Raw genomic sequence first — 60,948 nt, 5'->3', positions numbered from 1 at the left:
AAGTCAAGCTGGTATGCTGGGGAACACCTGTAATTCTAGTGCCTGGAATGCCAAAGCAGGAAGATCTCGAAGTCATCTTCAGCTACATAAGTGAGTTCCAATTTATTCATGACTATATGTCTCAAAAATAAATTAGCTGGGCATGTGGCCCAGTGGGTAGAGCATTTGCTTGCATGCATAACAGCCTGAATTCCATTCCTTGCTCTACATAAACTAGATTTGGTGGCCTATACCTGTAATCCCAGCATGCAGGAGGTATAGGCAGAAAGGTCCATTCAAAGTCATCCTCGGTGACACACCAAGTTCAAGATCAGCCCTGGATGATAAGAGCTCCAACCTCAAAAATAAAACAAAACAAAACCCCAAGATACAACTCTAAATCCTCCACTTATTCTTGTGTATACACACACACACACACACACACACACACACACACGCAGATCTTCACTCTAATAAATTTCCAATTCCTAATTTTGTCTCTGAATTCTTTGATGGAGGTAAAAGCAGAACCTAGAAACAAGTCTAATTCTCACCCTGGTCTGGTCTTTTACTCTATCATTTTTTAAAATTTTTTTTAAAAAAAAAACTGTGTCTGTGTATCTGTGTGTGTGTTGAAGTCAGAGGTCAGCATGCAGGAATCCGTTCTCCTTCTGTTGGTTCCAGGGATTGAACTCAGGGTGTTAGGTTTGCCAGCGAGTACCTTTGCCAGCTGAGCCATCAACTCACCAACCCGGTCTACTCTGTCTTTGTCACCTCCCCAGCCTTTGCTACCAGTCACACTTCCAGCCAACACTTGAGGATCAAGGACATCCCATCCTCAGTCGACCAAGAGTCTACCTTGCTCTAAATGTATTGTAGACACCTCGTATCATGTGGTAACACAGGTTTATAATCCTAGCACTTGGAAGATGGAGACTGGGGGTGCTTGGGAGTTTAAGGCTAGTCTTGGCTTCATGACACACCATCTCAAGAAGTCTGGACACATCAGTCTTGCGCATGCTAGGTGTGGTGGTTTGAAAGAAAATGGCCCCCCAGAGGGAGTGGCACTATTAGGAGTTGTGGCCTTGTTGGAGAAAATGTGTCACTATGCGGGGGTGGGCTTTGAGGTCTCCTATGCCCAAGCTACGCCCAGTGTGACACACAGTTCACTTCCTGTTGCCTTCAGATCCAGATGTAAAACTCTCCGCTCCTTCTCCAGCACGGTTTCTACCTGCACACTTCCATGTCCCACCATGATGATAATGAGCTAAACCTCTGAAACTTGAAGCCACCCCAATTAGATGTTTTCCTTTATAGAGTTGCTGCGGTCATGGAGTCTTTTTACAGCAATAGAAACCCTAAGATACTTGCTGTGGATATCACTCTATATAAATAAAACACTGATGGCCAGTGACCAGGCAGGAAGTATGGGCGGGACAAAGAGAGAGGAGAATTGGGGAAACAGGAAGAAGGAGGGAGAGACACTGCAGCCACCGCCAGGAGAAGCAGCATGTAAAGACGCCGGTGAGCCACCAGCCATGTGGCAAGGTATAGATTTATAAAAATGGGCTAATTTAAGCTATAAGAACAGTTAACAAGAAGCCTGCCATGGCCATACAGTTTGTATAAATATAAGTCTCTGTGTTTACTTGGTTGGGTCTGAGCGGCTGTGGGACTGGCGGGTGACAAAGATTTGTCCTGACTGTGGGCAAGGCAGGAAAACTCTAGCAACAGACACTAGGCAAGCATTCTGCTCCTAAACTACAGCTCCAGCCCAAGCCCAGCCAGCTGAGCTCCTGCCTTCAATGTGACTCCCACCAGCTGCTGTTTTGGAGCATCTTCCGGTTCCTGTAAGTCTGTGCCTAACAAATGCTCATTTGGCCCATTAAAGCCCTGAATGGCACATCCAGATACCGGAAGAGCGGAGATGCTGAGCCTGGTAGCGCACACCTGGGGTCCTAGCACTTGGAGAGAGAATCGAAAGGACGAGGAACTCAGGGTCGTCTCCAGTTATGCAAGTCCAAGGCCAGCTGGGCTACGAGAGAGGCTATTCAAAAAATGAAACGAGGATTTAGGCTAGCCGCGGACTGCAGCTCAGGGGTGGGGCGCTTGCTTAGCAAGTGCGAGGCCCTGGATTCAACCCACAGTCTCACAAAAATAAAGGCTGGGTAAGGTGGGTGTCTGCTCCAGTGGAGTTCCAAACGCTGAAGAAGGGAAGCAGCTGCTCCCACTGGAGATGGGGGTGAACCGGCTTAGGAAGAATAAAAACACTGAGAAGCTGAGACAGCTCTTCCTGACGTCATGAGACCGAAGGAAACCCCAGCCACCCTTTCTGAGGCCTTCAACCCCCACAGGGATCTCCTCTCAGAACCCACAACTACACACCCCCAAAATGCTACTCCACACACCTTAGTCATCACCCAGAACTAAAATTATCTGGACAACCACATTGGAGCAGTATTTTTTTTCTGCTTTGCATTTTTTTTTGGGGGGGGGTAGGGAGTGGGTTTCGAGACAGTTTCTCTGCGTAGCTTTCGAGTCTTTCCTGGAACTCACTCTGCAGACCAGGCTGGCCTCCAACTCAGAGATCCGCCTGCCTCTGCCTCCCCGAGTGCTGGGATTAAAGGCGTGCGCCGCTGACGACGACGACGACGACGACGCCGACGCCGACGCCGCCACCCAGCCTTCTTTGAGTTCATTAGCTACAGGGTCTTTAAGGTTATTTTTAAATGTGTGTATGTTGAGTATATGGTACATGTGTGCAGGAGTCCGTGGAGACCAGAGGAGGTCATCACATCTCCTGGAGCTGGAAGGTACAAGTGGATCCCAGCAACTATTCGTGAGCCACCGGATATGGCTGCTGGGATCGGAAATCAGATCCCCTGAAGAGCAAGTGCTCCTGACCACTGAACTAGTTTAGTTCTCTGGGCCCTATATTTATGTGTGTCAGTGTTTTGCTTCCACATTTAAGTATGTGCATTATGTGCATTCTTGGTGCCCACGGAGGTCAGAAGGGCATATTGGATCCCTGGTAACTGGAATTATAGATGGTTGAGAGAACTGTGGGTGCTGGGAACTGAACCCCTAGTCTTATACAAGAGCAGCAAGTGCTCTTAATTACCGAGCCATCTGTTTGGATTTTGTTTTTGGAAAACAGGGTTTCTCTGTGTAGCCCTGGCTACCTTGGAACTCACTCTGTAGACCAGGCTGCCTCCTGAGTGCTGGCATTAAAGATATGCACCACCCCGCCCCCCACCGGGTTTGTTTTTTTAAAAAGAGTTATGTTGCCGGGCGGTGGTGGCTCAAGCCTTTAATCCCAGCACTCGGGAGGCAGAGGCAGGCGGATCTCTGTGAGTTCGAGGCCAGCCTGGTCTACAGGGTGAGTTCCAGGAGAGGCGCAAAGCTACATCGAGAAACCCTGTCTCAAAAAACAAACAAAAAGTCATGCATAGCCTAGAAAGGCCTCCAACTTCCTAAAAAACCAAGGATGACCTTGAACTCCCAATCCTGTCTCCACTTCCTAGATGCTGAGGTGAGAGGCATGAACTCCCGGGACTTTGGACAGGTAATTTCTGTCTGTTAACCTGAAGAGGAGCAAGAAGCCCCCTTTCCATCCTTACCCCATTGGAGTCAGATCCGTGGGGACAGTGCTAGAAGATTCCTTGATACCCTAAGAAGTCAGTCTGGCTGGGCCTACCCAGCTCTTTCAACAGCTCCTGTCTCCATAGTGATCTTATTGGAGTCCCATACAACTACTCCTGGACAGTGTGCTGCCTAACGCAGAAGTACAAGTTCACATATGTATACCAGACAGCTTAGCCTCTCCATCCAGATGGCGGCTCACTGGAGGTCCAGCTGTTCTTACTAGATTACCTTATTGGCACACACATAATAGCTGATAGTCTAGTTCACCCTCCCCCATGTGGCCACCACCAACCCCACACTCCACCTCAGGGACAGGCACTAAACCACATTCAGAACTGGATCTTTTATTATGAAAGGGAGACAACATGGGAAGTGGTGTGACACTTCCTGGTGACACTAAGGACAAGGGCAGCCAGGGTCAGAAATGCCACTGTGGCTAGGCCTAAGGCAAGAGCCACAGAGGTTTGAGCAGAAGAGGTCCAGCCCTCCACAGCCTGGTCACTTGCCTTTCCCAGGAAAATCAGGGGTCCTACAGTGACATCAGCTTCATCCATCACTGTAAAAGAACAGGACGTGGGGAAGGCTTTATGCTTGGTGTTGGAGAATCATATCGAAGTCCTTAAGAATGCTAGATGAGAACTTTTATGAACCACATTCCCAAATCCCTTACTGGAGGATTCTAGGCAGGTGCTCTACCACTGAACCACACCCCAGCCCCTCACTGGGGGATTCTAGGCAGGTGCTCTACCACTGAGTCACACCCCAGCCCCTCACTGGGGGATTCTAGGCAGGTGCTCTACCACTGAACCACACCCCAGCCCCTCACTGGGGGATTCTAGGCAGGTGCTCTACCACTGAGTCACACCCCAGCCCCTCACTGGGGGATTCTAGGCAGGTTCTCTACCACTGAGCCACACCCCAGCCCCTCACTGGGGGATTCTAGGCAGGTGCTCCACCACTGAGCCACACCCCAGCCCCTCACTGGGGGGTTCTAGGCAGGGGCTCTACTGCTGAGCTTTTCTCCCAGGCTTTTATGTTTGGTTCCTTGAGTCAAGGTTTCCCTATGCATCCATACCCCAGGCTGTCCTTGAACTGATTTCTCCCATCTTAGCCTCTCCAGGGCTGGGACGACAGATGCGAATCACTCAGCGCTCAAGTTGAGCTTATTACCCGAGTATCATTTTGCTCTGCCTGGGTGGACTGAATGAGGTATCACCGGACCAGCCACACTATTCTCCCCGCTACCCAGTAACGTGCTGAGAGAACATCAAGGTGACAGAGATATCTCACACGCTACTGGGAAGAGAGGGTCAGCAACCCTCCCACTTGAGACCCAAGATGTTATCAGGTCCCGGAAGATATTCCCTAAGTCAGCCATCTTGATGGAGGAAGAGGAAGAAGTGACGGCAGGTGTCTTAAAGAGGAAGAGGAATAAGCAGCTCGTGCCTGTGACGTACCGTGCCTGCGGTTTCTAGGAGCTGACCGGGGCCACTGTTTCTCTCCATGGGCCTGGTGCTTCGAGTTGTTCAAACTACTACAGTCACCCTTAACGCAGCAGTCACAGATGGCAGCGTCGCCCTCTACTGGCAGCCAGCTGAGAGGCGAAACACAAGACTTAGCTCTGGGACCCGAACAGGAAGACTTTGCAATTGTGCATTTGAAGAAACAGACACGAGGGGTGCCTGAGGGCCCCCCACACCCACAGTCTGGTCCCCTCACCTATTGGAAGTCCTGTTGTAGGAGCAGGCTTTATTGAGCTCATCTGGGGTCTGGTTTGCTGGAGTCACTTTGAGATGACAGGTGATATAGATCTGAAATAGTCATGAGCAGGCCAAGTTTTATGATGTGTCAGTGACCTTTAAAAATATTTTAGGAAGCCAGGTGTGGTGTGCAGCACTCAGGAGGCAGAGGCTGGCATATCTGAGTTCTAGGCCAGCCCGGTCTACAGAGTGAGTTCCAGGACAGCCAGGACCACACAGAGTAACCCTGTCTTAGAAAAAATAAAACACTGGCTGCTCTTTTAGAGGACCCGAGTTCAATTCCCGCCACCTACATGGCTGGGATCTTTTGGCCTCTGCATGGTATTTACAGACATACTCAGGCATGCACACATACATAAAATCTTTTGATTTCTGAGTAAAATAAAATTTAAAACTGGTGAAGGAGAGGTGGCTCATTGGGTGAAGGTGTTTGTCACCAAGACTAATGACCTAAGTTTGAGCCCTGGACTCCACACGTGGAAGGAGAGAACTTCCACTAGATGTCCTCAGACCTCCACACAAGCACAAGCACATTCGCGCACACAGAAACATTGCAAAAAAAAAAAAGTTTTAATTAAGCCAGATGTGGTAGCCTACACCTTTAATCCAGGTGAAGGCAGGTAGGTCTGTGAGTTCAAGGCCAACCTGGTCTACATAGTGAGTTCCAGGTTAACCAGGATATATAGTGAGACCTGAATCAAAGACAGAATGAAACAAAAAGTTTAATTAAAATAACTTTGGCTTGATTCGTGTTTATGGATCGTGTGCTGGGAGTTAGAGGGTGGGCCTCAAGTCCAGAGCCTTATGTATCTACAGAAGCACTACTATGGAGTTCTCTGAACAACCCAGCTTTTGCCTTTTTGGGGCAGCTCCCATAACCCAGGCACAGTGGGTCCTGGAAACCAAACTCCAGTCCTCCACGAGAGCTCTTAGTTGCTGAGCTATGGATCTTCTCGGCCCTGGGGGTTAACTTTTGTTGTTCTCTGGGGAAAGACAGGATCTCACTACATGGCTCTGGCTGGCCTAGAACTCACTCTGCAAACCAGGCTGGATTCAAACTCAGATCCACCTGCCTCTGCCTCCCGAGTGTGGGGATTAAAACAGGTGTGTGCTACTGTGTCTGACCGAGTTATTTAGGGTTTTGTGTTTTTATTACTGTGTATGTTCCGATGTCTGCACTGCATGCATGCTTGGTGCCTGAGGACGACAGAAGAGTGTTGGATCCCCTAGAACTGGAGATACAGATGGTTGTGATCCACCATGTGGTTGATGGGAATCAAACCCAGGTCCTCTGAAAAAGCAGCTAGTGCTTTTTTTTTAATGACTTTACTTATATTTTATATACATTGGTGTTTTGCCTGCATGTCTGTGTGAGGGTGTCGGATCCCCTGGAGGTAGAGTTATAGGCAGTCGTGGGCTGTCATGTGGGTGCTGGGAATTGAACTCAGGTCCTCTGGAAGAGCAGCCAGTGCTTTTAACTGCTGAGCAATCTCTCCAGCCCCAGAACCAGTACTCTTAACCACCAAGCCATCTTTCCAGCTCCCATTTTATCCAGTTCAAGTTTAAGCCCCACAAACCCTTCTCTGTGAGGGCCTAGCTGAACCCACAGTTGTTCCTTTCTGTTTCTAGCATGGTAAGTCATTTGCTTAAGGGAAGCACTTTTGGTTAACAGCACAGAACATTAAGGCAGACGAGGGGTGCAGACTTATGCTTGGCTGTTGAAAAATTCCATTACCGTATTTCTGGAGCTGTTGGCAAAATGGAATACGTCCACCGTGAACTGGAGGGTCTCCGGCCGGGGTCTAGGGGCTTGAAATGTAGAAAAGCTCTCAGATAGACCATCCACGAGGCAACTTGGAAAGGAAGAAGTGAATGGAGTTAACCTAACTGCTAGATCATCTCATTACCAACATTCCCTGGAAGCCAGGTGTCTTTGTTTGCTTTCTCTGCGGTGATAAAAAGTAAGCCACATCAACGTAGGGAGCAAAGTGTTTGTGTAGCTCACAGGTCACAGTTCATCACTGAGGGAAACCAAGGTGGGAAGTCAAGGGACCTGGAGACAGGAACTGATGCACAGACCCAGAGGAAAGTGACTTACAGCTTCCTCAGTTACATTTCTTATGTAGCCCGGATCTACCTGCACCATCGCCTGGCTCCTCCTACATCAATTAGTAATTAAGAAAACGCCCACAGACGTGCCCATGGGCCAATCTGATGGAGCTACTTAATGGAGGCGCCCTCTTCTCAGGTGTATCAAGTTGATAACATCAGACAAAATGTCTCACGCTTGTCATCCCAACACTCCGAAGACCAAGACTTTAAGACTTCAAAGTAGAAGGTTGTTGTGGACGTCTTTCTGTACGCTGTGCATATGTGTTACTCTGATGGGCTGATAAATAAAGCCGTTTGGCCTATGGCAAGGCAGCTTAGAGGCAGGCGGAAAATCCAAACAGATGACAGGAAGAGAAAGGAGAGACAAGGCAGATGTGAGCCACCGCCAGGAGCAGCGTAAGTTATCAGTAAGCCACAAGCCACATGGCAAAGTATAGATTAATAGAAATAGGTTAACATAGAAGAGCTAGCTAGCAAGAAGCCTGCCATAGGCCATACAGTTTGTAAGTAACATAAGCCTCTGTGTGTTTACTTGGGTTCAAGCAGCTGCAGGACTGGGTGGGACACAGGAAAACTTTCAGTTACAGAAGGTAACTTAGTTGTGAGGCGAAAGGGATCAGCTGGAGTGTGGAGCAAGAGAAGGTAGTGAAGGTGAATCTGATCAAAATTCACCCGTATGAAAATGTCATAATGCATCCAATTCGTATAATGTATGCTAATGAATACTTAAAAAACCAAGGGGCAATAAAATGACTCCCTAGAAAGGAGGCCGGGTCTCACCCATGGAAGTCCACGATGACGTGATAGGGAGAGGCAGTCTGGTCTGGCGAAGGTGTGGCCACACAGTGGTCCACAAACAGCTGCAGTGGCGGGTGGCTTCCGGTCTGGACTTCTGCCTGGAGGTGGGCTACCTCTCCCAGGTGGAAGGTGGGGGATGGTTTCTCAGCATTCCAGTTCTCTGAAGGGGTCGAGACTGGGGCTAAAAGACTGCCCAAAGGTACCTGCATCCCCCCCCTCACCCCCACCCGCGCCAACTCCTCCAGTCTTCCGACTCACCCTCCATCAGGCGGAGAGAGAAAACCAGCTTCTCCTCTGAGGACACAGTGGTGCTGAAGGGAACCCAGGTGGGCAGGATGGCATGGCTGCTCACATTGCCCTGCCTGTGAGAGAAACCACGGCTGCTTCCATATAACTCCATCCTGGCCCAGTTTGTGTGGGGTCGGGGTTACTACACTCTTGCTCTTAATGAGTTATTGGATGAACCGACTAGGTAGCCAAGGCCAAGGTCCCCAAAGGTTGGGCCTGTTCTTTAACCCCTCTGAATGCCTACATGTGAAAGCAGCCAGACACCCCAACCATGGGGACAGAGACCAAAGCATGGAGAGACAATTCTGAGGGTGGAAGAGATCTGGGGGTAGAAGCTCCTTAGGGAGCAGAGATCTGGCCTATCATCTTAGGTCCTGGTGAAAGACAAACAGAAGTCGGAAGTGGATGAACCCAGCGCTCAGGGGGCTGAGGCAAGAAGAACAGAATGTCCCGTTCTGACTCCATTTTTAAAAAGATGGAGTGGGGACAGAGCGGATCGAGTGCTTGCCCAGCACACATGAGGCCCTGGACTTCATCCCGGCACATCATAGGCCACGTGTAGTAGTGCCTGCCTGTCATCCCAGCACTCTAAAGGATCACAGCTCAGAGCCACCTTAGTCTACGAAGCAAATGTCAGGCTAGCCAAGTATACACAGTGAAACCCTGTGTGAAAAACAAAACAAATCAACAGAAGCTTTTTAAAAAGCTGTGCGTAATTGTGGTACAGGCCTATCACCCCAGCACGCTAGAGGTAGAGGCAGGGGGATAGATGCAAGTCAGAGGACGGCTTGAGCGACTGCCTCAAAACACAAACATTAAGAACAACCAGCAGGCCAGTGAAGTGTCCCAGTCTGGAGCCCCCAAGAAGTCTGAGCTGGGCATGATGACCCATGCCTGTAATCCCAGAGCTGCAGGCACTGAGGCAAGAGGTTAGTGAAGAGCCAAGACCAGACTGTAATACAGTCAGGCAAGTTCAGCACTTGACAGATTGTCATCTATAAAGTGCACCTAAAAAGTTTATGCTTGAAAATTTAAGCTCAAAAAAAAAAAATTTTTTTTTTTTCTGGGTGGTAGTGGTGGTGGTGGTGGTGGTGGTGCATGCCCTTAATCCCATCACTTGGGAGGCAGAGGCAGGTGATCTCTGTGAGCTTGAGGCCAGCCTGGTCTACAAGTGAGTTCCAGGCCGGCCAGGGCTACACAGAGAAACCCTGTTTAAAAAAAAAAAAAATACAAACGCAAAACACACATACACACACACCCTTTTTTTGGGGTGGGGGGGAAGCTGTGATTTCTTTTTGTTGTTTTCAGACAGGGTCTCATTATAGCCCTAGCCCAGGCTGGCCTGGAACTCTTTGTAGACCAGACTGGCTTCAAATCAGAGATCCTCCTGCCTCTGCCTCTTGAGTATTGGGATTAAAGACATGCCTCCATGCAAGGTTTCCTTTAATGTTTTAAATAAGTTCATGACCTTGTGGTGGGCTGTATTATATCCATGGCTACTGTGGGGCACATGTAGGTCATAGCCCACACAAGTCTGGGAGACACACACGGACACATGAGGGACTGAGTGAGTAAGAGAGAGAGAGAGAGAGAGAGAGAGAGAGAGAGAGAGAGAGAGAGAGAGAGAGAAAGAGAGAAAGAGAAACAAGCAGCCATGCTGCCTCCATCCTGCATCCCAGCACTTATGAGGCTGAGATAGATCACCAAGTTCAAGGCCAACTAGTCTACAGAATTCCAGGTCATCCTGTGAAAACACAAAATGAAGCCAGGTCTGCTAGCACACGCTATAAACCCAGCATTTAGGAGGAGGAAGAGGTAGGGGATGAGTGTGAGCTTGGGCTTCATGGAATCTTGTAATTTCGTCTCTCTCCTCCCCGAAAAAGGCAATCGGTCCCTTAGTGCACACCTGGCCTCAGACTTTGCTCAGCAGGTTACCATTGGCAATAACCACAGCTGCAAGCCATCTCCTCATCAGAGCAACAGTGGCAGGCAGCCTGATCCAACCCAGGGACCCAGCAGCCCATCCCACACTGACCTGGGGTAGCGGCAGTCAATGGGGACCTCCACACGGTTAGTCCTCAGGATGGACAGGCTGCCCACAGGGCGGGGATCATGGAACAGGAAGGTGCTGTACACCAGGGCATCGTCTGTCACCTGAAGCAAAGTTGTAAGGGTTTTGGTTTTCTTTTTCGAGACAGGGTTTCTCTGTGTAGCCCTGGCTGTCCTGGAGCTCTCGTAAACCAGGCTGGCCTCGAACTCAGAGATCCGCCTGCCTCTGCCTCCACAGTGCTGGGATTAAAGCCCGGTTGCAAAGTTGTAATGTTAACCAAATCCAACCCACACATCCTGGGGATGCTTGCTTGGCCGGTGGCAGGTTTTAGGGAATCCAGCCTAGGGAGGCAGACAGACAGGCTCAGTTCAACCTGCCCTCTGCTGGCCAGTAAAGGAGTAAGAGCTAGGCTGGAGAGAGCGCTCAGTGATGAAGAGCATTTGGGTTCAATTCCCAGCACTCACATGGCAGATCACAACTGCCATAACCCCGGTTCCAGGGGCTGCAATCACCCCCATGGTGGACATACATACAGGCAAAGCACCCACATAAAGATCAAACGTAAAGCTTTTTTTAAAAAGAACTCGAGGGATGAGGGGGTTGGCCACACCTTTAATCCCAACACTCAAGAGGCAGAGGTAGGCAGATCTCTGAGTTCGAGGTCAGCCTGGTCTACAGATCGAGTTCCAGGACAGCCAGGGCTACACAGAGAAACCTGTCTTAAAAATCCAAAAAAGAAAACAAAAGCTGAACAGCCGTTATTAGTTTTTTTAGATAGGTTGAGCCCAGGTTGGCCTTACACTGTCAACTCTCCTGCCTCAGCCTCTCAAGAGATAGGATTACTTGAATTACAAACCGAAGTTCGATTCCAAAGTCGACTTTAGGACACCTGAGTTTTTTTGGGCTTATGGACTAACTATGAGTGACCCTGAAGCAGCTGCAGCACTGGAAAGTTACCCCGCATGGATGACGATTTCCCCATCACACGCACGCCCCATCCCCACCCCCCCACCCCACCCCACCCCCATCGCATTCCTAGAGCCTCTGCAATGAAGGCAGAATTATATACAGCTAGCTGGAAGGTGCAGGAGGAAGCCATTGAGATAATATATCTCTTATTTCAAAGCTGCCAGGTGTAATGGCGCACCCCTGTAAACCCAGCACCAGGGAAAGCAAAGGCCGGGTTATAGCTACAAGACCTTCTCAAAATGGGTAATGGAGTAGCTTACTTGGAATGTGCAAGGCCCCGGATTCCATCCCCAGCACTGGTTATTGATTTTCTCTATCAGTGATTAGGTCCAGGTCTTTATTTTTACCCCCAAAGACAGGGTTTCTCCCCGGGCAGTGGTGACGCACACCTTTAATCCCCACACTCCGCACTCGGGAGGCAGAGCCAGGTGGATCTCTGTGAGTTCGAGGCCAGCCTGGTCTACAGAGTAAAATCCAGGACAGGCATCAAAACTACACGGAGAAACCCTGTCTCAAATTAAAAAAAAAAAAAAAAAGTTTCTCTGTGTAACAGCCTTAGCTATACTAGAACTAGCTAGAACTAGAACCAGGCTAGCCTCGAACTCAGAGAGCTCAGAGGCATGTGCTGCCACCACCACAGAGCTTAATTTTTACTTTTGAGGCATTGACATTGCTCTATCTAGCTTTGAGCTCGATATCTTCCTGCCAGCCTTCTAAGTGCTGGGATTACAACTGCATGTGCCTGGTTGGGTTTTGTTTTCTGGGGGTTTTGTTTGTTTGTTTTTGTTCTTGTTTTTTGTTTGTTTGGTTGTCTTGGTAGAGTCTATCATGTAGCCAAGGCTATCCTTAAACTCCCAGTTCTCCCGTCTCTACTTCCCAAGTGCTGGAATTTGGGGTATATGCTACCCGGCATGCCTGGGGCGGGGATTTTTAATGCCTCTATCGAGCAGCTGAGCTACCTACCCTCTGTGTTCCTTTCCAGCTCTTAGTCCCATCACCCTGTATTCTCTTCCTGGGGAGGGACCACAGAGCTCCAGGAGAACTCAGAGTCCAAATGTGGTGGTGGCCCACGCCCTTAATCCTAACACTTCGGGAGGCAGAGGCAGGTGGATCTCTGTGAGTTCGAGGCCAGCCTGGGCTACAGAGCGAGTTCCAGGACAGGCACCAAAGCTACCCACAGAAATTCTGTCTCGACAAACCACAATTTAAAAAAATTAATTAAAACAAAAAAACAAAACAAAAACCCAGAGTCGATTGAGTAGGCTGGTCCCAAGAACACAGCTCCTTCCCCTTCTGCCCCATTCACCAGCTTCCAGCAGCTCCTGGAATTTTCCCACCACCCTCCATCCAATCCCTCAGAAGCTCCATCACCAGCTAAGCGGGGGACCTCACCTGCACCCTGATGCTGCATTCATGCAGCTGGGCCTTGAACCTGACCACATCGGTATCCACGGAAACCAGGGGCCGACAGCTTTCTGAGCCAAGGGTGAGGTCCCCGGGCTGCACGAGCTTCCCGGTGCCGAAAAGGTCTCTACTGACCGTCACCACCAGCTCGGCCTCCAGACACTCCACCTCCACGGGTGACGCAGACCTCGCTGGGGTCGGGGTTCCACCTGGCAAGGGCCGCAGAAGCTGGGGACGGCCCAGCTCTATGCCTCCTCCACACAGCAGGAAACAGAGGACGAGGCGGTAGCTCTGCCCCATGCTGCTGCCTGCATCAAGGCCGGTGCGGAGCAGGAGCAGGGCGCACTACTCAGGCATCTTATATCCTGGGATGACCACCCGCCCACCTGAAGTCTCTCGACTCCCCTCAGTCTCCGGTGGAACCCATCAACCTCGCATTAGACCTGTGGCCACAAAACCTCATCTGGACCAATAATTAGGATCTGGTTTGTAGTTTAAAGATACCCGACGTGATTCCTAGTCAAGGTTTTTATTTATTTGGTTGGATGGGTTGGTTTTGTTGGAGAGGGGGGGTTGTTTTGTTTTATGTTTGGTTTGGGGTTTTTTTTTGTTGTTGTTTTTTCTTTTCTTTCTTTCTGTTTTTTGTTTGTTTGTTTGTTTGTTTGTTTTGGTTTTTTGAGACAGGGTTTCTCTCTGTAGCTTTGAGTCTTTCCTGGAACTCACTTGGTAGTCCAGGCTGGCCTCGAACTCACAGAGATCCGCCTGGCTCTGCCTCCCGAATGCTGGGATTAAAGGCCTTTGCCACCAGGCTCCTATTCAAGTTTTAATTCTTTTCCCTGTGGAATTGAACACAGAGCTCCCTGAATGCTAACCAAGGGCTCTACCATGAAGTTGGACCCCCATGCCCTCTTTGGGGGACTCTAGGCAAGTGCTCTACCCTAAGCTTTAACCCCAGCCCTCTTTTCATATTTTTAATTTTTCAGACAGTCTTAAGTTGCTGGCATTGGCCTCAGTCTGTGGCCTGGCCGGCCTGAGCTTTACAGTCTTCCGGCCTCAGTCCCCCAAGTGGCTGTGATGAACGGCCCGAGGCTCGACTTGGTATGCTCGTTAAAGTCTTCACTTTTCCCTATTCCCACCCCTTGTCCACTGCTGCATGTAGGGAGCTCAGGGCTTGAGCTCAGAGCTATCCCAGGTCGGGGGTGTGGGGGGGACCCTGGAGAGGTACTTTGATTGGAAGATGCAGGGGTTTTCTTAGAAACAGGTGGAGGATGCTTGCCAAATGAAGGATAAAAAGGCATTAATTAGGCATCAAGAAAAAAAGTATGTGCCTGGGACCTGTTCAACAGCTTGTCCCTAGGGGTGAACTCCTCAATTGCGATCAACCCCTGCAAGTCAAAAGCAGTTTAAGATCATTCGTCTACTCTATTTATCATGATTTTAATTTTATTAATTATTATTATTATTATTATTATTATTGGGGTTTTTTGTTTGTTTTTTGTTTTGGTTTGGTTTTTGGTTTTTGAAGACAGGGTTTCTCTGTGAAACAGCCCTGGCTGTCCTGGAACTTGCTCTGTAGACCAAACTAACCTCAAATTCAGACATCCTCCTGCTTCTGCCTCCCGAGTTCTGGGGTTAAAGGCGTGTACCACCATTGCCCAACTTAAATTTATTTTTAATGGAGAAAAACACCAAGTCTCCCACAACCACTAATTCCGCAGTCCAGTTTCTCAAATTTGGGGAGATCAGAGGTCAGAACATCTGTAGTGCAATGGAGGAAACTCTTCCTGAGAAAGCCACATTCTTGATCACGGTATGTCCCCTACCAGGCAAATTGTGATTTTTTTGCTTTTTCAGGCAAGGTCTTGCTATGTGGACCCAGCTGGCCCTAAACACACAACAGTTCTCCTGGTTGAGCTTTCCTAGTTGCCAGGATTACAGGTGTGAGCCACCACCCGCAGGTTCCCCCCCCACCCCCCACACCCCACCCCCCACAACCCAGTTTTATTTTAACTATTTTTTTAAAAAGCATTTATTTATTTTGTGTGGATGGAAGGGCGTATACACGCGTGCCACAGCATGCATGTGGAGGTCAGAGGGTACTTTGATGAGTCTGTCCTTGCCTGTCTTGAGGGTCCCTGGGACCCAGCTCACGTAGTGAGGCTTGGCTGCGGATGCCTCTGCCTGCTGAGCCAATTTGCCACTACCCCCTATTTTGTTATTATTTCTTCTCTTACTGTAGACAGATCGACCGTGCTGCCTGATTATCGTTTACTTTTTAGAGGTGCAGTCTTACTATGTCACCGGGTCTGGCCTTGAACTCTGGGCTAAAGTAATTTTCCCCTCTCAGCCTCCAGATCTTTGCCACTCTCCAGGGCTTCACCTTTATATTTTTTTCAGTGGATATATGTATATAAATTAATTTGGGGGTGTGATAAGGATGTAGCCCAGGCTTGCCTCAAAATCAGAATCCTCCCACTACTGCCTGTGAGAGTACACACCTTTAATCCCAGGGAGGCAGAGGCCTGGGTTTCTGTGAGTTCCAGGCCAGCCAGGGTTACATAAGGAGTCTCAATCTTGACAAACAAACAAAACCCAAAAAATTCAGGAGGCAGAGGCAGGTGGATCTGTGAGTTTGAGGCCAATTCTAGGCCAGCTAAAGTTACAAGGTAAGATCCTGTCTCAAACAAACAGCAGAATCCTCCTGCCTCAGCTTCCTGGGTGCTAGTATTATAGGCATGCTACCGCCCTATGCAGCTTTGATTTCTTGTTTTATTTTTGCGACACTGGGAGTCGAACCCAGGACCTCGTGCTGACTTTGGTTTTAGTACATCTTGGCACAAACATCAAAGGATAAATTCTTCAGCTAAACACATCAGAGCCGATGCTCAATGCATTTCTTTTTATGGGAAGCAGGCAAGGAACCTTGTTTAGGCAGAGCAGCTGGGTGAGCCAAGATGGAGGAGGACATTCAGGTGGGCCTGTAGAGATGCTCAGTTACTGAAGCCCAGGTCCCTGGAGATGAGCCTGGAAGGCTGGTGAGGTGGGCCAGGCAGGAGCCTGAGTGTCAGGCTGACGTGTTGGACTTGGTGAGTGAAAATATCGAAGAGCTGACACTGATAGAGATGATGTCATCGGCACTGGTTGGGAAGAGGGAATGGATGTGGATTAGAGCCAGGTGTCTATTCACCAGTCCTGGCAGGAATTAGTTAAGGGCTGGTAGTTCCTATAAATAGGGGCCTGTCCTTGGGGCCCCAGCCTTAGAAGCTCCTTTGCCACAGCTGTGTTTGCTGATTGTCCCTGACAGGACTACAGAAAAAAAAAGCTGGAGATTTGTGAGGCTGAGGTGATAACACACTCTTGAAATCCCAGGACTTGGGAGACTGAGAAAGGAGGGTCATGGGTTTGAAGCCAGCCTTGATTATGTAGCCGGTCTCATAAAATAAACAAGGGAATCTGTGGAGATGACTCAGCAGATAAAAGTGTCTGCCTCAAAGTCTAAGGATCAGAGTTCGATCCCTGGAGTCCACATAAAGGTGGGCAAAAGGCTGGAGAGATGGCTCAGGGGTTAAGATCACTTACTGCTCTTCCAGAGGTCCTGGGTTCAATTCCCAGCACCCATATTGGGTGGCTCCTAAACCACCTATAATTCGAGCTACAGGGAATTTGTAGAATTCCCGGGCTTCCTCAAACACTCATTTGCACATGGTATACACTAACACACATATACATACACATAAATAAATCTTTAAAAATAAATAAAGGGCAGGAGAGATGGCTCAGTAGTTAGAATATCTAACACTCTTACAGAGGACCTGGGTTCGGTTCCCAGCACCCACATGGCAGCTCACCACCATCTGTAACTCCAGTTCCAGCCTGTATGGATGAGATACACATAAACTTATGTAGGCACATGTAACACCCATAGATCAAAAATAAATAGGGCTGGAGAGATGGCTCAGTGGTTAAAGAACAATTGCTGCTATTGCAGAGGACCCGGGTTCTATTCCCAGCACCCACGTGGAGGCTCACAACTGTCTGTAACTCCAGTCTCAAGGGATCCAGTGCCGCCTTCTCACCTCCAAAGGCACCAGGCAGGAATGTGATTTGTAGATAGATATGCAAGCAAAGCATTCGTACATGTAAAGGAAAAAAATTACATTATTTATTCTAACAAAATGAATAAAGTATTAGCCAAAATTTTTTAAAGGCAGGGGCTTAGGTTATCACTCAATGGTAGAGCTTTTGCCTAGACTTCCCCAGTGAAGGGCTGGAGGCATGGCTCAGTGGCAGAGCACTTGCTTAACATGTGCAGTGCCCTGGGCTCCATCCCAGCACTACCATTAATAAACAGATAAATAAATAAATAAATAAAGAATGCAAAAGTGAACAAAGTTAGCTCTTATCTAAGCCATCACATTGAAATATGAAAAATGATTTTGATTCCCGCCCCCCTTGATGCTGTCTGTGATCTAACCCTAGGGCCATGCTTGCCACATGCTGGATGTTTCTAGAACACCTCCAGAGTGCATCAGAATGGAGGTTCATGGTGCTTCATTGCTAAAACCATTCCATCTAGTGAGTAATGAAAGACTTGCATGCAAAAAAAAAAAGCATTTGTTAGATCTCTGAGTTCAAGGCCAGCCTGGTCTACAGAGTTCCAGGATAGCCAGGGCTACACAGAGAAACTCTGACTCAAAAATCCAAAACAAACAAACAAAAAAAGAAAGAAAGAAAGAAAAAGAAGCACGTGACCAATTCCTCATATTCTAAGGAAAGTTGTTTTGTGGGCTGGTGTGTGGCTCAGTTGGGTAAAGGATCTTGCCACCAAGTCTAATGACCTGAGTTCAATCCTCGGGACTCACAGGGTGGAAGAAAAGAACCTACTCACACAATGGTTTCCTCTGACCGCCACATTCCTGAACGGGCACGTGTGCACCTACACATATTCACACAAATACATAAGCATCTTATAATTTGTGTTTGTTTTTCAAAACAGGGTCTCACTATTGTAGCTCTGGCTATCCTCGAACTCCCAGAGATCCACCTGCCTCTGCCTCCCAAGGGCTGGAATTAAAGGTGTGCGTCACCAGGCCTGGCTGCTGCTGCTTTTGTGGGGATTGTCCTCACTTTTCCAGGCATGCACAGCAAGCATCTTCACCACTGAGCTGTCTCCCTTGCCCTGAATGTTGATTCCCACCCTCTTTGTTTCTTTCTTTCTATTGAGAGGGTCTCATTAGGTAGCTGAGGATAACCTTGATCTCACCATGTAGCCCAGGCTGCCGCTCCATCACCAATGCCTGATGTTCAGCTGTCCTGCACAGGGGTAGGGACCCATTCAGGCTTTTCTGCAACCTGAGCCTGGAAGAGAGAGCTGGGAGAGGAAGGAGGGGCCACCTGGCCTCCTAGCTCCTCCTCTTCCTCGGTGCCCTTCCTCTGGGGCAGCTCAGAGAGCCACGGACCACCTCCACTCTCCTTTGCCTCTCTCAGCCCCAAAGGTCAGGTGGGGACAGGCTGGGGCCACCAGCAGCTTCATGGCCAGGGACATTGCCTCTTCTCTCCTTCCAGCTACGGGAAGAAAAGAAAAGTCTGTGTTGATCTGCATTGGGGGGGCCCTTCCCCCTCCTGAACTTCCCAGGGCAGAGGCAGTGATTGGAACTTGGATTATCTGGAGACAAAGGGACAGAAAGAACCCAGAACATCCCCACAGGTATGAATCCTTCAGTTTTGCTGGTGTGTGTGTGTGTGTGTGTGTGTGTGTGTGTGTGTTTGTTCTCTGTAGTAACAGTTTCTTTTTAAGACCTCCAAAGCCCCTTCTTTAGAAAATAAAAAACTCTTAATATTACATTCTCTCCTTCCAACATGCTGGTCCTGGGAATTGAACTCAGGTCATCAGACTTGGCAGCAATCACCTTCACCTGCTGAGCCAACTCGCCAACTGCTTCCTGAGACCCCTCTACCTGCTTCATTCTATGACTCCACAATTTCATTCAGTCATTCAACAAACATTTCCTGAACACCCTATGCCATGTATAACTATTGAATGAGATCTGGCTCTTACCTTTGAGGGTCTACAGATGGGGGTCTACAGATGGGGGCATTCATGGCAAGAGCTAGCACATTAGAGCAGGCCAGACACTGGGGAAACCTTTTATCAGCATTAGCCCATTTAATATGGCACCACGTATAAGGGATAGACTATGAGACCATTTTGCAAATAAGAACAACGAGGCTTCACAGCTTCTAATTACCCACCCCCCTAGGGCTGAGAAGAAACCTGAGAACATTCAAGAACCCTGGGTCAGTAGTTAAGAGCACTTGTTGAGGGACTGGGTTCGATTCCTAGCACCCACGTGGTGATTCAAAGCTGTTATGTCTAGTCCCAAGGGACCTAATGCCCTCTTCTGGCCTCTTCAGATAACCAGGTACCTATGCCCATACATACCTGCAGGCAAAACACCCATACCCATAAAACAAGAAAACAAATATTTAAAAGAACCCTGGAAGGCAGATATGGTGTGACACTCGCCTATAATCCCAGCATTCAGGGGTGAAAACGGAGAGTGAAGAGTTCAAGGTCACCTTTGGCTTCATAGGAGTTCGAAACCCTCCCTCAAAAACAAACAGAACGGCCACAGCCACTTAGGACAGGGACAAAGAGGTCTCTCCACTGCTGTCCACCGAGAATGGGACAGGAACGGACTCTGGGGGTCAGTTTGGAGCTGAAGGCTGTGAGGCTGAGGCTGGATTCCCTGGGCACGCCATGATCTAGAGAGTCAGGCTGTCTGGGATTTGAAGTTCCTGCCGGCTTTCATGGAGGAGAGTGGCTTTCTCTCTGGCTCCCGGCTGCAGCAGCAGGGAGACCATAACAAGGGCAGCTGAGGATTCTTGGCAGGGGCTTTGAAAGGTATCAGTCCCTCAGGTAGGGGAGTGAACTGGCCCGGGGTGAGAGAAGGGCCCCCTTAGAAGTGGGTGGCCTGGGAGCCATGGGAAGGCCCAGGAAACTATGTATCCCCACCAGAAAACATTGGCTTGTAGCTGCCGTCCTTCTTCAGTTCTCAGTTCCCGTGTCCCAGCTGTCCCCAGTCAGGGCAAAAGGAAGACAAAAGGTGATTATTCTGCAGGGGGCTATCCTGGGCTTCCATGAATGGCGCGTTGAAAGCCTCATGTCCACATCCAGATCTGTTTTCACCTCTCCGCCCAAATGCACTGTCTGCGTGCCAGGGTGGAGTCAGAAGCTGGGAAGAGAGGCTCCAGGGAGGGGCACCATGTCCCTGGGCACCTCAGACTCCAAGGATCCCACACAGGACCATGCCCATCCCCAAAGTGGCTGGGAATGGTGTGTGCGTCTCTCCGCCAGCCCACGAGAGCCCGGTCCTGCCCCTTCTGCACTCTAGCTGTTCTCTGCATCTGTACTTTCTCCCCCCTTAACCCCCGACTCTTAGGATCTGGAGTCCTGAGAGCCCCGTCAGCCCCCAAAACAGCCTCCATCTGCCCCCAGCCCAAACAACACCAGATCCACACTCCTGTTGAAGGAATCTGGGTACCAAGTGCACTAAGTAAAATTTCATTGAGAACTCACAGGCAGCATTGTTTATTTCTTTGTTTGTTTTTAGTCAGGCCCTGGCTGGCCTGGAACTCTCTTTTAGACCAGGCTACCCACAAACTCATAGAGGTCTGCCTGTCTTTGGGAATTTTTTCTTTAAGATTTATTTATTTTTATGTGGTATATTGCCTGCATGTATGTCTGTGTGAGGGTGCCAGATCCTTGGGAGTGGAGTTACAGACAGTTGTGAGCTGCCATGTGGGTGCTGGGAATTGAACCAGGTCCTCTGGAAGAGCAGCCAGTGCTCTTAACCGCTGAGCCATCTCTCCAACCTGCCTCTGGGAATTTTGTTTTTGTTTTTTTGAGAGGGATAGAAACTGAGCCTGGGTCTCATTCTCTGTAGCTCAAGCTGGCCTGGTACTCACAAGGTAGCCAGGCTTTACCTCAAACTTGTGGCAATTCTCCTGCCTGAGGCAGGAAGTAACTAACCATAACCAAATTTTTGTTTTGTTTGATTTTTTTGAGACAGTCTCATTTTAGCCCAGGCTGACTTCAATCTTGCTATATAGCTGAGGGTGTGACCTTGAACTCTTTTAAAAAATATTTATTTATTGAACTTCATGAGTGCTTTGCTTACATGTGTGTATGTGCACCATGTGTGTTGCTGGTACCTACGGTGGTCAGAAGAGGGTATTGGGTCCTCTGGAACTGGAATTAGGGGTAGTTGTGAGTCACCATGTAAGTACTGGGAATGAACCTGGGTCCTTCTGGAAGAGCAGCAAGTTTGTGTGGTCTTAACTGCTAAGCTATCTCTCTAGCCTGACCTGAACTCTTGATCTTCCTGGTTTCACCTTTCTTGTGTGTGTATATGTGTGTGTGTGTGTGTGTAGTGTGTGTGTGTGTGTGTATAGTGTGTAGTGTGTGTGTATAGTGTGTAGTGTGTGTGTATAGTGTGTAGTGTGTGTGTATAGTGTGTAGTGTGTGTGTATATAGTGTGTAGTGTGTGTGTGTGTGTGTGTGTGTGTGTGTGTGTAGTGTGTAGTGTGTGTGTGTTTGCAGTCGTACACACACATAAAGTGCATGGGAGGTCAGAGGTTGATGTCAAATGTTCTCACTCACTGCACCTTATTTCTTGAGACAGGATTGAACTCAGGAGGCAGGCAGGTCTCTTTGAGATCAAGCCTGGCATGGTCCACATAGCCAGTTCTAGGACAGGCAGAGCTGTATAGTAAAGCTTTGTCTTTAAAAACAAAACAAAAAAAAAAAAACCCAAACAAACAAACAAAAAAAAAAAAAAAAAACCAAGCCAGGCAGTAGTGGCCCATGCCTTTATCCTTTAATCCCAGCACTTGGGAGGCTGAAGCAGGTGAGTTCAAGGCCAGCCTGGTCTACAGAGTGAGTTTCAGGATAGCCAGGACCACACAGAGAAATCCTGTTTTGAAAAACCAAAATAATACTAATGTAACTAAATAGGTAAATACAATTTAAGTATATATCTACCGTCCCCTAAATTAACTGGATTATTTAAGTACCAACCACACTTTGGGCTATGAAGGCCTGGAGGATAAACTCTGAGCCACTGGGTCTGCCTTGGTTGGAACCCACTATCCTGCCAAGCCCATATGCCATCCTTTGCCTTCACACAGCCTCAGCTGCAGCCAAATGCAACTCCTTATTAATTCCCATGCTCACTCCATCTTTTTTTCCCCCTTCCCCTTTTGTAGTATTGAAAATGGGCCTAGGGTCTTTATGAGTTCAGCAACCACTGAGTCACTGAGTCGCTCCTCAATAAGGGATGCTGGGTAGGCTCTCTACTGCTGAACCGTTCCGCTGAATTCTCAATGGCGGAGTCTAGGCCAGCCTTCTGCCGAGCCGCGCGTCCTGGCCCACGGTCATCCTTCTCATCTCCCAGCGGTTGCACCTGTCTTTCCCTCCACTAGGAATGTCAACCCCATGTGGATATGTCCTTCCCCTCCCCCTGCAGCTGGCCCCTGCAGCTGGAAGGAAACGGTGGGGATCTTGAGTTCCAGATGTTCCAGCTGTGACTTCTCCTCGGATTCCTGATGGGACCTTCTGAAAAGCCATCCACTGGCTGGACACACAAGGAAGCAGAGATGCAAACTGGTGCCCCGCCTGATGAGTGGAGTGGGGGATGGAGGCCTGGGGATGGGGGTGCTACCCCTCTGCCACTCCCCCCAGCCCTGTCCTTCCTTCTTCTCTTCCCACTGGGTGAGTGTTCCTAGCCAGCCCCTGCTACCCGCCCCCCCTGCTCTCAGTTTTCCCCGCTGTCCAACTGTGGTGGGAGACCAGGCATGGCGGTACATATTTGCAATACCAATACTTGGAAAGTAGAAGCAGAAGAGTCAGAAAATCAAAGACATCCTCAGCTACACATCAAGTTCTAGGCCAGCCTGGGCTACATGAGACCCTGTCTCAAAAAAACAATGAAAACAAGTCAGACAAGTGGTAGCCCAAGCCTTTAAATCCCAGCACTCAGGAGGCTGAGGTGGGCAGATCTCTGAGTTTGAGGCTAGCCTGGTCTACAGCCAGGACTACACAGAGAAACCCTGTCTACAAAACAAACAAAAGCAAAGCAAAACAAAAAAACTGGCCTTTAATCCCAGCACTTGGAAGGCAGAGGCAGGTGGATCTCTGTGAGTTCAAGGCTAACCTGGTCTATAAAATGAGTTCCAGGACAGCCAGGATTGCTACAAAGAGAAACCTTGTCTTGAAAAACAAACAGACAAAACAGGACAGCCAAGATGACTCATCCGGTAAGGAAGCTTGTCATCAAGCCTGGGGACCTGAGTTCGATTCCTATAACTTATATGCTGGAAAGAGAGAACTGACTCCCCAAAGTTGTCCTATGTACATGACATGTGAATGTGCATGCATGCACGCGCACACACATGGAGCATATGTGTGTGTGTGTGTGTGTGTGTGTGTGTGTGTGTGTGTGTGTGTATTCAAAGAGAAGCAGCATGAGGAATGTTGGCACCTAGGAGATAGAATCAAGAGTCTAAAGAATTCAAAGCCATCCTCATCTACATAACAAATTCCAGGTGAACCTGGGCTATGTGACTCTACCTCAAGAAATCATTAAAAGGGGACTGGAAAATATAGCTCACTGGTTAAGAGCACTGGCTGCTCTTCCAGCGGGCCCAGGTTCAATTCCCAGCACCCACATAGTGGCTCATAACCACCTGTGACTTCAGTTCTAGGGGATCTGATGCCCTCTTCTGGCGTCTGGTGGTACTGCATGTAGTGCACAGACAACATGTAGGGAAAACACCCACACAAAATAAATTTTAAAACAATACTAAAATGGCTAGTGAGATGATTTGGCAGATAAAAGCACTCACTGCAACCACCTGAGTTCAATTCCCAAGACCCATATGGTAGAGGGAGAGATCCAACTCCTACAAATGTCCTTTGACCGCCACACACACGTACACACATATAAAGGGTAGCTCACACCTTTAATCCCAGCACTCGGGAGGCAGAGGCAGGTGGATCTCTGTGAGTTCAAGGCCAGCCTGGTCTACAAAGCGAGTACAAAGCTGTTATACAGAGAAACCCTGTCTCGAAAAACCAAAAAGAAAAAAAAAAAGGAAAAGAAAAATCAATAATAATAATAATAATAATAATAATATAAACCAGCTCTTAAAAAATAAAAAAGATACTGAAACGTGATTTGTAGGGAGAAGCCTCAAGCATTAAGACTCCTGCAGGTAGCCGAGTGTGCTAGGTTTTGCTATCGAGTACACAATGGGTCCAGAGCAGATCTGCAGTGGCCTATGGACCACTGGGACAGGGAGGTTGGTGGGATGTTCCTAGACAGAGCCGATGAGGCTTTTGGAAAAGGAGTCTTCCAAGAGGAGGAGAGTGGTGGCGAGACCCGTGGGGAAGGGACTCACGTCCTTTCTCCGTCTGTTTCAGCCAGTGCCCTCCAGGCCACTCCTCTGCCCTTTCCAGGTAAGCTCGGCCTCCTCCCCTTCATCCTCCTCCCCTTCATCCGTTCGCGGATGCTCACAAACTCACATGCCCAGCCACACTAGTTTGAAGACTTTCATGGCGTCCTGTAGCTTGGGCTCCCGACTGATTCCCGGTTGCACCAGCTTGTCCCCCCTTTTACAGAGCTAAGGCTGGTGGGGGGCCCCAGCCGCTGCCGAGGGCGCCTGGAGGTCATGCACAGCGGTTCCTGGGGCAGTGTTTGCGATGATGACTGGGATGTTGTGGATGCCAACGTGGTGTGTCGTCAGCTGGGCTGTGGCCTGGCGCTGCCCGTGCCGCGGCCCCTCGCCTTTGGCCAAGGTCGAGGCCCCATTTTCCTGGACAACGTGGAGTGCCGGGGGCAGGAAGCTTCCCTGAGCGAGTGCGGTAGCAGGGGCTGGGGTGTCCACAACTGCTTTCACTATGAAGATGTGGCAGTCCTGTGTGATGGTGAGTGACAGCCGGGGAGGCTGTGGGGCCAAGCAAGGGTCACTCTCTGATGCTACAGTACTTCTGGCTCATGGGCCGAAGAAACTAGCTGGGTTCCAGCTGGGGCTTGATTGCCCGCACAGAGTTCTTCCCCTGGTTTTCCTTTTTCCATGGCTAGGCATTGAACCTGGGTCCTCAATGCACACTAGGCCACATGCCTAGCCTGGGGAAGGATGTCTCTAGGCAAGTAATCTATCACTGAGCTGTGTGTGCGCGCACACACACACACACACACACACACACACACACACACACACATCCATCCACCTATCCATTCATTCATTCGAGATGAAGTCTCGTATAGGCCAGGCTGACCTGGAACACCTGATTCTTCTCCCTCCACCTGCTGAATGCTGGAATTACAGGCGTGCATCGTCATTACCAGACTTGCCGCTCCTGTTTAATAAACCAGACCACTGGGGTTGCCAGAAACATAAAATGAGCAAATCTAAAAAAAAAAGTTTATAATAACCAATCAATAAATAAAATGAAGAGTAATAGAGAGCACCCAGCATGGACCTCTGGTCTCCACGTGTGCATGCATGGGTGCATGCACCTGCACATATACACGCACACATGTATACACTATACATACCCATACTAAAAAAAAGTAGTATGAGCTTGGCTGTTGGACAGGCATGGTGACACATACCTGTGATACCAGCATTTGGGAGGCAAGAGGGTCGGAAGGAAGTTCAAAGTCATTCTTAGCTACATGGCAAGTCTGGGGCTAGACGGTGGCGCTCCACATCCAGGATTTGGGCTTTGGTCTTGAAAGCAGGCATCTTCAGGCTCTAGACAGCTGACGCTCGCACGCTGTGCGAGGATGAGAACAGAAAGATCCCTGTGTCTCTGTTTCCTTCCTCGGCAGAATTCTTACACACACAGCCCCCGACAAGGAAGACGTTGACCAGTGTAGCACCCCCTACAGTCCTCCAAAATGGGAAAGGTAAGTCATGGCAGTGTGGGGAGACCCATGGTAGGCTAGAGGAGGGCTTCAAGGTCATGCCTGCCATGTAGAACAAGGACCCTCTTTTGAGGGACTGGTAGGGGGAGGAAGCCCAGAGGAGGAGGGACCCATCTATCAGGGAGGGCTTCCTGCAAGAGGAATGTGCCCACTACATCTTGCAAAGTGAGGTTTTCTTTGGGTGGCTGTAAATGACAAACAGGCACATTGGAAAAGGCCAGTAGAGCAGGGAGAGATGGCTCAGAGGTTAAGAGCACCGACTGCTCTTCCAGAGGTCCTGAGTTCAATTCCCAGCAATCACATGGTGGCTCACAACCATCTGTAATGAGATCTGGTGCCCTCTTCTGGCCTGCAGTTATACATAATAAATAAATAAATAAATAAATAAATAAATAAATAAATAAATAAATAAATAAATAAATAAATAAATAAATAAATAAATCTTAAAAAGAAAAAAAAAAGAAAGAAAGAAAACCTGGTTTTAGGTCAGGATGACGTAATCCAAACTGGTTATCCTGGGACCCACAATCCAACTCTCCGGACTGCCGGAGGGCTTGGTCAAGGGAGATGGGCGGGCTAGTTTATCCCTGCTAGGGTTCTGGTCCTGCCGCCCTGGGTACTGTCCCTAGCCAGGGAGGCTTGGTGCATTGAGGAAGTGGATGAAAATGCCTCCTCGCGGTTCAAAGATGCTGCTTGCCCCGCCCTCTCCATCCACCTTCACCAGGTGAGGGCAGCGTGCGCCTGGTGGGCGGCGCGGGCCCCTGTCAAGGCCGAGTGGAGATCCTGCATGGTGGCCTGTGGGGCACGGTTTGCGACGATGACTGGGGGCTGCCGGATGCTGCTGTCGTGTGCCGCCAACTGGGCTGTGGGGCCGCCCTGGCCGCCACCACGAATGCCTTTTTCGGCTATGGCACCGGGCATATTTTGCTGGACAACGTTCACTGTGAAGGTGGAGAGCCCCGCCTGGCAGCTTGCCAGAGCCTCGGCTGGGGCGTGCACAACTGTGGTCACCACGAAGACGCTGGAGCGCTCTGTGCAGGTGCCAGGAGCGGGCAGGGGCGGGGCGGGGCCAGAGGGGGCGGGGCCGGGCCAGAGGGGCGGGGCGGGGCCAGAGGGGGCGGGGCGGGGCCAGAGGGGCGGGGCCGGGCCAGAGGGGCGGGGCCGGGCCAGAGGGGCGCGGCCTTTCGAAGGAGTAGGGGTGGGAAAAGGGATTTGGCTAACTGTATTTTCCAGATCGCTCTAGAAGGGCTCTGAAATTACCTGTATTATCTCAGGCCTGCTCTGGGGAAGCAACTGAGAATAACCCTCATTCTCATACAATGTAACTATAGAGAATATCGTAGTATTCCTCTGTTATTAGAAATGCCTCCAGAATTTTCTAGCAATTTCCAAGTATTCTTCATGGACTATTTCAGAATAAAGCAAAAATATTCTAGGATTTTGCTCCCTCAAAGGTACTTTCAAAGCACCTATCTGCAGAACCCTGCCCAGCTATCTGCAATCCTGAGGATGTAATAAATAGAATAGTCTCCCATGTGGGCCCTCTCCAATTTGGGAGGTGTTTCCAGCAAATAACAGGTCGGCACTGGGGTGGAGGATGTAGCTTGGTTGATAGAATGCTAGTCTAGCATGCGTGAAGCCCTGGGTTTCATCTCTGGCCCTACATAAACCAGGCATCTGGTATATACCCATAGCTCCAGCACTCAGGACAGTAGCCATAATGATCATGGTCATCCCCTACTACGTAAGGAGTTTGAAGCCAGCCTGGGCTGCATAAAACCCTGTCTCAAAATAAAATAATGAAAGGCTGGGCCTGGTGGTATGACCTTTAATCTCAGCTCTTAGGAGGCAAAGACAGGCTGATCTCTCTCTCTCTCTCTCTCTCTCTCTCTCTCTCTGTGAGTCTAAGGACAGACAGGGCTACTTAGTGAGACCCTGCCTCAAAGTAAAATAAAATAGATGTGATTTTTGTCTTCTTGAGGCAGGGTCTCACTCTAGCCCAGGTTGGCCTCCTCCTGTATTCGCTCCCCGAGTGCAGGTATTCCAGGCACTAGCCCCCACACCCTACCTAGCAGATGGGTTATTATTGTTACCTGCTGGGGAAACAGACCCAGAACCTTGTGCATATAAACCAGGTACTCTACCCCTGGGCTAACTACACCCTTAGCCCAGCAAATAAGACTCGTGGAGCCAGAACACCATTTCACAAACGGACTCTGTTGTATTAGACGGAAAGTGTTTGTAGCCAGCCAGAGGTTATCATTCCCAGCTTACAGATGGGAAAGCTGAGGTACTAAAAGGCAGAGCCTTACACAGTCACCCAGAGCTCTGGCAGAATCACCACTGACCTTGCTCAATGCTCCCTCCCCTTTCTAGCCTCATTTTATCTATAGACTAGGATAAAGATTCTTTGGTCTTCTATTTTAGCCTGGCCTTGAACTCAGTACTTAAAGGATGACCCTACACTCCTGATCCTCTTGCCTCTACCTCCCCAGTGCCGGGGTTACAGACATGTACAACCAGACCCATTTTGTGTGATGTCAGGATGGACCTAGGGCCTCGTGCATGCCAGGCAAGCACTCTACCAACCGAGCTATAAATTGGCAGAGTCTTCTTCTGTGAGTCCCTGGGAATGAGCAAAGGTCCTTAGTGGGCAAAGCTCTGCAACTTTGTATTTTGTACACATTTGGCTTCTTGAGAACATTGGACACTGAACTCAAAGCATGCAACAGGCTTGCATAGATCTGTGTACCACACACATAAATTACTAGGGTCAAGGTTGGGCAGGGTTCATTTTATCCTGGCTGGGCTCCCAGCCCCGCGAGTCAAATTTGTTTTCTTTTGGGAGAGCACCTTCATCCTGCGACTGACCCTCTCTCTGTCTCTTCTCCTGCTCCAGTTCTGAGCCCTCCAACTTTAACAGCACTGCCTCCCTCGGCCACACAAGAAGACTGGGCGTGGCACACTGAGCCAGCAGGTAAAGAGCCCACCTTCTCAGCTGGAAGCGCTGGGACAAGGCGGGTAGGGGTGGGAACTAGGGAAGCTGTTCTAGAAGACCCAGGAAAGTGACTTCAGCTGAGGCTTAGGGGCATATGGGAGAGATGGGTGAGAACGAATGAGCAGATGGGAGCATGGATGACACTCAGCTCTGAGGAATGGAGAGTGGGTAAGAAATGTCTTTAAAATGCTTGAGTCAAATTAGGGATTGCTGCTGAGGTAGGGCACAGAGACACCATGTGAGGAAATTCCAACTGGAAATCAAAGTTAGAAGCAAGTTTGGAATTAGGGCTACAGCTATCACTGTGGATAAAATTAGTGTATTTAAGATTTGGGCAGCCTGGTCTACAAAGTGAGTTCCAGGAAAGGCGCAAAACTACACAGAGAAACCCTGTCTTGAAAAACCATAAAAAAAAATTTGAGTTACGTCCCTCATCTCCAGCATTCCATCCCAGCACCACATAAAGCAGGCATGGTGGTTCACACCAAGTTGAGGCCGGAGGCTTTGAAGTTCAAAGCCAACCTAAGCGACACAGCCAAGACCTTGTCTCAAAACCCCAAAGATTTTAATACTAGAACTCGGGAGGCAGATCTCTGTGAGTCTGAGATCAACCCTGTCTATATAGTGAGTTCCAGGCCAATGAAGGCTACATATTGCGAGCCTGTCTGGGGGGAAAAAACAGGGGGGGGGGACCCAAAAGATGTTTATTCCTATCAACTTTCCTGGCGACTTCACAGACAGCCCTGTGGCTCTGGGACTGAGGCAGAGCCGTGGGGGTGGTGAACGGCCTCTCGCCCTCCTTCAAAGACTCCCTTGTCTCGACAGCGACAGGAGTGGGTGCCCTGCCTTCCAGGGATACCGTGCGGTTCACCACGGCAGCCTGGGCCTCGGGGAAGAAAAGTAAGCGGCCTCCGGGGGTCCCGCCGGGGGTGGGAGCGGGTGGGATGCGGGCTGCAATAGGGGACCGCGCCGGCACCGGCCTGTGCGCCCCGCAGGCGGCAGGCTGCGGCTGGTAGGCGGCCCGAGCCCGTGCCGCGGCCGCGTGGAGGTGCTGTACGCCGGGGGCTGGGGCACCGTGTGCGACGACGACTGGGACTTCGCGGACGCGCGCGTGGCCTGTCGCGAGGCCGGCTGCGGGCCTGCGCTTGGAGCCACGGGCCTCGGGCATTTCGGCTACGGCCGAGGCCCCGTGCTGCTGGACAACGTAGGCTGCACCGGGACCGAGGCCCGCCTCAGCGACTGCTTCCACCTGGGCTGGGGCCAGCACAACTGCGGCCATCACGAAGACGCCGGGGCCTTGTGCGCAGGTGAAGAGGCGGCGCGGGAGGGGCGGGGCCAGAAGGGGAATGGGCGGGGTCTCCCGCAGGCGCTGTTTGCGATATGGGCGGGGCGGGAAGGAGCAGAGCAGCAGCGCGTAAAGCACGCAAGCCTGGGCTGGGCTGGGCTGGGCTGGGCTGGGCTGGGCGCATGCGCCCCCTGATCATCTAGGCGGGGCTGAATCAGAAGAGGGGCGGGGTGTCGTGTGGGGGCGGAGCATGAAGCGGGCGCGCTTGGACCATCGCCGCCCTGTGGGCGTGGCCTCTTGGAACCCTCGCAGCGAGGGTGGGGCCAACTCTGAAAGGCACGGGTGCGCGGTCGTGCGCAGGCGCTTACAGCCCTGCGAGCAGGAGCTGCGCAGCTTTCAGGGCCGACCCCAAGCTAGAGAAGACGAGCGTGAAGCTGTACGCAGGCGCTCGCTGTTTTGCGGACCGGGTCGTCAAGAGTGGGCGGGGCCTCACATCGCGGGCTCTGCAGGGATGAGGAATAGGCGTGGCAGTCTCTGCTGCAGTGCAGCGGAAGTATTACGCATAGGGGAGTAGCCAGTACACCCCAGGCAGGCACTCTCTGCGGCTGCGCGGTAGGGGCGTGGCCGGAAGGGCGAGTCCTCTGCAGGGACAGACTAGGGCGCGACCTAGGGATGGTTCATGCTTTGTTATCCTCCTTGTAAGGGGCTGTATGGTTTGTTCCCTCCCTGCTGAGTCAAGGTTCTCTACTAACTACTAGTGATGGATAGGAAGCAGTGGAGTGGACGGCTTTCCTAGAGCTCGCCTTTGGCTTTCCAGAGAAATCGATGTAAAAAGGGCACTTACAGAGTCTGACGGGACGTTGTCAATTCCTTTTGTTTGTTGCTTGCTGTAGAAAGTGGTATCTCCATTTTGAATTGGATGGCTTGGCCTAGGGGGCCCTCCTGTGTCTCCTACCTTAGGGTGGCAGTTCTTCGAGGTCCTTTCTGTCTCTAAAACCTGGGAAGGTTAAAAGAGATGACCTGGCTCTGGGGAGCACGTTCCCCAATATGACAGCCACCTCTTTGTTTTCTGCCCGTGCTGAGCCAGGCCCAGAGGAGCTGGGACTCCAAGTCCAGCAGGATGGTTCTGAGACCACCCGAATGCCCAGTCCTCGGCCCAGAGATGGTAGGTGCCTACTGCCCCTGAAAATGAGGTTGGAACCTTGGTGGTAAGATGGACCTGGCGTGAGGAAGGGCAACGCTTGCATTACAGCAGGTCAGCAGAACTGACCAGGTCCCAGAACGCTTGTCCTTCTGTGTTGATCTCAGGCCTCATTAATGGGAGTATAATACCCAGGAAGGAGGAAGATTGGGGGCGGGGGCGAAGCAGGGACTATAGCTCAGTGGGTAGGGTGCTTGCCTAGCATGCAGGAGCTTCGGTTCGGTCTCTAGTCGTATCAGCCATGGGCCAGCCCTTTCTGAACCCTGGCTTTATCTCATAAATTGGGTGTCTTGGAACACCCCTGTAATCCCAACACTTGGGAGACTGAGGCAGAAAAAAAAATCAGTTGAAGGCCAGCTTTGTGTACTTTGAAGCCCACCTGGGTCTCACAACTCTAAATAAAATCCTAGAGCAACCTGGAGACTTCTAGTGTTGGGCTCAAACTGAAGGGATTGGGATCCTATCTTGGAGCAAACGGTGAGAGAATGCAGAATTAGACATAATGGCCCATGGCTCTCACCCCAACATTGTGGAGACTTAGGTTGGACGGTTAGTGAATTCAAGGCCAGCCTGAGCCACATACAAAGGCTCTACCATAGAAACACATCAGATTAGCTCAGGGAATCCAGGTGTGGAAGGGAAGACAGGGAACTTTGGGAGACAAGATAAGACATGATCACAAGTCTCCAAACAGCTAGCCTGTGGCTAAGGGGCTGAGGCTATGAGCAGAGGCCTCAGTGGAGAACAGAGCACTGAGAACATGTGTGCATATTTTCTTGTCTTGAGTCCTGCTGCCCAGCTTTATTTAATGTCACTTGCTGTCCTGAGGGCTTCCAGGGCACTGCTGTGTCTGTCTTCTGTTAGCACTTTTTGTCTCCTCTGTCTACCCAGTCTAGCATGGAAGTTTCCAGCATGAGTCAGCTCCTTTTAAAGACAATTTTTATTACCTTGCCTCTTGAGGGTCTTACTACATAGCTCTGGTTGACTTATATTTGTTATGTGGACTAGCCTGGCCTTAAACTCACAGAGATCCGCCTGTCTCTGCCTCCCTAGCGCTGGGATTAAAGGTGTGCGCCACCATGTCCAGCATCATTTATTATTTGTGTCTGTGCATATGTCTGTGTATGCGCACGTGTGTGTTCACGTACAAGTGAACACACAATAGCATGAGTGTGAAGGGCTGAGGACAAGCTGTGAGAGTTGGTCTTCTCCCACCACCAAACGGGCATGGGGAGAGAACTCAAGTCACCTTGGCTTGGTGACAAATGCCCCCAGCCGTGGAAGCATCTCCTGAGCCCATGGACTCTTGTGACTCTGGGCCTTCTCTCCGACACAGGGCACCTCCGCCTGGCTAGTGGAACCCACCGATGTGAAGGGCGTGTAGAGCTCTTCCTAGGACAGCGATGGGGCACTGTCTGCGATGACGCCTGGGACCTCCGGGCAGCCATTGTCCTGTGCCGTCAGCTGGGGTGTGGCCAGGCTCTGGCAGCCCCTGGCGAGGCCCACTTTGGCCCAGGCAGAGGCCCCATCCTCTTGGACAATGTCAAATGCCGAGGAGATGAGAGCACCTTGCTACTCTGCTCTCATATCCGCTGGGATGTCCACAACTGTGACCACAGCGAGGATGCCAGTGTCCTGTGCCAGCCATTGTGACCCAGCGGGCTCTGCACTCCATATCATATCAGAGGAGCCTCTGGGGGGCTGCCCCTCCTTTTCCAGGATACCCTCCTATGATTTCTGCAGTTCCTGGTGCCCCTTTCTCCCCTAGCATGGGGGAGCTGCACTGCGTACCCCCAACCCCCACCCTCTTACTGTGTGGTCTCAGACGGTTGTCACCTGCTCCGAGGCCCAGTCCAGTGAACAATGTTTTGCTCAGCCAAAACAGATGTGGGAGAATGACTCACTTCTTCTCTTTTGGGGGAACTCTTACATAGTATCCCCAACCATTCTTCACCCATATTCATGAGGCTTGGGTTCTCTCTAAATGCCCTCCAACCCTTCTAATGACCTATTTTTGGTCGTCCCCCCCCCCCCCAGAAGGGGTTGGGCTGCTCTTTCTATAGACTGACAGGACTGCAGAAGGTCCTAGGTCGTTACCTTCCCTGCTGGGTGAGGACCTGGACTCAGATGGTGCTGGGCTGAACCAGGGGGCTGCAGGGGCCAAGGCAGGGACAGGAGGAGCCCTTCCTGCAGCACCTCCGATTTCCACTGCCCCCGGGCACAGAGCCGCCTCCGCTTTGCCTTCTCTAGCAAAGAAGCCTGGAGGCCTGTGGCCATGTTCATAGGTGCCAAGTCAATAAAGCATTATCCCCGGTCTGTGAACTGAACTCTTTGTTTGAGAACCAGTATCGTGGCAGCTGGAAAGACTGCAGACAGGACTTTCTGGAGAAAACCCAGCATAGAGATGAAAGGCTGTGGTCCAAGAGCATCATCCGGGAGTTCTCCACAGGCCCTCCCGCCTGGAAATGCTGAATCACCATAGCAAACCTCAGGCCCCTCTACGAGCTTCTGGTCATCCTCTCCATTCCTATTCCACACCCATAAATGTAGATCCAGGAAGAGGAAGGAAGCACAGCGCGCTGGTGCCTGCCTGTCCTCCCTGTACTGGGGGTGCTGAGGAGGTAGGAATGCTGGGAGTTCCCAGCCAGCCAGAGCTACAGAGTGAGAGGACCTGATTGAACAAGCCCGGAAAATAAAATGACCAAAGCCAAAACCAACTACTCGAGTAGTATACACCTGTGATGTTACCTCTTAGGTTCAGGAGTTCAAGGTCAGCCTGGGCTACAAGAGACCTTGTCTAGAGAGAGACCGTGCCTGGATTGGTCAGGTGGTAGACATCTGTAATCCCAGCCTTTATATGCCGAAGCAGGTAGATTAGGAGTTGTAAGCATCCTGGGCATCTGGAGAGGCCCCACCCCCTTCTTCCCTCTCTCCCACCTATATATTTCTAGATGGGGTTATTTTGTTTTTCCAGACAGGGTTTCTCTGTGTAGCCCTGACTGTCCTGGATCTCACTCTGTAGACCAGGCTGGCCTCGAACTCACAGAGATCCACCTGCCTCTGCCTCCCGAGTTGCTGGGGTTAAAGGTGTGCACTATACTATGCCTGGCATAAGCTTGTGTGTGTGTGTGTGTGTGTGTGTGTGTGTGTGTGTGTGTGTGTGTGTATGTGTGTGTGTGTGTATACAACATGCTTGCACACTCCCTTGGAGATCAGAAGAGAGTGTCTAATCTGGAACTGGAGTCACAAGCAAGTTGTGAGCTGCCTGATGTGGGTGCTTGGGAATGACCCCGAGGGAGCTGGAAGAGCAGCCAGCTCTCTCTATTCGTTATCTGTTTCTCTAGCCCTTCCCCGTTTTATTTTTTAGGTTAGCATACAAGGTATTAGATCTCTCTCTCTCTCTCTCTCTCTCTCTCTCTCTCTCTCTCTCTCTCTCATTTTTAAACAGGGTCTCACTCTGCAGGCCTACATGGCCTGGAACTCATTATATAGACCAGGCTGTCTTTGTACTTACCTCTTAAGTACTGAGATGAAAAGTGTTTGTCACCATGCCTGGCTAATCCTGACATTTTCAAACCAAGTGTGATTTAGCACATTTCCTTCCTTCGTGTCTCTTCACCCCCCTGCTCCCCATCTCTTAGATCTACCCAGTCTCTCTTCTTCCCATGTGTCAAGTCATGACACTTATTCTTATCCCCTCTTGGCCTCCTTTTCTAGAGGGTTTTACCCACAGTTGCACCCTGGAGGAGCAGTATGAGCTCTTAACCACTGATCTAAATGGTCTTTTGCTCATTAAAAAGAAGAAGAAGAATTTGTTTCTATGTGTATAGATGCTTTGCCTGCAGGTGTGTTTGTGCACCACCTGCATGCCTGGTGCCCGAGGACGGCAGAAAAGAGCATTAGGTCCCTTAAGATTAATCGACATTCATGAGCTTCCATGTGAGTGTTAATGCCTCAAAGTCTCAAACCTGGGTCCTCTGGAAGAGAACCAGTGCCTGTAGCTAGAGTTTTCCTGCCTTGCCCACAGTCAGGACAAATCTCTGTCACCCCCCAGTCCCACAGCCGCTCAGACCCAACCAAGTAAACACAGAGACTTATATTGCTTACAGACTGTATGGCCGTGGCAGGCTTCTTGCTAACTGTTCTTATTGCTTAAATTAATCTATTTCCATAAATCTATACCTTGCCACGTGGCTCATGGCTTACCGGCATCTTCACACACTGTTTGTCATGGCGGTGGCTGGCACTGACTCCTTCCGCCTTCCTGTTCTTTCTTTTCTCCTCTCTGTTAGTCCTGCCTATACTTCCTGCCTAGCCACTGGCCAATCAGTGTTTTATTTATTGACCAATCAGAGCAATTTGACATACAGACCATCCCAGAGCAAGTGCCCTTAACTGATGCGACATCTCTCTGACACCCCTTTACCCACCTTGCTAAACAAAAGCTGGGTGTGGTAGCCCATGCCTTTAATCCCAGCATTTGGGAGGTGGAGGCAGAAGCAGGCAGACCTCCGTGAGCTCAAGGCCAACGTGAACAGGTTGAGTTCAAGGATAGCCAAGGCTACATAGACAAAATCTTAAAAAAAAAAAATTGTCCTCTTGACTCCTACATGTGGAATATGGAACACATTTGTGTTTCTTCACACAAATAAATAATGCAAAAGCAAAAAACACCAAAACCTCCCCCTCCCCCTAATTGCAATTCTAAACCATCTAGAAAACTAAGTCCTTTGGGGTTTTTCATTTGCTTGTTTTATTTTGGTGTAGGGGAAGGCACATAACACAGTAGAGAATTTGGAGGTCAGAGAACTTTTGGGAGGTCACCATATGGGTTATGGTGATCTAACTTGGGTCGTCCGGCATCATGACAGGTATGTTTACCTGCAAAGCCAGTTCTCTGATCTATCATTTGTATATTATTAGCATGTGTGATGTATGTGTCCGTGTATTGTATATGTACTTGTGTGTGAGGAAACAGTGGTCACTGTTTGCCCAAGAGGATATTGGATCTCTGAGTTCGAGATCAGCCTGGTCTACAAAGTGAGTTCCAGGACAGCCAGGACTACACAGAGAAACCCTGTCTCGAAAAACAAATGATATTGAGTGTCATGTTCTGTCACTCTCTGATTCCCTTAAAACAGGGACTCTCACTGAACCTAGAGATAGCCTAAAGGTCCCCAAGCCTCAGAATTCCTGTCTCTGCCCTCTCGTACTAGAGCTACAGCATTCCCGGTCACTCTGGTCTTATATGTGGGCACTGGAATCTGAGCTCAGGTCCTCAGGTTTGCACGGCCATTTCTTCAACCTCATATTAGATTTTTAATTTACTTTGTGTGTTTCCATATATGGATTATTTTGCCCACATGTATGCCCTCTGCTTACCAAAGTCAGAAAGCACTGGATCCCCTGGTACTATAGTTACGATGTGAACCACCCTGTGGGCGTGGGGAACTGAACCCAGGTACTATGCAAGAACAAGCGCTCTTAATGGCTGAGCCATCTCTCCAGCCCCTCTTACTTTAAAAATAAAATTATTACATGCATGTCTGTAGTGCAAGTCACAGAAGTTCTCTCCTCCCGCCATGTGGGTCCCAGGGATTCTTATAGAAAGTGCCCTCACTGGCTGAGTCATCACACCAGCCCTGGCCCCTATTCATCATATATTCAAGTCATGATGTCCCAGTCTGTGTGAACCTGCAGCATGCTACCCTATCTATTTGTTGTTACACCTGCCAGGCAACCTGAGCTGGAGCCAAACACTGAGGATTGAGGGATTAGCAAAAAAATGAGGCAGCTGGGGTTGTCTTCCTGTAAGGTCAAGCTCCAAATTTCCAGGGCTTCCCACTCATGGGCACTGCCCCAGGAAGTGTTGCTATCTACTGGGCAAACGGAGCAAACAAAAGCCCAATCAAGTTCCAGGGTTTTGCTGGGTCACCAAAAACCATCAGGGACCAGGTGTTGGGATTCCCACTCGAGCCCCATAAGCCTCGACGTCCTGGACACGGACAGGATGGGATCAGGATGGAATAGGACGTGACGTGGCTGTGCCCTTCCGTCAGACTCAAGCCGCGCCTTCCTGCTGAGTCACCGATGGCAGGAGCTCAAGAAAGGGCCCGCCCTGGGTGGGACCCGAAGCCACGCCTCTACCTCCTTGGAGGGTCCTGATTGGGTGATCCGGGAACCGGTTCAGCCAATCACAGCGAACTGCAGCCTGCTGGGGGAGGGGAGGCGGGGCGATGGGACCGCCCTCTTTGGGACCCTCCCATCCCTGGGGAGAGAGTTCTAGGTCTGGTCTGATAATGCGCTCTGGTCCTAGCGAAGGAAGGTCAAGTGTTCCCAAGAGACGAGCTGATGCGACATTTCAGTAAGTTGGTGCTTATCACCAACAACCTCTGGGACACACGGCAGCTTTTCTTTTTCTTTCTTTCTTTCTTTTTTTTTTTTGTTAATTTATGTTTTATGCTGGGCGGTGGTGGTACATGCCTTTAGTCTCAGTATTCAGAAGATAGAAGCAGGCGGATCGCTGTCTACAAGGCTAGTTCCAGGACAGCTAAGACTGTTACACAGAGAAATCCTGTCTAGAAAAAAAAAATATTTTAGTCAAGATCTCATGTAGCCCAGGCTAGCTTCCAACTTGCTACATAGCCAAAGATGACCTTGAATTTCTGTTCCTCCTCTGCCCACCTGCCCAGTGCAGGGATTACTGATGTGCACCACTGCTACCCCGCTGGTTTATGCAATGCCGAGGAACCCAGAACTTCACGTCAGCTAGGCCAGCACTCTCGGGACTGAGCTTATCTTAGCTCTTCTACCGTTGTTTTCATGGGAGGGCATTTTCCTTTATCTTATGTGTTTGTTAAGACTGGGTTTTAAAAAAAAAAAAAAGACTGGGTTTCTATGTGTTGTTGCCCTGGCTATCCTGGACTCACCTCTGCCTTCCAAGTGCTAGGATTAAAGGCATGTGCCACCGCGCCCAGCTGTCTGGAGGACATTTAATCCACAAAGGACTGTTAAAATTGTAAAGAGAGTTCACAATAAAACCAGAGTCGGCACAGGGTGTTGTGGCATATGTATGTAATTCCAAGCACTTGGGAGGCTGAGGCAGTCGGGGCTAGATTTTGAGGCTAGCCTGCACCACACCACAGGACTTTTCAAAAAACAATGAAAATAAATAAGTGAATAAATAAATAAAACCAAGATTAAGGAGGCTAGGGGTGTAGCTCAGTTGGTAGAGTGCCTGCCAAACAGTCAGGAAGCCCTGGATTCAGTCCTCAGCTCCCCATAAAACTCAGCTGGGGCCTGGAGAAATGGTTCAGCAGGTAAAGGCACTGGGTGCCAAGTTGTGATGACCTCAGTTCAACTAACCAGGCTCACATGATTAAAAAAAAAAACTAATTTCCAGACGTTGTCCTCTGACTTCCATACACACTCTTGCACATACATGTGAGAGCCAAAGTTACATTAACTACTATGCCTTAGAGATCCACGAAACAAAAATGCCTCTGATCTGTAAGCACCTTGCCAAAGGACAGATAGTTCCTGAAATGCTGGAGGCTATTGTTTATGGGAGGTAACAAGCCATGTGTTTTCACTCATTTTAATAAGTTTGACCTGCCGGGTGGTGGTGGCCCACACCTTTAATCCCAGCACTCGGGAGGCAGAGGCAGGTGGATCTCTGAGTTTGAGGCCAGCCTGGGCTACCAAGTGAGTTCCAGGAAAGGCGCAAAGCTACACAGAGAAACCCTGCCTCGAAAGGCCAATAATAATAATAATAATAATAATAATATTAATAATAATAATGTTTGACCCATCTGGATGCGCTTGATCATGCATGGGTGGGAGATTTACAGGCAGGAAATACGTCAGGAAGTATGCTTGCCCCTGATTGGACCTGATAGGAAATACTTAGGCTACTGCAAACGGGGACTCTGGACCATCTTCTGGAACCCAGAGATGGACCTGGCCAGAGCCCATTCACCTGGTCAGTATTTAATTAAAGCTTGCTTCAAATTTGGTTTTCAACTGTAGTAGTGGTCTTATTCTTGACCCGTGGGATTAATATACACACACGAAATAAAATGTAATAAAAATCTAAAAAACAAAAACAGCGCCACAACAAGAGGAAACTAGATTTTAAAAAAGAAAAAGAAACTCAGTGTAGTGGCTGTCACGTGCCTGAAATCCCAGAACTCTGGAGATGGAGACAGGAGGGCCAGGATTTCAAGATGGGCTGGGGGGTGAGCGGGAGGGGAGAGAACAAGGGAATCTGTGGCTTATATGTAAAATTAAATTAAATTATAAAATAAAATTTAAAAAAAACCAAGAGGAAAAAAAATAATGTTGAAGCCATGGACTTGAATAGATGAAAGATGGGTTCTCTTGTGTGATTTTTTTTTTTTTTTTTTGAGACAGGATTTCTCTGTGTAGCTTTAGAGCCTGTCCCAGAACTCACTCTGTAGACCAGGCTGGCCTCAAACTCACAGAGATCCACCTGTCTCTGCCTCCTCTGCTTCCCAAGTGCTGAGATTAGAGCCACCACCCCAGGGTTTGTTGTGTGATATTTTGATTGTGTTCTGACAAATAAAGCTTGCTAGGAGTCAGAGAGCAGAGCTAGCCACCAACTGACCAAAATTAACCATAGAGGTTTGGAGGATTGTAGACAGAGAGGAGACAGGAAATAGTAAGGCGGGGCAGAGAGAGGATCTTGGCCCTTGTGGATGGAGGAAGGGAAGTGATAGGAAGCAACTGGCAGCTGCTCCCGGTTCTCTGATCTTTCAGGTTCTTACACCAATATTTGACTCCCAATTTTTTATTGATAAAGATTAATTATATTAATGCTTCATCTGGCACCCAGCGTGGGACTTGTGGAGATGACTGTTGAGAGGCTGCAACAGGAAAATCCCAGACTCACTCAAAGGGCTTGGGGAAGAAAAGGAAAAGCCAGATGGCAGAGAGATGACCCCAGTGGGTGCAACTCTGGCAGGTGCTGGTGGCTGGAAAGCCATGGGCAAGTGGCTATTTCATGACTTCATCCAAATATCCGTGGCTTTGTCCAAAATTTGGATGCCAGAAAGCTGGACAAATGATACAGCTACCTGTAGGGGTGGCTGTCTGTGCTTCGCCCCTGAAGCACCACCCCTAGTAGACAGCAGGTAACTGCTAAGTACCTGCCCCCACCTGGTGCATGGCCAAGACAGGTACCCCTTAAGACCTGAGATGCATACATGCTCGCTCTCTTGGCTACTTCATGATCCTGGATGCTGGTCTGCAGACCAAGTCAGAGTTCTCCAGAGAACTGCATTGGACTGCACTTTACCTCTCTTGGGTCCCGTAACAGACCCCTCTGCTTGCTGTAAGTCTACCCAAAATAAACCTCTTTTGACTATCAGATAAACTACGTGGAATTGCCTCATTAATTTCCACTATAGCTAGCTCTCCCAGGACTTGACAATTATCCCATTTTTTTTCAGGGTCCTCTAAAGATGCTGTTGCCCCGAGACAACAGGAAGTAATTTAAGAACACAATGCTAACACATTCCCAAGAGATGGGCTAGGTGGTTTTTGTTGTTCCATGGGTTATGGATATTTGTCGTCATTTAGGGGGGTTGGTTACAAGTTGTTATTGGTAATGGTCAGGAAAAAAGCTGAACAAAGGAGATTAGATTCAGGGATCTTGTTCTGAAAAGAAAAAGGGGGCTATAGAAATGATAGGATAAAAAGGTAGATTATTGAATCTACTTTATTTTTTTTCCTTTGAGACAGGGTTTCTCTGTGTAGTTTTGGTGCCTTGTCCTGGATCTCACTCTGTAGACCAGGCTGGCCTTGAACTCACAGAGATCTGCCTGGCTCTGCCTCCCAAGTACTGGGATTAAAGACATACACCACCACCACACGGCTTTTTTTTTTTAAATGACAATAGACATGTCTGCTCCTGGCAGCACCAATCTACTTCAGAGAAGATGATGGGCGTCAAAGAAATTCTATATTGAGTTTACTTTCTTTATGGCAAAAGTTAGTCACTGGGCAAGAAAGTACCTTGACTGCTGACAGTATTCTGTCCAAATTGCACAAGCAGGACACAAAAGAAAGGACTTCAAAACTTTGCCAAGACAAGGCAGGACAGTCCTTCAAAAATCCTGCTCTGCAGAAAAGTCTGTCAGATATTCTAGACCTGAAGGCTAAAGATGGATGTCCCCAACATTACAGAGGAATCTTAGGTGACTGTCCAGGCAGCCAGTTGTTTCTGCCATTTCTTAGTTTTGGAAGTTTGCTCTGCACTTCCTTTTTACTCAGATAATATATATCCTTCTCAGGTCTCTGATGGAGTTGAAGACTAGATAGTTAATAGTTTTCCTTGTTACCAAATTCAGAAAAGAAACTCACAAAAGAGGTGTAAAGTGTATAAGGTTGAGAGACATAAAAAGATAGTTTTGGGCCAGACAGTGGTGGCACATGCCTTTAATCCCAGCACTCAGGAGGCAGAGGCAGGAGGATCTCTGTGAATTGGGGATCAGCCTGGTCTACAAAGCGAGTTCCAGGACAGGCTCCAAAGCTATACAGAGAAACCCTGTCTCAAAAAAAAAAAAAAAAAGAAAAGAAAAAAAGAAAAGAAAGTGAATTAGTTACAATACTTTGGACACACCAAGATTTGTCAAATGCAATTCACATATAGTTTTACTATGTTGGCTAAAACCTTCACTTTTTATTTAGACAAGGAGGGGGAAATGTGTGATATTTTGATTGTGTTCTGATAAAGCCTGCTTGGAGTCAGAGGGCAGAGATAGCCACTAGCTGACCTAAATTAACCATAGAGGTTTGGAGGATTGTAGACAGAGAGGAGACAGGAAATAGTAAGGCGGGGCAGAGAGAGGATCTCGGCCCTTGTGGACTGAGGAACTGAAGAGGAAGGAGGCAACTGGCAGCTGTTCTCTGTTCTCTGATCTTTCAGGTCTTTACACCAATATTTGACTCCCAATTTTTATTGGTAAATATTAATTAGATTAATGCTTCAGGGTTCCTCTGTGTCTGGAAGGTAGCTTTTTGTCACTATGACAAATATCTGAAGGAAAAAATGCATTACCATTTTCTATTATTATTGTGCCTATGTGTATATAATGTGTGTGTATGAATGCAGTCATGCCTGGGCCACCACACACAAGCCGGGGGTCAGAGGACAACGTGTGGGAGTCAGTTCTCTCCTTCTACCATGTGAGTTTGGGCTCCAGCTGAGAATATTCAGGCTTGGCATCAGGCACCTTTACCCACTGAACTACCTTGCAAGTCCCAGTTGGTAGGAATTTTAGAAATTAAGCATCCATGGGAGCTGGATTCACAATCAAACTGTTTGGCTGGCTTTCCCCCCTTAATTCTGTTCATAAAGCAGGGTCTCCTATGCAGTACGAGCTGGCCACAGTTTTGTGAGCCTCTTGCGACCACCTCTTGAGGACTGTGTCTACAGGCACTTACCACTACGCACCACTACGCCTGGCAAAATCGTAACTATCTTAGCTGAGCATAGTGGTTTGAGCCTTTGATCCTAGCACTTGGGAGGCTGAGACAGGAGGATCTCTATGAGTTCCAGGATAGCCAGAGACACAAAGTGAGGTCCTGTCTTGAAATAAACCCCAAAACAAAACCAAAATACTTTGCACTCCTTGTCTTTCTTTTAGCTTTAAAAAAATAAGGTTTATGGGGGCTGGAGAGATGGCTCAGCAGTTAAGAGCACTGGCTGCTCTTCCAGAGGACCCGGGTTCAATTTCCCAGCACCCATATGGCAGCTTACAGCTGTCTGTAACTCCAGCTCCAGTGTATCTAACACCCTCACACAGACAGACATGCAGGCAGAACACCAATGCACATAAAACAAATTTTTAAAATGTTTAATTTGATCTATGTGTGTTTGTGCCTGAGTGTATGTATGTGTGCCATGTGTGTACAGGAGCCTTTGGAGGTCTGAAGATGTGGAGTTACAGATGTTTGTGAACTACCATGTAGGTGCTAGGAACCAAAACCAGGTCCTCTGCTCTCTAAGAGCAGTAATCAGTCTTAAAGACTGAGCCATTTCTCCAGACCAACCCCCCACTTTTTTTTTTGTTTTCTTTTAGAAGAGTCTTGTGTAGCCCAGATTGTCCTTGGACTTTCTATGTAGCTGAGGATGACCTTGACCTTGAACTGCTACCCCTCCTGTTTCTACTCCCTAGTGCTTCCATTATAGGCTTGTACCACCATGCCCTGCTCCAGGCTGGGCTTTTTTTTTTTTTTTTGCAGATCATCTGAGAGAAGAGACAGTCCAATTGCCTAGTCTGGTGACTTCTGCCTTCTCAAAGCAGCCATCCATCTTGCCCTGATTGGGTCCAGCCCAGCAGCTTCCAGGATGGCCCTGGCATCTGACCAGCTTGCTCAGCACCTTCTCTCTCTCTCCCTGTCTCCATCAATCTGACTTCCTGCTTGCTCTTCTGTTAAATCTCTCTCTCTCTCTCTCTCTCTCTCTCTCTCTCTCTCTCTCTCTCTCTCTCTCTCTTTCTCTCTCTCTCTCTCTCTCTCTCTCTCTCTCTCCCCCCCCACACATCCTTTCCCCCCAACTCCTCTTCCTCCCTCCCCCTCCAGAGTCACGCATACCACAGGCTGTTTTCAAACCCATTATATGGCCAAGGTTGACCTTGAACTCTTGATCCTCCTGCCTCCACTTCCTCACTGTAGGAATTATAAGTATAGGACCCTAAGCCTAGGTCAAATAGCTGTTTCTTTATATCTGCTCAGGAAAAAAAAAATCACATAACTCCAGTCAAGATGCAATCTGATCAAGGCCTCTACTGTTTTGTTTTGTTTTTTTCTCCTACACAGGGTTTCCCTGTGTAGCCGTGGCTGTTCTGAAACTTGCTCTGTAGACCAGGCTGGCCTCAAGCTCCGAGTTCTGCCCACCTCTGCCTCCTAGTGCTGGGTTTAAAGGCATGAGCCGCCATCACCCGGCTCAAGCCCTCTTCTTCTTTACGATGAAGCCCCAAAGGCTTGTTGGACGTGTCCATCAGATACAAGTGGAAGGTGCCGCCCCGAGAATGTGGTTCCCAAACAGAATGGGTGCGTACTGGGGCTCCAGTGGAGCTAGATCTGAAGGAAAGATTGTGCAGGTCTCAAGGCCACCTCACCGCCCTGTGTCTTCTCCCACAGCGGGCAGAGAGAGCCCCTGCCTTGAGGTTCATCGGAGTTCAAGTCTCGCCATTCTTCCGTCCCTTTGCTGAGAACGTTTGGTTGTGGATACCATCCCTCTGGGGCCCAAGGTGACTTGTTTCCTTCTGTGCTGGTTTTGCATTGTTGGCCATGGAACCTGGGCCCTGCTCATGATAGGCTCTACCCCTGAGCCATGCTCCCAGCTCCTCCCTGGTGACTTCTAGGCGGCCACCTTACTGCTGGGCCCTCAGCCCCCCTCACTAAGAGATTCTAGGAAGGTGCTCTTGTTAGGATCCTGCCCTAAACTCCTGCACATGCGCGCAGCTTGGGGCTTGCGTCTTAAGTCATCAGGGGGCACTGGTGGCTACACAGACCCCTACCCTCGCTCTCTGCTCTCTCTCTCTGTGTTCCCGCTCTGCTCCCGCCATCTTTCTTTCCCTCCAGGCCTGGTTCTCCTCTCTCCTAACCCCCCCCCCCCCCCCCCCCGCTTCCTTCTAATAAAGCTCTCTGTAACTCTGGTAGCAGTGGCCGTGGCCCATGACTTTTCTGCCAGTAACCAGCGCCGTTTATCATAACCATCAGCTCTACCACTGAGCCACACATTCCCAACGCCAATCCAGGTCAGCCCCACCTTCCTGAGCCTTCTCTGGTTGTCTAGGGGCATCTCCTCTTATTCTGTCTTTGCTTTTCAGTGTCCCCAAGGCTTCCAGTCCCCTGATGACTCTTCCCTTCCCTGCCCAGAGACAAGGCCAGTATCTACCCCCACTCCATGCCTGTACACGGCTCCCCTCCCCCATCTCTCGGCCATCGACCCTGTCTACCCTGGGAGTCTGATTTTGACTTTCTCAGCTCCTAGTTGTGAAGGGGCCCCAAAACAGCTTGACCACACAGCAGCCATGATACCACCCAGGGATCTATGCAGGGGTGAGGAAGTACCTGACACCCCAAACATTCCAACCATTAGATAAGGTGGCCAGATGTCCCGGAGTCTAGCACACACCTATTTATTGTTTTACAGATACCCCTAGACAATGGTCAGCCAATCAGGGTCCTGAACCCTGGAAATCCCCTCACCCCAACCTCTGCTATGATAAAAACTCTGTCCCGCCTGCGCTCAGGGCTCTCTGCTCTCACAGCTGTGTCGGACAGACAGAGGGACCGAGCTCTGGAGCTTGAAATAAAGGTTCTTTGCTCTTACATGCGGGATTCGGTCTCCGTGATGGTCTTTTGGGGGTCCCCGTGATCTGGGCGGAACACTATTCTACACTGTTTAAGGCTGTTAGAGAAAGCCTCAGGGTAGGACAGATGGCTGAGCCCTTAGTGTGTGGCTTCCAGGCCCAGATGGCTTCAGAGTGGCCAGTCTTTCTGGGTGCCCTCACCCCCACCCACCCACTTCAGGCGAGCGCGCTCCGGAAACCAGCAGCCTGTTCTCTCAGCCTCCCTCCTCCTGCCATGACTCAGCAAATGACTTCAGCTTCTACTTTCCAAAGAAGCAGGTTCCCAGGAACCTCCCTGCTGGCCACTCTGAAGTCCATCCCACTCACCTATCATCTCTCGGGATGTTCCTCCAGTGCCAGCTCTTCCCCTCAGCCACCTCAGATGACCCACCTGTCCCCTCCAATCACCCCAACCCTCCAGCCTGATTATCCTCAGGCTCCTATATTTATTTTTAAATCTTTGTTTGTTTGTTGTTTTGTTTTGTTTTGTTTTTTTTGTTTTTGTTTTTCTTTGTTTGTTTTGAGACAGGCTCTCACTGGAACTTACTCTGTAGACCAGGCTGGCCTTGAACTCAGATATCCACGTGCCTCTGACTACCAAGTGCTGGGATAAAGGCCTGTGACTTGAAAACTAGGCTGGCCTCGAACTCACAGAGATCTGCCTGCCTCTGCCTCCCAAGTGCTGGGATTAAAGGCGTGCGCCGCCGCCGCTGCTGCCGCCGCCACCGCCGCCACCACCACCAGGTCAATTCTTTATTATTATTTTATTTAGGAGAAGGTCTCACTACATAGCCCCGACTGGCCTCGAACTCTTGATCCTCTTGCCTCAGCATCTTGAATGCTGGGATTACAAGCATAGTCCACACTAGGTTATCTCCAAATCTTTACCTTTGTTTTTTATTTATTGATTGGTTTTTGCTTTGTTTGCGTTTATTTCTTCATTGTGTCTCTCTATCTGGCTGTGCTGGTGTTACAGAGCACATGCGGAGGTCAGAGGACATTTGCAGAAGTTGGTTCTTCCTACCACATGGGTCCCAAGGATCAGATTCAGGTCATCGGGCCTTGTACCCAGCACATTTACCAGCCGAGCCATCTTGTCAGCACTGTGGAGGCAGAGACAAGAGCATCACAGGATCAAAGCCAGCCTGAGTGATAGATATGTCAAGTCCAAGACCAAACCCAAAAAAACAAGTGTAAAAAGTGGCTGGTGGTATACACATATAATCTCAAGACTTGGGAGACTGAGGCAGGAGGATCAGGAGTTCAAGGTTACCCCTGGCTGCAGAGTGAGTTCAAAGCTAACCAGGGACACATGAAACCCAGTCTCAGAGAAAGTGCATGTGCTGGTGGGATTTCTCAGTGGGCAAAGCACTTACTATGCAGACCTGATGAGTTCTATTCCAGGAACCCATGGAAAGAGAATTGACTCCATAAACTTGTGCCCGTTCCATGGACACACACTGCTATAACACACACACATACACACACACACACACACACACACACACACACACACACACAAATAAAGTTTTAGAGCCAGCAACATGGGTGAGTAGGTAAAAAGCTCCTGCACTGAACCCTGATGCTCTGAGTTTGGTTTCAGGGCCTTACATTGTGTAAGAAGAGAAATGACCCCCATAAATCAACCTCTGACTTTCACACATGTGCACACACACAAACCCAAAATAAGGTAAATAGTCTAAATTAAAAAGCAAAACAATAATGGTAATAAACAATAAAATGCAAACCTGACCCCATGTTACCCTTGCTCCAGTTTCTCCCTGAAAGGACCAGCCAATGGCCCGCTGCAGGCTCACATCTCATGCCCCTCTCAAAATAATAAAGTTTTAGGGCTGCTGACATGGTTCCGCCAGTCATGGCACCAACCTGGAGGCTGCAACCTTTAATGTTCTTCTGGGACCTTTTTATTTAATCCTCTCTTCCTCCACCCCTGCACCCCAGGAAATCTCCCATGAGGCAGTTGAGAGTCAGAAAATCTCTAGGATATCGCTCTGTTCTTCTGATCTGGACGGGACAGCTGGAGTTCAAAGGATCTCAGGAGACGGCAAGAAAACATGGACATTTTTAGTATTACCCTGAGTGGTTTGTTCTGAGCCCCTCCATCACTGGTCTGTCATTTTCAAAACGGAGGGGCAAAGATCGGAAACTCAAGCCCTTTGGTTGAGGTTAATCAGGCTTTCTGGCTATAATCAGTATAGAAACTTAGCCCTCTAATCCACATGTGGATAATGTTTGGTAGTGGGGCCTTTAAGGAGAGAGTTAGGAGTGAGTGATGTTATAATGCTGGCGTTAGTGGTATTAAAGGAGGAGAAGCCACACCTGGAATCCCAGGACTCTGGGGACAGTCAGGGCCAGCCTAGGCTATGGAGCCAGACCCTGTCTCAAAACAGTACACAATAATAAAGGGGATCAGGAGCCAGAGGAAGAAGAGGAGAAGGAGCCATTCAAGGTGGCATACTCATTTGTCCGAGACATTAAGACTGCATTAAAATGTAGGGGGAGGGCCCTCGACCAGAGTCCAAGCCATGCTCCTAGGCTTCCCAGCCTGAATATCATAAGCCGAATAAACTTCTGTGTTTTCAGTGCTGAGAACTGAACCCAATGCCTTGCGCATGCTTGGCAAGCACACTACCACTGGGCCACATCCCCAGCTCTTGCCTGTTTTGTTTCTGGTTTTTTGAGATGGGGATTCTCTGTGTTACTCTAGCTGTTGCTCGGGGGTCCTCGAACTCACAGAGATCCGCCTACTTCTGCCTCCTGAGTGCGGGGATTACAGGCGTGCGCCACCACTGCCCAGCACATCTCCAGCTCTTAGGAAATCTTTAAAAAAAAATTTTTTTAATGATTGATCTTTATTTTTTTATGTGCATTGGTGTTTTGCTTGCATGTGTGTCTGTGTGAGGCATTGGATGCCCTGGAACCGGAGTTACAAACAGTTGTGAGCTGTCACGTGGGAGCTGGGAATTGAACCTGGATTAAAGGAATGCACCACCATACCTGTTTTTTGTTTTTGTTTTGTTTTTTAAGACAAGATGTTATTATGTATCTTGTAGTCAGAATAGTCTGTCCTGCCAGCCAGCTCCCAAATAACCAGAGACTTAAGATTACTCTGCCCTTCTTCATTCCAGAGGGCTCTCTCCCTGTTCAAAAGTCCCACCTAACCCCTTCCTGTCTAGCTATTGGCCATTTAGTTCTTTATTAAACCAATAAGAGCAACACATCTTCACAGTGTACAAAAAGATTGTTCCACAACAGTATCTCTGGCAGGCCTGGAACTCACAGAGATCTGCCTGCCTCTACTTCCCCAAATGTCGGGGTTAAAGGTTTGTGCAACCATACCTGGCTTTAAACTTCTTTTTTGAAAAAAAAAATTTAATTTTATTATTTCTAATTATTTGTTGTGTGGGTATGTGCATGTGTGCAGGTGCCCGTGAAGGCTAGAGGAGTTGGATCTTCTGGAGTTGGAGTTGCAGGTGGTTGTAAGCCACCCAGTGTGGGTGCTGGGAATCAAACTCTGGTCCTCTGGAAGAGTAGTGCATGCTCTTATCCACTGAGCCATTTCTCCAGCCCCAGGAAAATGGTTTTATTACATTTGAAATGTGTGTGTGGTGCGCATGTGCTGTGGGCAGGTGTGGCGGTCAGATGGCAGCCTGTGTTAGCTGGTTATCTGCTGCTGTCCTGTGAGTCCCAGAGAGGAACTCAGGTCAGCAGGCAAGTGTCTTTGCCTGCTGCAGCTCATCCTTTTCAACTTTACATTTGTTTTTTTGAGACAGTGTTCCCCTCTGTTGCCCAGGCTAGCAATCCTCTTACTTCAGCCTCTTCATTGCTAGAATTACACACACACACACACACACACATACATGCACACACATACACACACATACAATACACACACAGACATACACACACGCACACACACACAGTTCTTTAGATAGAGGAGTGTGGGGGGGTCACCAGCTTAGTTCCCAGGTACCAGTCATCTTTCTCTGTAACCATCTTTCCCATTCTCATTATGCAGTAGGCATTGTGGATAGAGAGTGGCTCTTGGCCAGGCCAGGTGTGGTGTATACCCTTGGCTGAGGCAAGAGGATCAGGAATTCAAGATCAGCCTCAGCTACATTGTAGGTCTGAGGTTAGCCTGTGCCACATCAGACCTGTTTTAAGGTGAAGAGAGAATGGTTAAGACTTTATGCTTCCCTCTTGGGGATTGTCCAGTTGTCTAGTGTGGAGACAAATAGACTTCATATAGGGCCAGGGGCCAGGTCATTAGTAGAACACCTGCCTAGACTCCCCCAGTGAGGGGCTGGGATGTGACTCAGTGGTAGAGCCCCTGCCTAGAATCCCCCAGTGAGAGGCTGGGGTGTGGCTCAGTGGTAGAGCACCTGCCTAGAATCCCCCAGTGAGGGGCTGGGGTGTGACTCAGTGGTAGAGCCCCTGCCTAGAATCTACCAGTGAGGGGCTGGGGGTGTGGCTCAGTGGTAGAGCACCTGCCTAGAATCCCCCAATGAGGGGCTGGGGTGTGACTCAGTGGTAGAGCCCCTGCCTAGAATCTACCAGTGAGGGGCTGGGGGTGTGGCTCAGTGGTAGAGCACCTGCCTAGACTCCCCCAGTGAGGGGCTGGGATGTGACTCAGTGGTAGAGCACCTGCCTAGAATCCCCCAGTGAGGGGCTGGGGTGTGACTCAGTGGTAGAGCACCTGCCTAGAATCCCCCAGTGAGGGGCTGGGGTGTGGCTCAGTGGTAGAGCACTTTCTTAGCGTGACTGAGGCCATGGACTCTATTCACAAACTACACACACAAAAAAAAAGGGTTTCATGTGGGTGGTAGTGGCACACACCTTTAATCCCAGCACTTGGGAGGTAGAGGCAGATGGATCTCCAAGTTTGAGAGTCAGGCAGGAGAAATCCTGTCTAAGAGAAAAGAGGAAGAAGAGATGGGAGAGGACCGGGTGAGAAGAAGAAAGCCAGGTGGTGGTGGTGGTGGAGGAGGCAGCACACACCTTTATCCCGTACTCAGGAGGCAGAAGGAGGTGGATGTCTGTGAGTTTGAAGCCAGCCTGGTCCATAGAACTAATTCCAGGACAGCCAGTGCTACATATACACAGAAACCCTGTCTCCAAAAACCAAAAAAAAAAAAAAAAAAAAAAAAAGAGGAAGGAGGAGGAGGGTTTCACACATTCTGGCCTTGTTGGGAAGAAGGGTTATCCTTTCTCTTTTAACAATGAAGATCTCATTAGACACAAGGGTGTGGTCATTTGCAGGTTGTTTCCACCAAGCAAGAAAGACCCCCAACACGGCAAATTGCCTGTGGCTGGAAGTCTGCCAGCAGGGGTAGACAACAAAAGAATGGGCTGCTATCCTGCTTAAGGGATTCTATTCTGGATGAACAAGTCCCTCTTGCTGTCCCATCCAGTCTGCCAACCCCCAGCAGGACAGAGAAGACACCTGCCTGGCTCAGAAACGTACCTGCTGAGACAAGCGCCATGCCCCTGAGTCATGTTGACTCACAGAAGGCTCAGGCTGGAATGGGTGCCTTTTGTCCTTGACGTCCCCATGTTCAGAGCAAGGAGTTGGTGCTGGGCGTCCAGGCCTCTCTCCAGCCTGCGGCACAGCCCGGGCTCAGGTCTGCGTGCTGTGTCAGCGCCAGGGTTCCTATTACATGACCAAGTGGGATTTGTACTCTCCAAGCATTAGCGCTGGGCTGACTCTGCAGAACCGGCCGGTGCCAGCTCTCTCACCCTTTCCAGGAGGTTCTGTGACCACTTGGCTTCCTTCTCAGACCACTCAGCCTGGCCTCCTTTCAGGGACACCCACTGCTGTGATTTGAATCAGAAACATCCTCCATGGGCTCATGTTTTGAACCCTTGCTTTCCCCTGGTGGCATTGCTATTTTGTGGGGCTGTGATACTTTTAGATGGGACCTAGCTGAGGAAGTCAGGTCTTTGTAAGTACAAAGACCTTTGAAAGTGATAGACTGTTCCCTCCCTCCCTCCCTCTCTTCCTGCCTCCATTCCTTTCTTTCTTCTTCATCTTTATTGATGTTAAAAAATTGTTTTGCTCATGTAGCCCAGGCTATCCTGTAGTTGTTAGTTTTTTTACCCTTTTGCTCTTTTGGGGGGCCTGCCACCCAGCTCCCAAATAAATCACACACAGAGATTTATTCTTAATTATAAATGCCCGGCCTTAGCTTGGCTTGTTTCTAGCCAGCTTTCTTAACTTTAAATTATCCCTGTCTATCTTTTGCCTCTGGCTTTTCCTGTTCTTTCACTTCTGTAAATCTTACTCTTACTCCATGGCTTGCTGTGTAGCTGGGTGGCTGGCCCCTGGAGTCCTCCTCCTTCTCTGGTTACTCCCTTTTTCCTCCCAGATTTCTCCTTCTATCTATTCTCTCTGCCTGCCAGCCCTGCCTATCCTTTCTCCTGCCTTGCTATTGGCTGTTCAGTTCTTTATTAGATCAGCAGGTGTTTTATACAGGCACAGTAACACAGCTTCACAGTTAAACAAACGCAACATAAACAAAAGCAACACACCTTAAAATAACATTCTACAGCACTATCCTCCAGCTCATAGACCTCCCTCACCCCAGCAAGTAGTGGGATTACAAGTGGGTGTCACCACACCCAGCTCTCCATTGTACTATTTGTTATGTCTCCAGTAGCCCAGGCTGGCCTTGAACTATGCAGTGGAAGATGATGCTGAACTTCCTCTCATCCTTGTTTTTCCATCTCCCTAGTGCTGGGATTGGGGGTGTGCCTTTCCACATCCAGTTTATGTGAACGCTGGGGCTTTTTGCATGATAGGGAAACCCATGAGCTCTAGCCTGGATGCATGCCATATATACACATATGAATGAAGATTGCTTGAACTGGACTGAAACTGGCCAGCCCTCAGCAGTCAGGACTCCTCCAAACACAAGCACTGGTCTCTCTGCTTGTCATCAAGCTATGCCCTGTTCCCAACACCGCAACCCTCCCGTGAGTCTTTGGCACTCTACAGGAGTTCCAAGTAGGGAACCAAATACTTCAGACTCCAAGTTCCATCCTGCCATTCTAGGGACTGGACTGAGGAGAGGGCGCAGTGGGGAAAGTGTCTGCTGCTGCACAAGCATGAGGACCTGACTTCAGATCCCCAGAGCCCACAGAACTGTAACCCCAGCCCTTGGGAAGGTGGGAACAGGAGCACTGAAGTTTGATCGTCAGTCAGACTAGCCAATCGGTGAACTCCAGGTTAGTAAGAGACCCTGCCTTGAAAATACAGTGGAGAGAGATAGAGGAAGATACTCAACTTCAAACTCTAGCTCACCTTGAGAGGTAGAGAAAGGGAGATGGGAAGGGGTTTAAGGCCACCCTAGGCTCCTAGGCTACATAGCAATACATTGTCTCAAAGTCAGAGAGAGAGAGAGAGAAGAAGAAGGAGGAGAAGGAGGAGGAGGAGGAGGAGGAGGAGGAGGAGGAGGAGGAGGAGGAGAGAGAAACGAGGTTGGCTTCCATTTTATCCACAGTGTAATTCTGAGAGCTAGTTACAAATTTTGGCTTACATGTTGTCAGAAACCAAAGATCCAAGTTGGTAAAGCCCTTGGCCCACACTCAAACAGTTGAGGTTGCTAAGAAGTTTCTAGCTCAGGCTACGTTGCTGCTCTGCCTCCTGCAAATAAGTAATTTGTCTCTTTATCTGAGGTAGTGGATCTTTTCCTCCATTTTCATTTTCTTTGTTTCCTACACAGAATCCTAATTTGTAGCCCTAGTTGGCCTGAAATTTGCCATTTACATTCTAGGCTGGGGGGGGGGGCTGTGAGATGGCTCAGCAGGTAAAAGAGCTTGCCACCAAGCCTGAGGACCCGAGTTCAATTCTCCAGACCTACTTGGCAGAAGGACAGAAACAGTTCCCACAGGTTCTCCTCTGATCCACACAGAGACACGGACAGACAGGCAGACAGACAGACATCCCCCTACATACCCACCCACCCATATGTGCCACCCCACTAAATAAAATAAAAATAAATGTATGTAATAAAAAGAAATACATACCATACTGCCCTCAAACTAGTTTTGGTCTTGCCTTTTCCTGATTGTTGGGAATACAGGTAGGCTCTTCTATGCCCTTGTGTGTGTGTGTGTGTGTGTGTGTGTGTGTGTGTGTGTGTGTGTGTGTTGCTATGTAGCCTAGGAACCTAGGGTGGCCTTAAAACCCTTTAAATTTCCCTGTCTCTACCTCTCAGGTGCAGGGACTACAGGCACGAGTCAACACACCCATTTTGTATTTAGTCATTTTTTAAAAGATTTATGTATTTTATATCTATGAGTACTCTATTTGCATGTATGCCTGCAGGACAGAAGAGGACATCAGATCCATTATAGATGGTTGTGAGCCACTATGTGCTCTGGAAGAGCAGCCATCTCTCCAGCCCTCCCCCATTAAGGCAATGTCTCATGTAGCTAGGGTTGGTCTCAAGTTCACTATGTAGCCAAGCATAACTTTGAACTCCCATCCTTCCGCCTCCACCTCCCCAGTGCTGAGATTACAGGTATGTGTCACCAAGACAGGCACCTAATTGTTCCCCTCGATGACAGAGTAGAGTGTTTGGCCCACACACAGTGGGTGTGGCATTTGTGATACAGCCAAAGCAACAGATGGAGAAGCTGTGACGTACGTTTTCAAAGACCTTTCAGATATTCTACTAAGGCAGATGGAAAGACACTGATACAGAGGCCTTAGCTGCAAGCCTTGCTGCTACAAATTGCAAAAACTCTACTCCTCTCCTCTCCCCTCCCTTTCCTTCTCCCCTCCCCGCCTCTTCTCTTCCAGATGGGCCTTGCTATATCATCAGTTGGTCTGGACCTTGTGGGCTCCAGGGATCCTCCTGCTCAAGCCTCCTTAGCAGCTAAAACTACAGATGTGAACTATAGCTTAGATTGGAAGATTTTGTTATTATTGTTGCTTGAGACAAAGAATCACTCTGTAGCCCAGCCTGGCTTTGAACTAACTATGTAGTTAGTTCATAGTCTTGAACTTGGAGCAGTCCACCTGCTTCAGTCTCTGAGTCCAGGGATTACTGTTGGGAGCCTAATACCTAATTTTAGATTGAAATGATTTTTTTTTGAGACAGAGTCTAACTATATAGCCCTGACTGACCTAGAATCTGATATGTAGACCAGGCTGTCCTTGTATTTACAGAGATCTGCCTACCTCTGCCTCCTGAGTGCTGAGATTAAAGATGTGTATACCATGTTCCACCCTCTTTTTAAATTTCAATTGTATTTATAATTATTCTTGTGTTTGTGGTGTGTGTGTGTGCATGAGCCGCAATGAGTGATACCCACCATGGCTTCTGGGGACCATACTTTGACCCAAGAATTGAATACCTTTTAAATTTTTAGACGGAGTCTCACTATATAGCCTTGGCTAACCAGACCTCATAGGTCTGTCTGCCTCTGCCTTCTCAGTGCTGGAATATTAAAGGTGTGCTCCATCACACCTGATTAGAAGGGACTACCTTTTTATTTTATTTTACTCTTATGTGTATAGGTGTTTTATCTACGTGTGTGTCTGTGCACAAATGTGCACTGCCCTCAGAGGCCAGAAGAGGGTGTCCAGTCGTCTGGAACTGGAGTTACAAACCCTGAGTAGCCACTTGTGAGCTGCCAAGTGGGTGCTAAGAACCTAAGCCAAGCAATCTTAAAGAGCAGCTGGGGTTGGGGACTTAGCTCAGTGGTAGAGTGCTTGCCTAGCAAGCACAAGGACCTGGGTTCGATCCTCAGCTCCAGAAAAAAAAAAAAAAAAGAGCAGCAGCCAACACTGAACCCTAAAATGGATATTTTTTTTGTTTTTGTTTTTGTTTTTGTTTTTGTTTTTTTAAAGACAAGGGTCTCACTATGTCATCCTGGCTGGCTTGGAACTCACTATGTGAACCAGGCTGGCTTCCTGAGTGCTGGGGTTAAAGGCAAGCATCACCATGCCCCACTCTAATGTGGGGTCGTCAGAAGCAATCACCTGGCTTGGGTAGATGGCTCATTTGGTGAAGAGCTTGCCTCGCAGCATGAGGACGTAAGTTCAATCCCCAGCCCTGGTGTGAAAATGCTGGGTGGGGTGGGGTGTGCTTGCTCTCTCAGCACAGGGGAGGTGGAGACAGGGGGTCCCTGGAGCTTGCTGTCCAGACAGCTTAGCCTTACCTGTGGGCTCTAGGCCAAGGCTGCTTTAAAGAAGGTGAATGGCATTCTTGAGGATGACACCCAAGGTTGTCCTCTGGCCTATACACACGAACCCGTACACACAAAAACACAGATATCCAGTCATGTGCTGGAATAAGAAATGATTATATATCCAATTTCTTTCTTTTATAACTTCACGATCTGAGACCCAGAGAGAGAGAGAGAATGGATTTGCTCAAGGTCATCCAGCAAGTTCAATGACAAGTCAAGGTTTTAACATTTGAGTCCTGCCTCTCAGCACAGGCCTTTTCTGCTGGTCAAGGACCTACTGGAGAGGCTTGTAACAGGCTTTTTCTTTTGGGCTACCACCCAGCTCCCAAATCATGACACAGAAACATTATTAATTTTGAGTGCTCAGCCTAGCTTAGCCGCGTTTCTGACTAGCTCTTTTTTGTTGTTGTTTGTTTACTTTATATATGTATATATATATATATATATATATATATATATATATATATTAATTTTACAATACCATTCAGTTCTACATATCAGCCATGGGTTCCCCTATTCTCCCCCCTCCCATCCCTTCCCTTTGCCCCCAGCCTACCCTCCATTCCCACCTCCTCCAGGACAAGTCCTCCCCCGAGGACTGTGATCAACCTGGTAGACTCAGTCCAGGGAGGTCCAGTCCCTTCCTCCCAGACTGAGCCAAGTGTCCCTGCATAAGCTCCAGGTTTCAAACAGCCAACTCATGCAATGAGCACAGGACTTGGTCCCACTGCCTAGTTCTGGCTAGCTCTTTTAACCTGTTTCTCTTTAACTATCTTTTGCCTCAGGACTTTTTTTTTTTTTAACCTTTTCTTACTTTCTTGCTGTCTGGCTGGCTGGGACTGCCTGGGTTCTCTCCTCTCTTCTTCTCTTCACCCTTTCCCTGAAGCCTAGAGTTCTCCTATTTATTCTCTCTCCCTGCCAGCCCCACCTATCCTTTTTCCTGCCTACCTATTGGCGGGTCAGCTCTTTATGAGACCAATCAGGTAGGTGCCTTAGGCAGGCAAGGTGAAACAGATGTAACACATCTTTACATCATTAAGCACACATCCTTCCGCTGTTAAACAAATACAGCATAAACAAATGTAACACATCTTTACAAAGTTAAAGTAGGATGCCACAGCATAAACAAATGTAACACATTGTTGCCTAGTTAAAAGCAATATTCCACAATAGAGGCTGTCCACTGGGATTCTCCCATCATCCTTTGCATCTGAACCATGGTGTTTTCTGCCCTTACTGCAAACTGTCCATGCTGAGGAAGGGATGGTGAAAGCAGGTCCCAGAGCACAGGACGGACACATTGTTGGTAAGATGTGGCTGCCGCCCTAATGGGGGAAGGTCTCCAGCTTCACAAGGAAGCTAGCAGCCAGGCGACAGCCGTAAAGATTTATGACTGCATAGAAACTGAAGGGCACTGATTTCCATGGCAGGCCCACTTGTCTGCCAACTGAGCCGGAGAAGATGCAGTTTGAAGGTCATGTCCTCCAGTGCCGGAGAAGGATGGAGGATGCTCTTGCGTCAGATCGGTCTACACAGCCAAGGCCCCTCCCTCTTTTTCTGAGCCGATGCCAAGATAGATCAGGCCTCCCAGCTGGAGCAGGAGTAGGTGACTGTGCTTCGGGGAGCACAGAAGGCCTGCCTCGGCGTCCTTTTCTGCTCAGCTGGTCAATGCCTGTGTGAACTGCAGCTTGTCACCTAACTGCCTGAACTACAGGGATAGGGCTGGGGGCATAGCTCAGCGGGATGGAGCTCAGCCGTGGAGTGCTTGCCGAGCATGTATGCGGGAGGCCCTGGGTTTAAGCCCCAGCACTGCATAAACAGATGTGAAGGCTCACATCTGTAATCCTTAAACGTGGGATGTGGAGACAGAAGGAGGTCCTTCTCACCTACATTTTTTGGTTTTGGTTTTGGTTTTCTGGATTTTTTGTTGTTGTTTATTTTTTATTTTTTATTTTTATTTTTTTTTGGTTTTTCGAGACAGGGTTTCTCTGTGTAGCTTTGCGCCTTTCCTGGGACTCACTTGGTAGCCCAGGCTGGCCTCGAACTCACAGAGATCCGCCTGGCTCTGCCTCCCGAGTGCTGGGATTAAAGGCGTGGGCCACCACTGCCCGGCATTATTTTTTTTTTTTTTTTTTTAATGCAGGTTCTCATATTGAAGTCTTAGCTGGTCTGGAACTCACTGTGTAGACCAAGCTGGCCTTGAACTCACAGAGATCCACCTCCTGCCATTAAAAACATGTGCTACCACTCACAGCTGTACCTTTTTTGTTTGGTTTTTCAAGATAGGGTTTCTCTGTGTAGCCCTGATCCTGTCCTGGAACTCGCTCTGTAGACCAGCTGGCCTCAAACTCAGAGATCCGCCTGCCTCTGCCTCCTGAGTAGGGATTAAAGGCGTGTGCCACCATCACCTGGCCATGTTCTTCTTTTTTTTTTAAACTTTTAACTTTTATTTATTTGATTGTGTGTGTATGAGTGTGAATGTGTGTGTGTGTGTGTGTGTGTGTGTGTGTGTGTCTGTGGGTCTGTGTGTGGCATGTGGAGATCAGAAGACACTTTCAGAAGACCCTTTTCTGGATCTGGTTCTCTCTCTGTCTCTAAGTGAGTTCTGGGATGCACTCGGATTGCCAAACCTTCTCTGCAAGTGCCCTGACCCACGGGGATGCCTCACCCACTCTCTACTCTCCCCTCCATCCTGCCCCCCATTTTTTTTCATTGTAGCGTATCTTGGTGGTAAAAGTCTATAATCCAGTGTTTGCCAGGTGGACTGATGAGGAGGATCAGTTCAAGGAGTTGAAGGCTAGCTGGGGGCAACAAAGAGGGTCGAAGGATAGACCATCTCAAAAAAAATTAAAAATATATATATTTTTTTACTTTGAGATAAGTTCCAAGTCAGTCTAGATGCCCTTAAACAAACAAACAAACAAACAAACAAACAAATTCTTTCTCGGTCTTTTCGGAGGTCTGATCGTGTAGCCCAGGATAGCCTCAAACTCCGGATCTTCTGTGCTCCACTTGCCAGCCCCTGGATTTCCTTGTGTGCTCTGCAGGCCACACACCGTTTACTGGGCTGTTTAATGACTCTCGGGCAGCACTGGTGACAAACCAGTACAGACCGGATCAGGGTTTCCAGGGAGGAGGACTAACTCTGAGGAGGCTTCTGCTGAGCCAGAAGGAAGTGGGAAGGATTTTTTCTTTTACACTAGGGGTCTGAATATTGCCTGATGTTGTTGTAAAAGAAGAGGCAAGGCCAGATCCTGTGCAGGAGAAGGTGGGGAGCAGAACTATTTCTAGAATTTCTCTCCACTCCAACCGCCTGGTACACACTTGCTGGAGTGGTCCCCCCAAACTGCATTCATTCACTTACTCATCCCACTCTTGATTGATTTATTTATTGGTGTTTTGCCTGCATGCCTGCCTGTCTGTATGAGGGAGTCAGATCCCTTGGAACTGGAGTTACAGACAGTTGTGTGTTGCCATGGGGGTGCTGGGAATTGAACCCAGGTCCTCTGCAAGAGCAGCCAGTGCTCTTAACTTCTGAACTATCTCTCCAGGCCCTTCCTTTATTGCTTGATGTTATATGTTCTGTATACTTGTTGTAGACCAGGTCCTGTGATGATTTCTGATCCTTCAATAGTGATGAAGACAAAATACAGATCTGACCATTTTCTACCTATGTTAATATCTTGTGAAGGGCCTGGGGGCTTGCACCTGTCAACCCTGTCCTCTGAAGGCTGAGGCACACACATGGCCAGCAGTTTAAGGCTAGCCTGAGTTACATAGTGAGTTTCAGGCTAGCCTGGCTACAGAGTAAGACTATTTCAAAAGAAAAAAAAAAAAAAAAAAAGAACAAATAAAACCAAAACCAAACACCTGATACACCTTTGGTGCCTCTAATTCTCATACCTGGGAGGTGGAGGCAGGAGGGTTAGGTGGTCAAGGTTCTCCTTGGCCACCCAGGTAGAAGTCTGCCTGAACTATGTGAGGCCAGGTCTCAAAACAGAAAGCAATGGGCATTTTATAAAATAAAAGAGAAAGTTGGAAAGACAAACGAACCACTACCAACTAGACAAAACAAAATTGATCAATAAAATAACAGAGGCTTTGTTTATTTAACAACGACTTAATTCCTGGGCAGGGGAGGGGCTAGGTGAAAAACTATTCCCAGGCTAGGGAATACGATTCAGATGCTGGAGCATTCATGTAAGTCCCTGGGTTGTAGTCTCAGTACCCTAAAACTAAAAAGCAAAAGCAAAAAACCCCAACCCCATTTCCCAACTCTTGAACTAGCCTGTCATTCAGTGTCCCTTAGAAATGAATGACTCCTTTAGAATTTCATGAAACACCAGACAGCCAGACAGCCTATCAATAAATATGTCCCGTCTAGGAGTGACAGACAGCACACACCTTTGATCCCAGCACTCGGGAGGCAGAGGCAGGATGATCTGTGAGTTCGAGGCCAGCCTGGTCTACAGAGTGAGTTCCAGGACAGCCAGGGCTACACAGAGAAATCCTGTCTTAAAATAAAAGGAAAAAAAGAAGGAAAGAGAAAGAAAGATAGAAAGAAAGGAAGGCAGGAAGAAAGAAAGAGAGAGAGAAAGAAAGAAAGGAAGGAAGAGACAGATGGACTAGAGATATAATCCAGGCACAGAGTGATAGTTAACATATTCCGGTCTTAGGTTCAATGCTCAGTCTACAAAACAACAACAACAACAACAACAAAACCCCAAAGAATAGCAGCAGCCCCCACATCCCACATGTTCTCAAAGGAACTCTACTTCTAAACCCTTCAATCCCGTGTGGGGTGTGTGTGTCAGAGAGAGAGAGAGAGAGAGAGAGAGAGAGAGAGAGAGAGAGAGAGAGAGAGA

The 60,948-nt window shown here is 48.9% G+C and overlaps 2 protein-coding genes across 6 annotated transcripts; one reads left to right on the top strand and one right to left on the bottom strand.

The window, feature by feature from the left end:
* Positions 1-3,971: 3,971 nt before the first annotated feature.
* On the bottom strand, positions 3,972-13,390 carry Zp3 (zona pellucida glycoprotein 3). The gene is made up of 8 exons (XM_006971274.3): positions 12,994-13,390; positions 10,618-10,736; positions 8,553-8,656; positions 8,277-8,454; positions 7,120-7,237; positions 5,344-5,435; positions 5,082-5,218; positions 3,972-4,180 (listed from the first exon to the last, which is right to left on the bottom strand). Exons 1-8 carry the CDS (start codon positions 13,303-13,305, stop codon positions 3,972-3,974), a joined length of 1,269 nt encoding a protein of 422 aa, XP_006971336.1. The 5' UTR covers positions 13,306-13,390.
* Ssc4d (scavenger receptor cysteine rich family member with 4 domains) lies at positions 13,391-33,803 on the top strand. 5 transcript variants are annotated; one of them, XM_006971275.4, is made up of 12 exons: positions 13,391-13,490; positions 18,571-18,712; positions 22,533-22,777; positions 24,488-24,523; positions 24,686-24,991; positions 25,902-25,979; positions 26,722-27,036; positions 28,897-28,974; positions 29,821-29,895; positions 29,991-30,302; positions 31,368-31,445; positions 32,818-33,803. In XM_006971275.4, exons 3-12 carry the CDS (start codon positions 22,612-22,614, stop codon positions 33,132-33,134), a joined length of 1,761 nt encoding a protein of 586 aa, XP_006971337.1. In that variant the 5' UTR covers positions 13,391-13,490; positions 18,571-18,712; positions 22,533-22,611; the 3' UTR covers positions 33,135-33,803. The 5 variants fall into 5 exon arrangements, with proteins under 5 accessions (XP_006971337.1, XP_076416933.1, XP_076416934.1 ...); XM_076560818.1 differs by lacking the exon at positions 13,391-13,490 and having other exon boundaries at positions 18,438-18,712; XM_076560819.1 differs by lacking the exon at positions 13,391-13,490 and having other exon boundaries at positions 18,438-18,712; positions 31,368-31,535; positions 32,818-32,901.
* Positions 33,804-60,948: the final 27,145 nt, after the last annotated feature.

This window comes from Peromyscus maniculatus, chromosome 23 (assembly GCF_049852395.1).
Source record: "Peromyscus maniculatus bairdii isolate BWxNUB_F1_BW_parent chromosome 23, HU_Pman_BW_mat_3.1, whole genome shotgun sequence".
NCBI classification, from domain to species: Eukaryota; Metazoa; Chordata; class Mammalia; order Rodentia; family Cricetidae; genus Peromyscus; species Peromyscus maniculatus.
This window is presented reverse-complemented; position numbering and strand designations above follow the sequence as displayed.

Coding starts and splice junctions, on each gene's coding strand:
- Zp3 (XM_006971274.3), bottom strand. CDS start 13,305: ATGGGGCAGAGCTACCGCCTCGTCCTCTGTTTCCTGCTGTGTGGAGGA. Junction 8,455..8,552: donor CTCTCTCCGCCTGATGGAGG/GTGAGTCGGAAG, acceptor CGACCCCTTCAG/AGAACTGGAATGCTGAGAAA. Junction 7,238..8,276: donor GTCATCGTGGACTTCCATGG/GTGAGACCCGGC, acceptor TTCCTTTCCAAG/TTGCCTCGTGGATGGTCTAT.
- Ssc4d (XM_006971275.4), top strand. CDS start 22,612: ATGGGACCTTCTGAAAAGCCATCCACTGGCTGGACACACAAGGAAGCA. Junction 27,037..28,896: donor CGCTGGAGCGCTCTGTGCAG/GTGCCAGGAGCG, acceptor CTCCTGCTCCAG/TTCTGAGCCCTCCAACTTTA. Junction 29,896..29,990: donor CTGGGCCTCGGGGAAGAAAA/GTAAGCGGCCTC, acceptor TGCGCCCCGCAG/GCGGCAGGCTGCGGCTGGTA.